The following is a 72089-nucleotide window of genomic DNA, read 5'->3' as shown; positions in this document are numbered from 1 at the left end:
ACCGTCAAATTCAAGGACTCTCGGAATAGCCGTGGACTCACAGAACGGTCACCTATATTTTGCAAACCAAAATGGAGGGCCAATAAGAAGGTCTGACTTGGATGGTTCTAATATTGTGGATATTTTAAATGAATCATTGGAAAAACCAACTGCCATTTCTATTGATATTTCAAACAGGTATGTTATTTCAACTTTTTAAAGTCTGTTGTATTATAATACATCATCCTTATTTGGCTGACCATTCTTGGGACAAATATAACAAAAGTAACAATCGAAATCTTGTAAAGAGTCGTCATTTGCCGCTGGGGCAAAATAGGGGAAGAGAAAATAAAGCTCAAATTCCGAATTTTATAATAATCTTGCTTGAAAAAGGTTGCGTAAAAGGTCATGTACAAAGGGAACGTGTAGACGTTTGAAAAGTTAAAAAATGTTATTTGTGTGTATGATGACAGAGAATATCATATATAAATAGGAAACGTTGCAATTAATAGTCGTAGCTAGCCAATGGTTTACATTAGGTACATTACAAAATGATATTTGTAAATACAGTGACTGCTTAACAAAGCATGAACCATTTTTGTAAAATTACCACTTTTGTTATAAAAACGTGGACAAATCAGTTATGTATGGTATTACAATGAAGTACTTTACTATTCTATTTTTTATGATATACATAGAAATTGCTGTAAAATACTATTATGACCATCTCCCAACGGAGCTTGTTTATGGTAGCCATGTCCAATTAACGTCATTTTACATCAAACTTATGAAGTCTTATCTAATTATTCTCAAGAATATGTTTCAATGGGTTTCAAAATGTATATTTTAAAGATACACACACTGCAGATATTCATAAATTAATCAAATTTAGTATACCTTACATTCAATCACAGCTCTCCTAAATTTATATCCTTCACTTGTCTTTGGTATATAATAACACAGAATTATGATTCTACTTCGTCAACATTTGTTAACATGGTTTTTTTTTCAAACGTGACAATGGAAGCCATTGTAGGAATGAAGTTGGCAGTTTAGCTCGTGAAAACCGATAATTTAACCGCTTGGCGTTATAAATATCTTTACATTGCAGTTCAAGTATCAAAAGACAAATGCATCTTATAGCTATTTTAAAAAGCATCATTAAATGTACTTTAGGTCTTTTGTCAACTTATAGAATTATTTTCTGAATAGTTGACCAGACAAGTTTTCGAAAATTAATAATAAAACTCCAATAGTCGACAAATGAGGGATATTTGTTTATTATATTCAATGTTTGTTGCAAACTAATATCCAGAAAAGTTCAGAAAAAATTCAAGTTACATACGAATCAGGAAAATACATCTGTAACAAGTACTGTCATCTATATTCGTCTTAATTTCTTGGAATATAGTGAGTGATAATTATCCTCCATTTAAAAGTTCTACAGTTAGATAAATATACTATTATGAGAAACATTGATTGAACAAATTCAAAAGGATGCATGTCAATTGGATTCTGATGTTTGACATAAAAAAAAGAAAAATGTATTAAGGGCATAAGATACAGTTACAGGGGAGGTAATGACGTTACTAACTTTTAAAACTTGTTATTTTCGCGACGTCAAACTATAAAATTGAGAATGGAAATGGGGAATGTGTCAAAGAGACAACAACCCGACCAAATAAAAAACAACAGCAGAGGGTCACCAACAGGTCTTCAATGTAGCGAGAAATTCCCGCACCCGGAGGCGTCCCTCAGCTGGCCCCTAAACAAATATATACTAGTCCAGTGATAATGAACGCCATACTAATTTCCAAATTGTACACAAGAAACTAAAATTAAAATAATACAAGACTAACAAAGGCCAGAGGCTCATGACTTGGGACAGGCGCAAAAATGCGGCGTATGACTATCGGGAAACGATCCAGTTTTCGACTGATTTTTATCATTTAAACATAATTAACTTGAAAACGAGTTCATGGACCCATATGTTTTAAAATGTCATTTGGTTTGATTACGTAAAAAGAACATGTGTGCCAATTTTCATGAAAACGTAGATAGTGCATTTTTTAAATTTTAATAAAATATAGAGCAAAACATGATGTTTTATTCTACATTCATGAACATTTGATAAATATGAGTTATTTCTGAATAAAAAATGTATAAGTTTTTATGATACTTATAAAATACAGAAATTACAAATTATTTAACAAAAAACAACTTGTGTTTATCTTTTTAAACATAAAAGTTATGACTTTCTTTCGAAAGGGAAAATACGGCCACAAATCCGAATTTTAGCAAATATACAAAATTTTGACCTCATTTTACTCAAAACGTAGCCCATGAACGTATATTGTTTATTATATATTTTATTTAATTAGATAAAAATAGTCTATCATATGGAAATTTTTATAAAAATGTAAATACGGGATCAAAACTGTATCGTATGCCCTTAAGTACCTACGGTGACTGCAGTTTTTTTTCTATAGAATGATTTGATAGTTAGATGTCTCATTGGCAATAATATAACATTTCCTTTTTTTTATTTCAATATATGTTCTTATTTTAATTTTGTTTTGATATCCCATTTGTTATCAGATTTTAACTAGACTTCCTAACCAAAGCTTTGCTTGTATGATACAAAACATAACAACAGGAAATATAAACAGCAGTACAGGGGACCACACCAACAGCAACACAGACATTAAACCAAGACAAACGTCAACATTAACCCTTCTCTGTGCCCAAAACTTCAAGTAAACAAGGAAATAAAGAAATTATTTGAAACAGTTATAAACCTGATATTCAGTGGTTGGCGTTTGTTGGTGTGGCTCATAAGTGTTTCTCGTTTTTGTTTTATGACCCATTATGTTTTGTTGGTCTGTGCGTCCATCCGTCCGTCTGTTCGTTCGCTATGATATGATCTTTAATGCCAAATTAGAAATTTTATCCCATTTTCACGGTCCACTGAGCATAGAAAATAATGCCGATGGGGCATCCGTGTACTTGGGACACATTCTTGTTTTATATTTAATAGATTAGACCGTTGGTTTTCCCGTTTGAATGGTTTTACACTAGTCATTTTTTTGGGCCCTGTATAGCTTGCTGTTCCGTGTGAGCAAAGACTCTGTATTGAAGACCTTACTTTGACCTATCATGATTTAATTTTACAAATTGTTACTTGGATGGAGAGTTGTCTCATCGGCACTCATTTCACTTCTGCTATTATCTAATCACAGTTCAAAAAGAAAATACCAATAAAGAACGAAAATTGTCTTTTATGTAGTAAATGTAAGGTTCCTATGTAAAGCAGAAATATCAAATTCAAAAGGAAGCTATATATTGCTATTTTATATGTTTTATGTCAATACCCTTGAGATAATTAAATTTCTGAAAAATAACAAAACAACTTCATCAAGGTCACTGGTAAGATTTGTCTTATTCCTTTATTACCGACAAATGGGATTTTCACAAAATGTAGTAGATGGATCACCAATGAGCTTGGCCATATGTGATTCATAACAATGCAAGAACATGTCTGTTGTCAATCATGGAGGAACAAAACATGTGCCATGGAAATACCTACAACCTTTAGATAAGTTTCATGTAAGAAAGCAAATATATTTTGCCAAGGAGGAAAATTAAAAGTTGTAACAATCTCATCATCTTTCCAATAAGTATGTAGTTTTCTGGGCTTTGTTAGTCTTGTACATTTTTTTTAATTTTAGTTTATTCATATGTTTGGAGTTTAAAGTTAACGTCCCTTTTCACTAAATTAGTACACATTTTTATTTAGAAGCCAGCTGAGACCCACATCAGGGTGGGAAGTTTCTCACTGCATTGGAGACAAATTGGTGGCATTCGACTATTATGTGCTCTTTGGCCGGGTTGATGTCTCTTTGACTTATACTCAATTTGCATTGTCAATCTTTGTCTTGCGTAAACATAAAATGTCAATCCTGTTACATGTGTATCTATGTTGAGTTTATTTACAACCACTGGGTCGATGTCACTGCTGGTGGAGTTTTAATTCTCCGAGGGTTTCACCAGCCGAGTAGTCAGTACTTATTGTTGACTTAAGTTATCATTGATATTTTTTTTTTTTTTTTTTTTTTTTTTTTTATGTTCAAAATTATAAATTAACTATAATTTACAAAACTTAGAATTTTTGAAATACTAATGCTTTTCTCCCTTAGGAATAGATTACCTTAGCTGTATTTGGTCCTAAATGCTCTTTAACTTCGTACTTTATTTGGCCTTTTTAACATTTTTTGATTCGAGCGTCACCGATGAATCTTTTGAAGACGAAATGCGCGTCTGGTGTAAATATAAAATGTCAATCTGATATCTATGATGAGAGTTTATTTGCATAAAATATTGATATTCTTCATGACAAAAGAAGGCTTTTATATGTGTTGACGAAAATATATTCCACGTGCGATATATAGATAAGCGATTGCTAGTGTTAGCAGGTAGGATTTTAATCAAACTTTTCATTATGATTTTAAAGGAAAATATGATTAAATCAACAACAAAGGTCGTCTTGATAATAAAGAGGGTCGAAAAATCACAACTAGTACTGGTAACGAAACTGTAACTTAAAGAATCATTTTTCTACAGTTGTTATATATATGAATGTTACATGTAGGTGCTTATTGTGCTCCTGAATAATCCATTTGACTAATTTCATAGCCTGAAGTTCAGACTTAAATATTTTGAAAGTTGTTAGGAAACTAGTTTGAGAATTATAACACCTATTTGATAACCGAGATATCATTAAGAGTTTCATAGTGACTTTGTGTATTTTTAAAAGATGGCTGTACTTTAGTGATCACGGTAAACTTACAATTGAGAGATGTAAATTCGATGGGAGTAGCAGACAGACCCTAATAAGTAATGACGTGATGGGACCTTACGGTTTAGCTTTGGGTAAATAATTTAGTTTTACAGCTAAGGAATTAAAACGACAGTATATACCAATTGAATGTTTTAACTGTATTTCGTTACAATTTGAACGAGTGTAGAAAACAGGTAAAATTCAACGATTGCCAAGCTAACTATTTCCTCTCGAGAACCAACTTTTATAGATGTCTTACAAATATTTTACACATTTTATAAGGATTCGAAACAGGTTTGCATTGTATTGACGCTTTTTTAAATTGAGATATTTTGAAGATTGTAATAAGGTTTTTGAAAATTCATAAAATAAAACATAGGTTATCGAGCTTGTTTTCAAGAACAAATTATTTCATTAACTTCTGTATTTTTTAATTTATGGTGGATTTGTTCTCAAGATAACCTCCCTTACATGTATGTATGGCATATCGTTCTATCAATTTTAGACCAATAATCATGTATAAATTTTTTAAATAAGACGAACACCGCGTAATCTTGCTCTTTATTCTTATCTACGGTAAATATTTCACTTCAAAGAAACATTTATTTATACCTAAGACCATATTGCACTGGTTAGCGGAATTTGAAAACACCAATTCAGGCACTATATATCTGAAAAACAGGCTACATGTGCCCTCAATTTTAGAATTAATTCAAAAAGATGTCATTGTGGTATGAGTGTCAAGGAGACAACACTCCATCCAAGTCACAATGTGTAAAACAGACTTTGTCTCATTGGCTTGTATTTCTTCGGAGAAAATACGACTAACACAACATCAGACAGACAGTGTGTAGGAATGCCCGTAATGGCGTAATGTTTTAGTTTTCTGCGATCTATTGATGTTTTTGCAATACATGTATTAATTCATTATCACTGAACTAGTATATATTTGTTTAGGGGCCAGTTGAAGGACGCCTCCGGGTGCGGGAATTCTCGTTACATTGAAGACCTGTTGGTGACCTTCTGCTGATGTTTTTTTCTATGGTCGGGTTGTTGTCTCTTTGGCACATTCCCCATTTCCATTTTCCATTTTATTAATTGTATTATTATTTCTATTTTAAGATATGGTATTTATTTGGTGATAATGAAAATGCTTCTAATTCTAGAATTTTTTTAACTTCTTTTTTTATCACACTTTAGTCTAAGACTTGTTGAATTTTCCAGGAAGTATTTCATACGTTACGCTAAATATTTTTGCTGCTATATTAAAGTCCTATTTGTTTTATTTGGTATTGCCAATCTGTATTATAGTATCTGATGAAGACAATTTGGTATAAACAGAATCTGATGTAATTTGTCAGTCTTAGACTGTCACATGTACTCTAAGTATTTATTTATGTCCACAGATATGACATCAAAAAGATTATATTGGACTGATAGTGCATTGAATCGCCTCAAATCTTCGAAGTTTGATGGCTCAGATGTTAGAAACGTTTCTGTAGACATAAAACCATTGGGAAACATAAGCATCATACTTGCGGGAATTGATTTGTACGGATCTTACATGTATGTTAGTAATTTGCCAACTGGAATATATAGGATACAGAAAAACAAAATTAATGCCGTGCCAGAAATATTTGCATTTGAAATTGAGTCTGGAAATTCTGGAATTTTTGGTATAAAGATTATAAATGTTATAGGTAAGTATTTACGTACGGAATAACATCTACACATTTTTTTGTGTCCGTCTTCTACGTAAATTATACTTCTATCATCAAAGACCTTAAGAAAAGGTAGCTACCGTTCAACCTCGAAGTCAATCGCGACTTAAGTTAATATGTACCACCCAAAGGATGTGTGATAAATATTTGAAAAGAGGAGTGGCTAAGACAAAAAAATACCGGTAAATCCTACACAGAAGAAATGTTTTAAAGGGGAAAGAAGGGTTATGCCAGACATTCAACTACAGGAGACTGCAATAAATGCGGCAATTAATATGTGTCGGTTTTATACGTAAATTATATTTGAATCATCGACGACCTTTGTAAAAGGTAAATTACCCTTCAGCACCTTTTCAGCGACACCAAACAACGCAGTAAAACATCTAGATTCAGCATACTACTATAAACTAAACACGAAATCGCGGGCATTTAGAAAGTGCATGAAAACAGTTGTAGATTCCTACACTGCAACAAGTGTATAACGATATTTATCCACTCAAGACAGGTAAATTTTATTATTTAAAGCGCGAGGCTTGCCGAGCTGATTAAACTATTAAAATATAACTGTCGAGAGTGGGGAAATATGGTAATACACAAGATATAGTGTCGGAATCTGTTTCTCTGATGAGTTTTATCCTTCTTTTTAAAAGATTTTCAGAAACTTGTGTTCTTTGTATGCGGCGTCATCAGACATGGTCGCCTTTTTTATGACGTCACAATATGAAAATTCAGAAGAAAAAAAATGTTTCTCTTACACCGATCAAGAAATGTGAAAATAGCACCAAACTTAGAGAAGTGTAATGAAGACGTAGTAGCAACGTGAAAGAATCGAACATTTACATTTTCATGCCGCTCATACCGCGACCTCACCACTATCTGAATTTATTTTAGATCCCGGAGAGCGAGGTGCGATCGTTGTCTAGTGTGACTGGGGCTTATCAGATTTAGTCCTCTCACTATATTTTTCAAATCCTTATGTTGAACGTTTGGCGTAACAAAGCAACAGCCTGGTATCATTTATTAGTTTTTAAATCCGCTGGACTTATGTCACTGTTGGTAGATATTTCACCAGTAGTCACGAATTTTATGTAGACATGAACTATTATTCATATGTTTAGTTTCCTTTAGTCTACCTTTGATTAAATGTGCCCAAAAAAATCGAAACACTGAGGGTATTCTACTCTAGAGTCTTGATCTTTGTATCCATTTTAACTGTAAACTTTGGAATTTTTCAATAGATGTAAAATAGATAAAGAGATTCCCAAGGTTAAATTAAGGATATAATTCTTATATGTAATGCACAAAACAATCAGAGGAAAATTCAAAACAGAAAATCCCTAATCAAATGGCAAAATCAAAAGCTCAAACACATCAAAGGAATGGATGACAACTGTCATATTCCTGACTTGGTACAGGCATTTTCTTATGTAGAATACCACATATGATACTGATATGCTTGCTCATTGCATTTATCCTAAATTATGTATTGTAGAAAGCCGCACAAATAATGCAACACACGAGGAAGGTAGGGGTAAATTAGTAATATTCTTGCTAGTTTGATAACGTATCCATTACGCTTGGAAGACGTGTTTTTCAACAATCAATAGTCTTTCCTATTGGAACCAAGTGTTCTCCTGTTCGTGACAACCTGTTCTTTCATTCATACATGTATGAGGCAAATTTCTTATAAAAAAACCCTATCAAAATACTTTAACTTCATGTTCCACTTTGAAGATTAAGTTCTCTCACTACATAATTCAAATCAATATGTTGAACGTTTGGTGAACCAAAGCAAACACCCGGTATTTTTAATTAATTTTGAAATCCGCTGGACTTATTTCAATGCCGGTAGATGTTTCCCCGAGAGTATCACAAGTAGTCACGACTGTTGTGTTGACCCGAACTAACATGCATATGTGTGTTTTCATTAATTTATCGTTTATTTTTAAAATGTGCAAAAAAGAAATTGAAACACTGAAGCTTTTCTACCCTAGAGTATGGAAAGTTCAGCCGTATTTGCCTCACAATTTAATAGTTTTGGGTTTTCGATGATCTTCATCTTTGTATCCAATTGGGCTTTTATTGTTTTGATTCGAAGACCACCGTTAGTTCAAATGTTGAAATGTTACAGATAAACGCATCTTGCGTACTAAATTATACACCTGGTGTATATGCTGATGGGTGTTTCATCTACGAGGATATAATTAACCTCGTATTCAATATTTTAATTTTTGATGTGATTTATCATGTATTAGTTTATTCTTATGTAAAGTTAGCGTTTATAGAATTTAAATACAAATCAAAACCCTAATGTACCTCTACCCCTGCCGATTAAAGGTTTGGTTGAATTTGCCACAAAAGAGGGGCAAAAGATACCAGAGGGACAGATTAACTCATAGATCGAAAATAAACTGAAAACGCCATGGCTAAAAATTTAAAAAATAGTACACAAAACACAACATGGAAAACTGAAGACTAAGCAACACGAATTCCGCCAAAAACTGGGGTGAACTCAGTTGCTCTTGAAGGGTAAGTAGATCCTGCCCCACATTGGCATTCGTCGTGTTGCTCATATTATTACAAACCTGGTAAATAGTCTAATTCGGTAGGTCACATGCATGTAAAGGGGGGGTAGTTACGACGTAAGAAACATATCCGATATCATCTGTGAAACGGTTATTTCACAACGGTCAACCAACTCGTGATGGCGTCCATAAAATTTACGAAGGAATGATTTCAACTTCATCATTTGGAACTCGTGGTTTAAAAGCTTCCTTTTGAAATCATGATAGGAAACACAATATATGGAGATATATACTTAGTTGGAATGTTGCTATATAGAAATGGAAATTTCACAATTGGGAAGCTGAAATCATCACAACTGTGACGCATTTTTGGTGGTCTATGGTCTACAACTTTGTACTTATATGGCTTTTTTATTGTTTTGAAACATACGTCTTGCATACTGAATAATAAGCCAGGTAACGCAGCTGGTAGACACTGTATCTACAAGTGTATCATAAGCCCAGCAGTTACCACTCTCAGTTTCGACGAGGAATATTATTGATAAATTAAGTTCAATTTTGGTTAATTTACTGTTGATAAATTATAAAAACAATTATAGACACTAAAGTAGTCTTTACACTCGTGCACAAAGCTTTAACAGATTTGACAGATTGTGTCTGCATTATTGCTTTAAATGCTCTTCAAATTCGTATCTATTTGTCTTTTGATTAATATTATTAATATTATTCAATCGCCTCTTCATATCAGAGTCACGCATGGTGTCCCAATTTACAAGACTAAAACTTAGAAACTTTTAATTTAATTTATGCCATTGAACGTAAATAAATGATATCCTACAGTTAAATGTCTCTAATATCTTGATTTTTATAAAGATTTTGACAATAGTGTCGGTTTATAAGAAAACTTTACGAAACAATGCAATTCATCATTTATTATTAGTTTGAAATGGTGTCAAAGATGTCACAAGTTATCTATTCTTTTTTAAGCTTTAAATTTAACAATTATGTCATTACGGAACTTTATTGAATTGTAGCCTTGATTTATTTCATCTTCATGTTAGTGTATTTGTTATACTTATGTAAAGATGTTTGTTTAGGGAAGAGGCATATAAGCGTATGAACACAAAACCTGGACAATTGTCTAACCGCTGTAAGCTCGTATGTGTGTGTATATAAGCCTTGACAAACACCCATAGTTGATGTCGAAATTTCAAAATCGCTTCTTATTTCATTTGATTTAGAAAAATATATAAGGTGCGTTTGTATGCTCTAAACTTTATATGGAACACGAATCACTGTAATATTTTACGTAACTGGTCTACATCTTTATGTTTTCATATTTTCTCCAAATTAAAATACTTTTATGTTATTTGCAGGAAATGTTGGACAAATGCTAATACTGTTTGCAGGAATGATATTCGTTGAAGTCCTACTCAACCGGGTGTAAACGTAGTTTCAATATTTCTGTACATATAAAATCTATTTATAGTTTGTAACATAGACGGTTCCAATCTTACTGCACCATATGCACATTTCGACAATAAGTGTATATTCAGAGCTGAGGATTATTTATCTTTTTAACAGTTTATAAATTAATAATCATTATTAATAACAAATGATACAAAAATGTACTGTTTTAACAGTTTATTAAATAATAATCATTATAAATAAAAAATGATATTGTGTCTTACAAAATAATTCAGACCTGGTCCTTAAAAACAACGATGGTAACTGGCAAGTTCCTGACATTGAACAACTATGTAGAACATTTGGTTGAAGAAATACACTTATGCGAACATACATTTGAAATTATTTGTAAAAAAACCCCACTGCATACCTATAGTAGTACAGTAATCTCCAATTAAAATAATAATATACTGACTGAAATCACAAAGAAGTGTGTTTTTCTTTAAATAATAAAGTCGAATGTGATGACATGCAGCTCGCATAATAATTATTATATCAGTGCAAAATACAAAACATTAAGATTATACATGTATCCCACGATGTTTAATACTTATAAAACAAAACAGTTAGATAAAGGTATTGGGTTTGCCAAATAATAAGCACTTTTATCATGGTTTGTCACTCCACTACTTAACAAATGTAAATACAACTTAAAGTAAAATGCATATAGATAACAGGTGAAAAATGCCTTCACAATCATGTTAGAAAGGAATCAAAAACTAGAAGAAAAAAAATAACAAGAATTTTATAAGATTTATAAATATGTTTTTTTAAAACTATATGCAATAAAATAAAAATTATTTGATTATTATTATTTTGCTTCAGATCGCTTAATAATCTTTCTTTTAACGTTTATTTACTTTTTTCATAATTGTTCTTCCCTTCGCCGAATTTTTCACTAGCGGATTCATACATGTACTGTAGTAAGGTTACTGCATACGGACACGCATTTAGCAAACTAGAGAACAGGATGGCAATAATTCAATAACATTACATGTGTGAAGACTATGATAAAATAAAGATTGTTTTAAACGAAAGTCTATTTAATAATGTTTATTATCCTTTCAAGTATATGGAACATTTTTTTTGTAAAATTGATTAACCATATGACTTCAACCACGAATATTGACGTATATTTGAAAGCATAGCGTATTCTTAGAAGTCGTAAGAACATATGATCTTAAACAATAGACAGGTTTCTAAACGACAATGTTAATATCTTAACCCTATTAAAAACAATTGTGAAGAAATCTAGCAAAGGTAGTCAAAGATCTGCCACCAAAGTCTACCATCACCAAATTTCTGATTTTGTATTGCAATTTCACTAGATCTCCACCCTTTCTTTTAATTTCGGTACATGGGAAATTAAAGCAAAGGTACTAAAACGAAACTTCGAGAAAAACACCTTTGAAATGATGGTATATTATATATAAAAGCACAAATGCAAACAAAAAAAATACCATTAAAGAATACGTGCAGTCACTGATCACAGTTCAATGCACTGAACCTGCAGATATAACATTATGCCATTCTACACTGAAGATGTCTCGGAAACTACTTTTAAGTGGATATTTGATCACCTAAACAAGACGGGAATACACAGCCTATCGTATTACACAACATACATTTGTAAAGAATTGCTAGATATTAAAAAGATAAATAATGAATACAAAATATTCAAAGAACAACTATATCATAAGTAAGGGAATTGCCGTACGTACAAGAAGTAAGAACAGATCAACAACTCAACAACAACATTATAGCTATGGTCTTTATTTATACTTATAAGTAAATTAAAACTTAGAAGAAGAAATAACTTAGTTGTCTAATTTAACTTCACTTTCCACTATATACATGATGTTCTTTCACTATTCAAAATTTGATGAATATGTTGATCGCATCTATACACTCGAACTTTCGGTAAAGAATACAAAAGAGGGACGAAAGATACCAAAGGGACAGTTAAACTCATAAATCTAAAACAAACTGACAACGCCATGGCTAAAAATGAAAAAGACAAACAGAAAAACAATAGTACACATGACACAACATAGAAAACTAAAGAATAAACAACATGAACCTCACCAAAAACTAGGGGGGATCTCAGGTGCTCCGGAAGGGTAAGCAGATCCTGCTCCACATGTGGCCACCGTCGTGTTGCTTATGTGATTACAAATCCGGTAGATAGTCTAATTCGGTAGTTACAAAAGATACAGTTAACTTTGCCTCATATCTTAAATTACATATCTAAAAATTGACAATGAGGGTCGGTTCTACGATAAGAGATTTTAGTTTCCAAATTGTGATATTTCCATGTTTACGTAGCAACGATCCAACACTCTGTATACGGAGTATATATCTCCAAATTGATACGATATTCTACGGCTTGTATTTTCTATTGTGGTTTCCTTGTTAGAGAGTTGATGATCAGAAAGAAACTATAAAACCAAGAGTTTCAAGTAATTAAATTGAAACCATCCCTTCTTAACTTACACAGACGCCATCAAGAGTTGGTTGACCGTTATCGGATATCTATTTCACATATGACGACGGATATTTCAATTTGTCGTATCTACAATACCGTCCCCTTTTCTTCTAATGTGACCTACCGAATCAGACATCACTTATCACCGAGGTTTTACAATGATGAGCAGGATAACGGGTGCCATATGTGAAACAGGTTCTACGTCTCCTTCGGAAAACATGAGATCATTCCCAGTTTTTGATGTCGTTTGTGTTGCTTAGCCTTTGTTTGTCTATGTAGTGTTTTTTGTGCTGTTGTTTGTCTGTTGGTCTTTCCTTTTTTTAGCCTTGACGTTGTCAGTTTATTTTTCGATTTTTCTGTTTAAATGTCCCTGTGGTATATTTCGTCTTTCTCATATAAAGTCTTTTATGGGCAATTCAAACATTTTAAGGTTAAATGAACTATATTAATATAAAAAAGTAGTTGTAAAGTGTGTCATATTCCCTTTTAAAATAAACCTATATTCTTGAAATCAATTAGTAAACATGTTCGACTGACATAATTATGACATTTAAACCCTATTGTAAAAATGATTTGTCAATAATAATATAACGTTGGTCGAGATCAATGACGCACCGTCAATCTTGTACATATTCTTGACATATACATATTAAACCGTTTGGACATTTACGCAAATGAAAAGTCGTCCCGTTTTTTACTATTTTTCGTTGAAGATTAACGAACGTATTTCTAATATCAATATAAATGACAGATTTTACAAGCTTGAGTTGAGGTGGATATATTTCATCTGAACATTTGGAAATTTCTGAATTATTCACAGACAATAGTTGCTCTAAGAATGTAAATAAAAATGACTTTGCAGTGATGTTTTGGAGGATTTTTTTTCATTTATGTGTATGTCAAATATAAATCCATCTTCTTCTGATAATGTTTTTGATAATCCAAGTATCACTTAAGTTACAAGACCTGGAGAAATATAATTCGTAATAGAGTGTTTACTATTTTACATAGATTTTTTTTCAAGATAAACATGCTGTATTTGCCGATACTTTTACCTGTCTTACTTTATAGATATACAAGAAGGTGAATTTCATTTTGATGAGGTTAAATCAATACATCTTGAATGATATTACATTCAACCCTTTCTCCTTAAGTCTCAATATGCAATACAGAGGATCCAAGTAAAACAATCTTTGCATCCAAGCAGACAAAAGAAAACAGGCTCAATAAAGGCAACAGTAGTATACCGCTGTTCAAAACTCATAAATCCATGGACAAAAAACAAAATCGGGATAACAAACTAAAACCGAGGGAAACGCATTAAATATAAGAGGAGAACAACGACATAACACTAAAATGTAACACATATAGACAAAATCCCACGAGAATAACAAATATAACATATATATATAACATCAAAACCAAATACATGAATTTGGGATAGACAAGTACCGTGACACGTCTTATCGCAATGTGAATTTACACTAAAAAATAAGAGAAAACAAACGACACAACGTTATAATGTAATACACACAGAAACGAACTATAATATAACAATGACCATATTCCTGACTTGGTACAGGGCATTTTTAAAGGAAAAAATGGTGGGTTGAACCTGGTTTTGTGGCATGCCAAACCTCGCACTTTTATGGCCATGTGAAATATAACATCAAAATGACAACACAGGACTACAATATAAATAAATTGGAGAACACAATTGACAAAGAATCACACAAACAGCCAACAAAAGGCAACAAGTTCAAAATTTTTCAAGAAAGTTTCAAGATTCTGAAAATAAACAATTTATTTACGTCAATGTTTTTTGCGTTTATGCTGATATGCTGATTTAAACTATATTCAATTGATGTAAATATGTTGTTTTGACTTGTCGCGGACAATTTACGGAGTACATGATGGCACGCATTTGATTTTATAGCTAGCTAATCCTCCCACTTGTATGAAAATAGTTTATAATTTTGTAAGAAGCAAATACACAGTGTAAATATGCATTAAAGATATTTCAAAATTGCGACTACAAGTCATACATGCATAGATGTAAAAATTATTCATGACAAGACAGTTATATGATCCAGTGGTATTTTTCTAAACTCCTTTTGTAGCTACATGTTTTATTTGAACCCTTTTGCCATGGCATTGTCAGTTTGTAGTCGACTTTATGAGTTTGAATATCCCTGTGGTATATTTCGCCTTTTTTAAATTTTAATCGAGTAAAACCTGGTGTTGGATTCATTAAACTAGACCTTAACCTTAATGTTCACAACTACAAAAAAAACCCTATCGATTAGTTAGTGGTATTTTTCAAAGGATACTGTGTTGTTGTATAAAGGACAGTAGGAGAGTAACTTTTTCCTTTGGTATCCAGCTGAACATTATCAAAAGTATTCATTGATGAAATTGCAAAAGACATTCTTGACGTCTCAGAGGAAATATTAGCTCTAAATATTTTGAAAAATTATCACTTCTTTGAGTGTACAGGTTCTGGCAAATAACAATAGTCGTATACGTTCGGAAGGAAAACATCGAACGCGATTGAGCGAAGTAAATAATTAATCAGACAGGTTTGGGAAACAGAAGTTGGACATCTTTAACCGAGATATGATTTGGAAAACACTTTTGGATGAAAAAGTCAAGTTTGAAGGATTGGACACGTTTGGAGGATGAATGTGTTTGATAGTGTTATATGATTAAGAATAAATTGTAATTCTTCACTATAAAAAAAGGTAATAACCTTGCCAAAGAGACAACTCTCCACAAGAGACAAAGTGACACAGAAATAAACAACTATTTGCCACAGTACCGCCGTCAACAATATGTATAGTCCATACCATAAAGTCAGCTATCAAAGGCCCCGCAATTATAAAATGTAAAACAATTCAAACGAGAAAACTGATGGTATGATGCATGTATTAAATCATTAACGAAAAAAAAGTAAGTAACACAGAAACATACGACAACTATTGAATTACATACTCCTAACTTGTGACAGGAACATACAAAACGTGGCATGGGTATTGGGATAAACATGTAAGCAGGCGCCGAACCCGTCCTTTAACCTGGGAAAGTGTAGTTATTTTTGCACGCAAAAACGGCATGACATTCTTTATGAAAACCAAAAGAAGTAAATTAGCACGAATATTCCAATGTTAAATGTAGAATGCCTTTAAAAGGAAATCATGAATTTTTTTAATTATAACTTACCATTGAATACTATACACGTACTATTTTGTATCAATAAACTCGTCATAGATTGCAAGTTTAGAAATATGAACGCTAATAACGCGTTATATATTACTATTTACTATCACTATCCGTATACATTAATAATCAACGCATCGAAGGTCACGCAAATGTAATCGTTCAATTGTCTCTACGACATACTTTTTATAATACGACCAGTTTAGGTAAATTTACTATTAGTAATTTAAAAGCCTTTCTTCTACGAGCAAAAATGGTCTTGGACAGATATAGCTTAACTTTTTTTCTGTATTTTCTATATTTTTGAACTTTGGTCCTCCAACTATTTTGATTCGATCTCGACTGCTACGTTTAAGGTAAATGGAATCCGAGTTTGGCAAACTTATTAACAGATCTAGTACTTTTATTGATTTTTAGTTATGGTTTGGTTTTAATTCTTATATATATTACACGGTTTTATGTAAATAAACTCATCATGAATACCAGGATTGAAATTTTGTATTCGAGCAGGCGTGCGTTTTGTCTACAAAACACTCACCATTGACGCTGCAATATTTTTTTAGTCCAAATTAAGAACGAAGTTGGGGAGAATAGGACCAAAACACAGCTGGGGTAAAATATTCCTGAGGTAGAAAAGCCTTAGTATTTCTAAAATTCAAAGTTTGATGAACAGTTATTTGTAATTATGATCAATGACAGTTCATGTCAACACAGAAGTACGGACTAGTGGGCTGATGGAAACGACCCCGTGGTTGTAAATAAACTCATTATAGAAAAAAGTAAAATCACAAAAAAAAATGAACTTCTGAGAAAAATTTCGAAACGGAAAGTTCAAAATTTAACCAAATAGCCAATTCAAAAGCTTAAACACATCAAACGAATGGATAACATCTGTCATATTCATGACTTAATACAGACATTTTCTTGTAAAGAAAATGGGGAATTAAAACGGCATGCTTACTGAAAACTCATATACTGTACAGTAGTTCTCAAAGAGACAAAATATATCAAAGGGTGATTCAAGTTGATATTGACGAATAACTGACAATGCATAGAAAAAACAAAAAACAATCAAAAGACAAACCTAAAGACCTAGAAATATCACACACATCGTATACGTTTTATCTAATAATGCGTGCTTAAATTTGCCTGATTTATTAAGTGTACTAAAAGAGAGAGAAAGAGAGTGAACTGTATACTTAATAAGCAGGTGAATTTAGAATGTTACTGCTTACATGTAGGTGAGGAACATTTATAATGTCAAAATTGATATCTTCTTGTGTGTCATTAATTCTGGTACTGAAATGACAGCTGTTCTCAAATGTGATGGACCTGTTTAGAAATTATGCAAAGGGAGACTTATTTGTAGTTCTTCAACCTCTAGTTCAGGCGGACACATGAATGGGATCTAACCAGAAAAGGTTTTAATTTTTAATGGAAAGATCACTAACAATATACGTATATGTGAAATTATATACTTTTGCTTCTTTGACCATCTCGTTTTTTACAAGTGTCCAACGGAACTCCTGACTCATATGCTAAGAGGAAAAGGTCAAGAGATGTACACAGTTTGTTCCATTGAGGATGCCAGTAAATTTTACCTTGAAATTTAAAAAAAAAAACAAAGGCAATGAATTATCACCTTGACTAACCTATTTACGATTCAGGAATTAGGTTTTACAAAAGATTGAAGTCAATCGAACCATTGATAGCAGATTATGCTGTTGTGCATCAGCGCTTATGGTCTTACTTAGTGAATATGCATCTTAAATTCAATTTAATTGAAAAATTCATCAACGCTTGCCGTTACCTTGATGATTTTGAGTCGTTAAAAATGAATAGCTCTTTAAAAATACTGCCGATATTTATCAAAGGAAAATTAAGTTTAGAAAAAAAAATAATAACGTATCTTTCTTAGATTTAAATAAGTCAGATTTAATTCCAGATGTAATTATCTTTTAGTAACTTCCAGTATTCACAAATCATTACTTGTATCTTATGTGCATATGTTATATGTTTTGTATCAGTCTGATGAGTGAAGCCCATTTCAACCGATTTTCATAGTTTGTTTTTATGTTATGATGTTACTGCACTATCCTTGGTCAGTAAAAGAGTTCCTCTCAAACTTCTGTATGTTCTCGTCCCAAGTCAACAGCCTGTAATTCACTGGTTTTCGATTGTTTATGTTTATCATATTTACTTAAACTTTCATAGTTTTGTACGTTTACAGTTGTTGTGTGGTTTTATTGTTTGCTTTGTGGTATTGGTTTTGTTCATTGTTGAAGGCCAAAAGGTGACCAACAATTGATCACTGCGTCATTTGGTCTCTGGTTATCAGGTGTGTCATTAGCGAGCTTACCACATCTTGTTTTAATATGTCGAGTATCAATTCTTCCCTTTTCTAAATTGATATAAATGTCAATATTAAATGCGTTTCTACCTTAAAAGGTGTTCGTGGACAAATTTGGAATGAAACTTTAGCCTGAAATACTATGCGTATATAATCATATAAAACAATCAATTATCACTATTGGTATTCATTCATCACCATCACCAATACACTGCAGTTGAATAATATGTCAATTGTCCACAGGACCAATAGATACATATTATATTTGACATTTAATGTACATTTGTGTGTGTACTTCAGAGCATAAATTGCTCTAAATAAAAATCTAAAAATGTGTGTTGTTTTTACAGCTTTCTGATTTCGTAATGGACTTTGACTCTAACTGTTTTAATCAAGTGTTACTTACGTGTTTATGTAGACGAAATACGTATATGGTATGATATATTAAAACGTATGGTTCCTTTGATGACGCTTAAGTTGTCTTGTTATAGTTTTCGTAACATGGTTTTAATATAAAGGCGTTTTGTTATCATATAGCACTCATACTATTTGTATGGTCGATCTTTATCAATTACTACCTTTTAAAGTATTGAATCAAACAATGTACAATTTAAAGTTAAAATAGTGATATGGATGATCATTTACTACGAAAGTTAATATTTAATCCATATAAATTGAACACGCAATTCTGACACTTGATGTAAGGGAAATATCATGTTGACAGGTTTAACTCATTCTCAACAGGAAACGACAATTTGACTTTTCCTCATTTCTCTGCTGAACAGTATATAAATGGTACGTCCGAGGCACATTTCCCGGCTAAACTTCATCAGGAACGTTCAAATCCAAACATAGATATTCCTCGTTTGTATTATCAGTACTAATATTGCTATTTTATCGGTAATTTGTACATTTTTCCTTTGATGTGTACTCGCTGATAATGTCAGTATCAGTGGACTGGCCGTGATATAAAAAATATTGGGTCAGTACGCAAATGACATGCGCGAATGCAACGCGTAAGGATCTACTTTCCCCTTTCATTCTCAAAATTGCGCGTAATTTTTTTGGCGAATGAAACTTTCACAAAGTTAGTTTAGCCTTTTTGAACGATTGTTGTGAAAATGTGAACAGAAAATGTATGAAAAACCCGATAGATTTTTAAAAAAATGCGTTATCTATAATTGATATATGAAGCTTTCCTTGCTATTCACTAGGAAGTACAACTAACATGTCGTCCATGCTGTTCCAATTTTTGTTCATACAAAAACTGTTCCAAGAAGTTTTCTTTTTCTGTTTCTTGAGAAGTATTTGTTTTACCTGTTCAGTCACTATAAAGTGTTACAATTCATATTTAAACGCAACACATCAATAGTGACCAAAAAGGTGCCGCTATCGCATGAGAGAAGCTAGAAAGAAATGAAATTTAAGCATTTTCGACATTTTTGTAGGACCATCATATACAATTTTAAAAGATGTGGTTTCATTGTCAATATACAGACAGATATTCATAGAATAGAGAACAAAAAAAGTGAACATATTCAAATGCGGATCTAAATCTATAAAAGTCTGCATTGACCAGAAATGTAGCTTTTATAAGGGGTGACTGTGACCCGGGTCGTCTTCCCCTAAATTCGCGTCTTAAATGGAAGGGGACTGCAGGGCCTTTAAACTTTCATATTTCTGGTTCGTGTTTTATCAATATCTTTTAGGAAAGCTATGTGCTTACCAATAGTCATACTTTTATCAGAGGTTCTTCATTAAAAAAAAAAATGATCACCAGTCCTTCAGCTTTCATTTGATGCCAAAAATACCTAAGTATCCTACACATTTTGCGTAGGAACTATTTTGTGTTAAATATGTACTACTTTCTGGTATGTGCTTTCTGACCGGGCCCGAATTAGTGGTGTTACACCTTATAAAATAATAATCATTATTAATACAATAATATTACAACAAAGAAGGACGAATGATACCAGTGTGACAGTCATAGATTGAAAATAAACTGACAACACCATGGCTAAAAAAAGACAAACAGACAAACAATAGTACAGAAGACACAACATAAAAAAACTAAAGACTATGCAACACAAACCCCACCAAAAACTGGGGGTGATCTCAGGTGCCCAGGAAGGCTATGCAGATCCTGCCCCACATGTGGCACCCGTCGTGTTGCTTATGTTGTTAGACCTGGTCCTATTAAAGAACGACGGTCACTGGCAAGTTCTTGACCTTGAACAACCATGTAAAACATGTGGCAGCCAAGACCTTTGGTAGAAGTGATACACTTAAACGCACGTACATTTAAAAAGAATAACAATACAGCTGCATAGCTACGGTAGAACAGTAAATTGCAATTAAAATAATAAAATACTGATTAAAATCACAAAGAAGTGTGTTTTTATATCTTTCTAAAATTGCCTCCTTTACTTAAAAAATAGCTTATTACAGCAATGTAAATAAATAATGAAGTCGATTGCGATGAAATACAGCTCGCATAATAAAACAGTGCAACATACAAAATATTAAGATTTCGATTGTATCCCACCAATTTTTACCAAAACAATATTGAATAAAAGTTTGAATACAACATAAAGTACAATGTATATAGTAAACAGGAAAAAGGACCTACACAAACCTGTTAGAAAGGAATCAAAAACTAGAAAAAAAAAAACAAATAACAAGAATTTTAAAATTTGGCTATTGAAACTATATATAATTATTTGGTGTATAATTTGTTTGCTTCAGATCGCCTAATCGTCTTTCTTTTAACGTATTTTTTACTTTGTTATACCCCACCTACGATATAGTAGAGGGGCATTATGTTTTCTGGTCTGTGCCCCCGTTCGTCCATCCGTGCGTCCGTTCGCTTCAGGTTAAAGTTTTTGGTCAAGGTAGTTTTTGATGAAGTTGAAGTCCAATCAACTTGAAACTCAGTACAAATGTTCCCCATGATATGATCTTTCTAATTGTAATGCCAAATTATAGTTTTGACCCAAATTTCATGGTCCACTGAACATAGAAAATGATAGTGAGAAGTTCAGGTTAACGTTTTTGGTCAAGGTAGTTTTTGATGAAGTTAAAGTTACATCAACTTGAAACTTAGTACACATGTTTCCTATGATATGATCTTTCTAATTTTAATTCCAAATTAAAGTTTTGACCCAATTTCACGGTTCACTGAACATAGAAAATGATAGTGCGAGTGGGGCATCAGTGTACTATGGACACATTCTTGTTTCATAATGGTTTTTCCCTTCGCCGAATTTTTCACTAGCAGATTCATACGGACAAGCATTTAGCAACTAGAGTACAGGATGACAATAACTCTATAACAGAACATGTGTGAAGACTTTGATAAAATAAAGATTTGTTTTTAAACTAAAAGTCTATGTAATCCTGTTTTATAGTAATTATTAGCCTTTCAAGTATATGAAACATCTTTTTGTTTAAATAAATTTGATGAGTCATATAGCTTCAATCGAGAATATTTACTTATAATTTAAAGCATTACGTACTTTTGGAAGTCGTAAGGTCATATGAACTTAAACAATAGACAGGTTCCTTAACGAAAATGCTAATCTTTAAACCCTGATTAAAAACAAACATGACAAAATTGTGAGGAAATCTAGCAAAGGTAATCAAAGTTCTACCTCCAAAGCCATCACACTACATTATTCAAAATTTGGTGAATATGTTAATCGCATCTATCCAATCGAATTTTTTTATTTAAAGGATACAACAGATACAGTAAACTTTGCCTCATATCTTTAATTACATGTCTAGAAATTGACACCGAGGGCCGGTTTTACCGTAAATGATTTTAGTTTCCGCATTGTGATCTTTCCGCGTTTACGTAGCAACGACCCAACACCCAGTATACGGAGTATATATATCGCCAAATTGATACGATATTCTACGGCTTGCATTTCCTATTATGGTTTCCTTGTTAGAGAGTTGCTGATCAGAAGGAAACTATAAAACCAAGAGTTTCAAGTAATTAAATTGAAACCATCCCTTCTAAAATTACTCAGACGCCATCAAGAGTTGGTTGACCGTTATGGGATATCTGTTTCACATATAACGACGGATATTCCAAATTGTCGTACAATGTATCTACAATACTGTTAACTTTTTATTTAATATGACCTACCGAATCAGACTTATCACTTATCACCGAGGTTTTATTATGATGAACAGGATAACAGGTTCTACGTCTCCTTCGGAAAACATGAGATCATCCGCAGTTTTGATGTCGTTTTTGTTGCTCAGCCTTTAATTGTTTATGTTGTATTTTTGTACTGTTGTTTGTCTGTTGGCCTTTTCCTGTTTTAGCCATGACGTTGTCAGTTTATTTTTCAAATTTTCTGTTTAAATGTCCATTGGGTATCTTTCGCCTTTCTTCTATAAAGCCTTTTATGGGCAATTCAAACAATTTAAGGTTAAATGAATTATATTAATATAAAAAAGTAGGTGTTAAGTGTGTCCTATTCCCTTTTAAAATAAACCCATATTCTTGAAATCAATTAGTAAACATGTTCGACTGACATAATTATGACATTTAAACCCTACTGAAAAATGGTTTAAAAGTAATAATATTACGTTCGTCGAGATCTATGACGCAACGTCAATCTTATTGACCTTTACATATCAAACCGTTTGGACATTTACACAAATGAAAAGTCGTCCCGTTTTTTTTAACAATTTTTCGTTGAAGATTAACGTACGTCTTTCTAATATCAATGTTTTAAAAAGACAAATATCATCTAAATGATAGATTTTATAAGCGTGAGTTGAGGTGGATGAATTTTATCTGAACATTTGAATAGTATTCACAGAAAATATAGTTTGTCGAAGAATGTAGAAAATTGACTTTACAGTGATGTTTTGGAAGGCAATTCTGTATATGTCAAATGTAAATCAATTTCCTTCTAATAATGTTTTTAATAATCCAAGTACCACTTTAAAAGTTACAAGACATAGAGTAATATAATTCGTAATTCTTAATAGGGTTTAACTATTTCACCTGTATTTCTTTGTAATGCGGGGTTAATACATTGCCGATTATTGCTCCCGTTTGAGGTCAGACAGCAATACGACACGAAAAGTGAAAAAGTCGGATTACTATTCTCAATTATCTGGAATGTCTTATCATTGCCTGAACGCAGTCGTTTAAGTTCGTAACAGATTCCTACGGGCCGGGAAGGGTCCAAATAGTTCGGCGAAACACCCCGACAGTCAGGTGAGTCCCGTAACATTCGGGGAAACTCGGCCGATTTTGTCTAGTCGGATTACAATCGTGCCTATGTCGTGAGAGATTCTGCTGTATCGGATCAAAATCCTAACAATGTTTTTTGTATTCTGGACGGTGCCCTAAGGAACGGGAATGATCTGGAGAAATTTTTTATTGCTGTTTTTCTGCCGATTGAGTCCAGATTGCATTGAGATCGTGTCAATTGCGAACCGTTTTTGCCGAAAGCTTTCCGGATCAGTCCCGTTATTAATACGAAATTCGTCAATGATACCCACGTTAGAGTCCCGACAATTATAGAATACAATACGACTGAGACCAGACAAAGCCGTTTGAAATGCGATAGAGCGGACCGTGATAGGATAACGTTCCGACAGTACCTGATCATCACGAGTATGCCGACAGTTTTCGAACGGATAACTTCCGTCACCGTCGGTTCACTGTCTGGTCTCTGTCTGATCTCTGTCGGATTACATTCGGTAAAATCGGGACGCAGTCGTGGCAGTCTCGGTCGAATTTACCAGGCGCGAGATATACAAATTGGATTAGAAGCGGATTGAGAACGGGATAATCGGGATAAATTCGCTTTGAAACGGTTGAATATCGACGCTTCCTGAACAATATCTGATTGTTGTCGTGATTAAATTATTTGTTTTACAAATATGAATTAAAGTTTAAATTTCCATCCACGATTCACAGGATTTTGATCAAACTTTTGACAAATTTTAATCGGAAATGGTCCTGTCAAGGACGGCTGTAAAAATCGTGAATGTGTGACCCCAGCTTAAGATTGAAATGCTATATTTGCCGATACTTTCACCGGTCTTATTTAATAAATATACCAAAAAAGTGTGTTTCATTTCTGATGAGGGTAAATTATTACAACTTTATTGATAAAATATTTAACACTTTTACCTTAAGTCTGAGTATGCAATAGAGTAATATCCAAGTAAAACAATGTTTGCACTCAAGCAGAAAAAAGGGAACCAGGCTCAAGATCCTGGAAATGAACTATCTTATCGGGGCCTTTTATAGCTGTCTATGCGGTATGAGCTTTGCTCATTGTTGAAGGCCGTATGGTGACCTATAGTTGTTAATGTCTCTGTTATTCTGGTCTTTTGTGGATATTTGTTTCATTACCAATCATACCACATCTTCTTTTTTAAATGTCTTTATATCAGTATTTTTTTTTTTTTTTTTGGTTTTAGGCTGATATGAGGATTTAGGCAATATCCAACTAATATAAATATGTTATTTTGACTTGGTACGGTCAATTTCCGAAGAAAATGATGGGGCATATTTTGTTTTATAGCAAGCAAATTCTCCCACTTGTATAAAATAGTTGATAATCCCGTAAGATTGAAAAAACTGGATGAGCAACCAAAACACAGACATAGTTGATTGTATCCAGCAGCAAAAAACTGTGTAAATATGCATTATAGACATTTTCAGAATTGCTACAATTACTCGTGCAAAGATATAAAAATTAGTCATGCCTTGACAGTTATGTGATCCAGTGATATTTTCTAAACTCCTTTTGTAGCTACATGTTTTATTTGAACCCTTTTGCCATGGCATTGTCAGTGTGTAGTCGACTTATGAGTTTGAATATCCCTTTGGTATATTTAGCCCTTTTTTTATATTTCAATCGAGTAAACAAATGTTGGTTATGTCTTCAGTATCATTTACGTTAATTGGAGTTTGATATTTGGTTTTGTGGATTCATTAACTTAAAACTACACTTTAACCTTAAAGTTCACAAAAAAAAATATCGATTAGTTATTGGAATTTTTCAAAGGATACTGTGTTGTTGTAAAAGGGACAGTATGACAGTAACTTTTTCCTTTGGTACCCAGCTGAACATTATTAAACGTATTCATTGATGAATTTGAAAAAGACATTCTTGACGTCTCAGAGGAAATATTAGTTCTAAATATTTTGAGAATTTATGACGTCTTTAAGTGTACAGGTTTTGGCAAAAAAACAAAAGTCGTATACGTTTTGGGAAAGAAAACATCGGACGCGATTAAGCGAAGTAAATAATCGGACAGGTTTTGCGAAATATAAATTGGACATGTTTAAGCCAGATATGATTTGGAGTACACGTTGGTACAAAGTAGTCAAGTTTTAAGGATTGAACATGTTAGGGATGAATGTATTTGATAGTGTTACATGTATGATCAAGAAAAATTTAAATTCTTCACTGTAAGTAAACATAGTAAGCTTGCCAATGAGACAACTCTCCACAAGAAACAAAGTGACACAGAAATTAACAACTATGGTCACAGTACCGCCTTCAACAATATGTATAGCCCATACCATAAAGTCAGCTTTCAAAGGCCCCGCAATTATAAAATGTAAAACAATTCAAACGAGAAAACTAATGGTATGATGCACTTATAAAATAATTAACGAAAAACAAATAAGAAATACAGAAACATACGACTGCTATTAAATTACATGCTCCTGACTTGTGACAGGAACATACAAAATGTGGCGTGGGTATTGGATTAAAATGTTAGGAGGCGCCGAACCCGCCCTCTAACCTTGGACAATGTAGTTATTTTTGCACGTAAAACGGCATGAAATTCTTTATGCAAACCAAAAGAAGTAAATTAGCACGAATACTAGTATTCCAATGTAAAATGTAGAATGCCTTAAAAAGAAAATCATGATTTTTTTTTAAATTATAATTTACCATTGAATACTATACACGTACCATTTTATATCAATAAACTCGTCATAGATTGCAGGTTTAGAGATGTGAACGCTAACAACGCGTTATATATTACTATTACCTATGCTATTTCAACTGATCGGGCGGGGAGCTTACGTTTTAATTTGCATTAAGAAAAGTCTACTTGAAAATGTGTGTGATTACGATGATTGCCGTAAAAATTATTACTGATTTCTAATCACCTATCAGTGACCTGAAAGCAATTTACAAAGGAATGACTGGACACTTCATTGATGAGTTTATCCTAAAACACCTATCTGTAGATGGACTGGTTTATTATGAGAGAACTGTATAAACTCCGCCAAGTCGAGTGAAATAAATCTAGTAATATTTATTATCACTATCGATATACATTAATAACCAACGCATCGAAGGTCACGCAGGCGTAATCGTTCAATTGTCTCTACGACATACTTTTTATAATACGACCATTTAAGGTAAATTTACTATTAGACATATAATAAGCATATCTATACCGAGCAAAAACGGTCTTGGACAGATATGGTTTTACTTTCTTTCTGTGTTTTCGATAATTTTGACCTTTGGTCCTCCAACTATTTTGATTCGATCTCCGGATCCACTGCTGCGTTTTAGGTAAATGGAATCCGAGTTTAGTTTAGCATACTTATTAAAAGATCTAGTACCTTTTATGATTTTTAGATATGTTTCGTAATAATTTTTATTACACGGTTTTATGTAAATAAACCCATCATAGACCAGGATTGATTTTATTTGCGCTGACGTACGTTTCTTCACAAAAGACTCATCAGTGACGTTCGAATATTTTCTTAAAGTCCAAATAAAGTACGAAGTTGAGGAGCATAGGACCAAAAATTCCTAAAGGTTTGCCAAACACCGCTTAGGTAATCTATTCCTTAGGTAGAAATACCTTAGTATTTCAAAAATTTAAAGTTTTGTTAACAGTTATTTTGTAAATATGATCAATGATAGTTTATGTCAACACAGAAATGCTGACTACTTGGCTGTTGAAACCTCGGATGATAAAAGCTCCACAAGCAGTGGCATCGATCCTGTGGCTGTAAATCAACTCATTATAGAAAAAAGTAGAATCACAAAAAAAAATGAACTTCGAGGACAATTCGAAACAGAAAGTCCCTTATCAAATGGCAAATTAAAAAGCTTAAACACATCAAACGAATGGATAACAACTATCATATTCCTGACTTGATACAGGCATGTTTTTGTGTATAAAAAGGGGGAAATAAAATTTATCAAAGGTACCAGGATTATAATTTAATAAAACCATTGAACTCATGATTGTGATCGTATACATGATAGCTCGACACTAATGATTATACAAAGGTATGAATTTTTTTTTTTGGTTAAAACTTGCTGTTTACAGAAACAGTAAATAAACTATTGTAGTATTGATTTGTTTATCTATTCCAAATATACGTGAATTGTCTGTGTTGTAACTTTCCGGGTTTCAGCTATTACTAGTAATTCATAGTAAAACTCAGTTTACTGACGGTTGTTATTGTGTCCGGCTAGGATTGTGCTTTTTCGAGTGATTCGGTTCGTTTTTCAAGACTATCCAACTTGTTTTGATTACTATACAGGATTTGATCAACACGGAAGCATAATTTCCTTGTATCTAACAAATAAAATAAGTGTCTGTTATTGTCCGGTTTTTTTCGAGAGAAACTGTGAAACCGTCCGGGTTTTTAAGCAAATGGTCCGAATTTTTTAACGAAAAAAAAAGGTATTCTTGACTTTAAATAAATATTGTTTTATTAATTTAATGTAAATTTTCTTATCGGAAAACTTTCTACCACAACATTCCAGTATTAAATGGATTGAATTAGAAATTATTGGATCCTTTATAAAAAAAGGTCTTTAGAGCATAGTGCAAGGGACTCAAAATATTTTCAACTTCATTAAATGGTTACTTGTAGTCACAGTTAATAATATTTTTCGTGGTAAACCTCGCAGTTTGTATACAGTACGAATTATGGTATACCGTTGTCCGTCTGTCGTCATTTTTTGTATTTTTTTTTTTTTTTTGTACATAAATCAGGCCGTTAGTTTCTCGTTTGAATTGTTTTACATTTTATTTTGCGGCCTTTTATAGCTGACTACGTGGTATGTACTTTGTTCATTGTTGAAGGCCGTACTGTGACCTAAAGTTGTTAATTTTTGTTTCATTTGGTCACTTGTGGAGAGTTGTCTCATTTACAATAATATCAAATCTTTTTTTATATGTAATAGAAAATATTGTACTACAAGAGGTCTGTTCCTTGTCCCCTGGAAAAAAAACCTTCTTTATTAACAAAAAAAAATCATTCGCATACTTAATCTGACCAGTTTTTTATTTCCAATGCAATCTGAATTAAATTTCATATATTGTTAACAATGAAATGAATAATTCATCAGCTTAATTCACTGTTTGTACGTACGTCTCAACCCAAGTTGTACATCATGAATATATACTGTACATGTAATTGATAAGATGTGACAAACAACAATACATACAAATGACTGATACTTTTTTATAAAGTGTAAGTGTTAGAACATTTATCAAACTGGTGAGTGCATTGGTTTCGTGCCTTAAAAAGTACATAATTTTAACCCTTTTTTATTGTTTTTAAACTAAATACACTGACACATAACATTCTTCGCTATGGGAAATTTAATATAATCACTCGATAAAACAAGGACGCACTCGAAAAAGCCCGGACAGCTCTCGAAAAAAAACCGAACACATAGAATTGAATTTAGTACCAAAATGTCGTTTTCAATGCAACAACAAGAATTTTTGTAAAGTGTCTGTTTATCTAAGGATATATGGATTCCATGTATGCATTTCTATCGAAATTTTCATTGGTATGTGTATAAAAATGGCTTTATTCTGTTTTTGGAATAAGAGCAGTGTAAGACTAAATTCAACTTTTTAACGACAAATAATGTCGGACTGATAATATCTTTTTATCTCCAATACTAACACACCTTGTATATCCTTGTTTATTAAACTCAAGCTTCTATGTCACGTCTTGTCAGAAAGGAAGTCTGTTTGTTTACATTTTTGATCATATTCACTCGAAAAAAGTGATCACACTCGAAAAAAGTGATCACACTCGAAAAACCACGATCAAATCACTCGAAAAACCACGATCCTAGCCGGACACTATACCTACCGTGCTACTGCTACAGTCGACTTATTTGTACAATAGCAAAGACAAGTCTGTTAGAAAGATGTTTTAATCGTAAATGTCTATATAACACAGTATATTATTGTTTACAATGGGGTGTTGATAGTTATCAAAGGTACCAGGATTATAATTTAGTACGTCAGACGCGCGTTTCGTCTTCATAAGACTCATCAGTGACGCTCATACCAAAATATTTATAAAGCCAAACAAGTACAAAGTTGAAGAGCATTGAGGATCCAATATTCCAAAAAGTTGTGCCAAATACGGCTAAGATTATGCCTGGGATAAGAAAATCCTTAGTTTTTTCGAAAAATTGATTTTTAAACTTGCTGAAGGCCTTATGGTGACTAACTGCTGTTAATCTCTACGTCCAACCTCGTTTTGTAGCTAGCTAAACCTCCCAATTATTTGTATGAAATTTGTTTATTATTCCGTTCTATTGACATGATCATGTTAGCAAACCAAACAGCTAATATAGGTTAGGGTTGACAATATTGATGATCTAGAAGCCAACACTGTGTAAGGATGCAACAAAATTTAAACGAACATAAAAATTCATCTTTAATAATTATATAAGAGCAAACAAAAAATGTGTAGTAGATATTTAAAAACATATGTTGGTGCATATGTTTTAACAACACACTAACTACTGACGTAAACTACATACACAAAATAAAAGTGCTCGTTGTTGGTAAAAAAGCATACCGTATATAGTCTACATTTTTCAAAAAAAGAAAACATGAAATAGATAGACAAACAAGGGTCAACAAAACAAAAATAACACTGTTTCACCTTTGCGGCCGACTCGCTGTTCAGAACCCACTTACCCAAAATTAAAAAGTTAAAACCAAGTTGGAGGGTTACATCAAAAACTAAAGTAAAATAAGAAAAATACACTTTAGCACATAGAATCAATAACTCAAGACCATCTTGTATCATTAGTGAGGTAGACACTACACATTTATCTATGAGGTCTTAGTATCTCCGTCTTTGAAGGACGTGAAGTTCTCTACAAACCCATTGTGTATTCATTTTCACTCAGACACCGATGAAGTCTGAGTAGCAGCTGCAATTTTTTTGTATATCGTGTGAGTAGAGAACTGTATACTTTATACGCAAGTGAATTAAAAATGTTACTGCTTAGGTGAGGGACATGTATAACGTCAAAATTGATATCGTCTCGTGTGTCATAAATTCTGGTATTGAGATGACAGCTGTTGTCTGATGTGATGAACATGTTTAGAAGTGATGTGAAGGCAGACTTATTTGTAGTTCTTTAAACTCAAGTTCAGCAGGACAAATGAATGGGACCTAACCAGAAAAGTTTAAATTGTTATTCGAAATATCACCATCAATTTACTTATATGTGAAATAATATAGTTTTGTTTCTTTTATCATCTCGTTTTTTACAAGTGTCCAAAGGCTATAGACTCATATGAAAATAACAAAAGGTCAGGAGAGGTAAACATTTGTACCAATGAGGATGTCGACAACCTCCTGGAAAATTCTACCTAAAATAAAAAAAGAACCAAACAAGTTATTAATTCCATGCGTCCGAAGTGCTTTTCTATATTTGCCTTCATCAGAAACTCTCAAAGATGAACATTTGAATGCCAAAATGAGCAATAAAACTCCAGCATATTGATCACTTTTTTTATCCGTGTAGCATGTTTTATTTTCAGGATAATATTTGAACAAAATATGTAGAATTCCATTCCAAAACATTACATTTGTTGTGTATTGTACCATTTTATGGAGGAATTATTTTTGAATAATTTCTGTAAAGGGAAATGGCTGTCAAATTTATGTGTACCGTATTGACTTTAAAGTTCATTAAATATTGATGAGTTGATATATGCAATGCATTAGCACTTAGACCAATCTATGTACGATTCAACGATTAGATTTTACAAAAGAATTTAGTAATTCGAACCATTAATAGCAGCTTGTACTGTTGTGCATCAGTGCTTATGGTCTAACTTAGTGAATATCCATCTTAAATTCAATTTAATTGACAAAATCAATTACTTTGATGATATTGTGTTATTTCCTTAATATACTGTCGATATTTACCAAAAGAATATAAATTAAAAAAAAAACCTTAGCAAATGTTCTTTCCTAGATTGACATATATCAGTTTTGATTCCAGATGTTATCATCTTTTAGAAACTGTCAATATTAAAAGATAAGAACTTGTATATTAAGTGCTTATGTTGAATGTTTTGTATAAATCTGATGAATCAAGCCCATTTTAACAGATTTTTATAGTTTGTGCTTATGTTATGGTGCTACTGCACTGTCCAGAGTCAGTAAAAGACACCCCTTCCAAACGTTCTGCATGTGCTCGTCCCAAGTCAACAGCCTGTAATTCATTGGTTTTCGCTTGTTGCTGTTCATCATATTTACTTTTATTGTTTTGTACGTCAAGTCGTTAATTTTCTAGTTTGATTTGTTTTACAATTGTCATGTGGTTTTATTGCTTGCTTTTTTGTATTGGTTTTGTTCAATGTTGAAGGCCGAACAGTGACCAATAATTGCTTACTTCCTCATTTGGTTTCTGGTTATCAGGTGTGTCATTAGCGAGCATACCACATCTTATTTTGATATGTTGAGTATCGCATCATCACTTTTCCAAATTGATATTAATGTCAATTTAAAATGTATTTCCACCTTAAAAGGTATTCGTAGACAAGTTTGGAATGAGACCTCAGCCTGAAATACGATACGTATATAATCGTATAAAACAATCAATTATCACTATTGATGTTCATTCATCACCATCACCAACACAGGTGAATAATCTGTCAATTGTCCACACGACCATAAGACACATATTATATTTGACATTTTATGTAAATTTGATGATACGAAAATATTTGGCATTTGACTCGATCAGATGTGTATACTCCAGAGGATGAATTGCTCTAATCAAATAAATGACACAACTGTTTGTATATTTGTTTTTTAAAGCTTTTCTCCTTTGTAATGGACTTTGACTCCAACTATTTTTAATTAAGTGTTACTTATATGTTTATGTAGAAGAAATACGTATCTTGTTTAATATAATTAAAAGGCTGGTACCTTAGATTGCGCTTTGCTCTTAGGAAGAAAGATAAGAAGTTAGCAATATCCTTTAACTCTACTTTCCGCTATATAGATGATGTTCTTTCACTAAACAATTCAAAATTTGGTGACTATGTAGAACGCATCTATCCAATCGAACTAGAGATAAAGGATACTACAAATACAGTTAAGTCGGCTTCATATCTTGACTTACATCTAGAAATTGACAATGAGGGTCGGTTGAAAACAAAACTTTACGACAAAAGAGATGATTTCAGCTTTCCAATTGTGAACTTTCCATTTCTAAGTAGCAACATTCCAGCAGCACCTGCATACGGGGTATATATCTCCCAATTGATACGATATTCCCGTGCTTGCATTTCCTATCATGATTTTCTTGATAGAGGTTTGCTGCTCACAAGGAAGCTATTAAACCAAGAGTTCCAAATGGTGAAGTTGAAATCATCCCTTCGTAAATTTTACGGACGCCATCACGAGTTGGTTGACCGTTATGGAATAACCGTTTCACAAATGATATCGGATATGTTCCTTACGTCGTAACTACAATCCCCTTCCCTTTCATGAATATGACCTACCGAATTAGACTATTTACCGGATTTGTAATCACTTAAGCAACACGACGGGTGCCACATGTGGAGCAGGATCTGCTTACCCTTCCGGAGCACCTGAGATCACCCCTAGTTTTTGGTGGGGTTCGTGTTGTTTATTCTTTAGTTTTCTATGTTGTGTCGTGTGTACTATTGTTTTTCTGTTTGTCTTTTTTATTTTTGGCCATGGCGTTGTCAGTTTGTTTTAGATTTATGGGTTTGACTGTCCCTTTGGTATCTTTCGTCCCTCTTTTACTTGTATTTGTATTAGTTTTCATAATACGGGTTTAACATTAAGGCGTTTTGTTATTCTATAACACCCATACTATTGATATGGTCTATCCTTTTAAAGTATTTAAGCAAACGATGCAACAATTTCAAGTTAAAATAGTGAGAATTTTACCTACAATGGTGAACATTAGCTTCAGATAGGACGAAATGACACCGTGTTACACCAATATTTTCATGGGCAATTAGAAAAACAAATATTTTAACCTCTTTATTTAAACCTCTGTCTTGGTTCCGATTCATCGATAATGTTGACATGAATCTTGATGATTTTATCAAACATGCAAACAACGCCCGCCAGTAAATTAAATATACATATGAATTTTTTTACTATATATATATTGTTCTTAGACACTACTACATCTATTATCGACGGCGTCATATAAACAGACATCTAATGTAAACCTACAGATAAACATCAGTACCTTTCTTACTAAAGTTATCACCCCAAAAACTGTACACAAGGCACCCCATACAGTCAAGCTTACAGAATGAAGTGGATTTGCTCCTTCGAAAAGGTTGTCACTATACGGTTACAGAAACGTCTCAGAATTGTGCCCCCTTCAAACGACGGTTTTATTAACTTTTCGGGGCTTCTTTTTTCTCCAAAACTGAAGTTAATAAAGAAAAAACGTAAACAGCAAAATTGTTCAGAGCGAACAAAATAAGAATAAGGTAATACTATTCTAGTTTACCTTATGGAGAAGGCACAAAGATTACGGTGATTGACACAGGCTCTTCACAGCATCCAGTTTTGGTAGCCGTTGTTGGAATAACCTTGTTATAAAATATATACATCTCTTTACCAAGTACAAATAAAAAATAGATAACAGTTTTTCAATGCATTATAAAGGATTTCTTTGATTTTGATTGAAATTTTATCGCATCTTCTATACACATCTAGGAATATACTTGAATGAAGTAGAGCTCGTTGAAACCGTGTATATTTAATATAAGGTCAGAGGGTGTGTTATTTTTTCAATACACGGTCAGTCTGTGCGTTTGTAATTCAAAATACACATTTACAAGTAATTCTTTAATATTATATTATTTTTTTTAGTTTATATTTGTCTTGTGCTGCATGTAGGTTTATGATAATGAAGACTTGGACATTATATAGCAGTTCACCGGATAACAACTGTTGCTGTAAAGACTCATATTGATCACTATACTAAAAACCAAAAACACATTTATTATTTGTTAACAAATTCATCTGGATTACCCATATTAAGATAGTCGTTAAGATAAATTCGCAATATATGGCATACATGTATACCTACCCTACGTTTTCATGTTGTATTAGGTCACGATAACACTATTTATATATCTTCATAACTTACTGACAAATGTTCTTTCATTCAAGCATACATAGCATACAACTTTTTCCATATAAGGTTGTGTAAAGAAAGGTAGGTCTTGATGTGCTAATTACGATGTGTTATAAAAGGCTGTGAAAATACGAAAAACCTGCAAACCACAATTTGAAGATGAATCAGGTAAGACTTTTCTTTCTTAGAAAGTACATGTCTGCAAACAAACTAGTAAAGACAAACATTGTTGAATTGAATTAAAAATGATCCGATCGATTATATCTCTATCTATATAAGTTCAAACATACTTAGACGTCTTATCCCACTTTGCTATTTCATGGATAGACAAGGCTAGTATAAGCGCTAATGAATATTAACAGAAGCGGTCAAGTGACTGTGCAGTTTATTTTTGCGTTTGAAAGCATGAAAATATAATACCTTTTTAAAAAATGGACGATCTTATAAAGTAAAAAAAATGAAGCCAATGCAGCGAAAGGAAAACGAGCTTTGCATAAGGAAGATACATTCCTGAATTTGAAATAATTTATAAAATTGTGAAACGTAAATTGCAGTAACAAAATATTTGTATTTTCATGCCAGTTTCTAAGTAAACAAATGTTGTTAACCGATTTTTACATTTCATTAACCAATGATTAAGAAGGCAAACAAGGTAACAAACACACTGAAGGGAAGGCATGACCTATATAAGAAGGGTGACCGTTGGCTATGACAGGGAATACGTCTCATGATATGCATGCATCACCCGAAATGCGAACCCACATTAAGTCAAAATGTCAAAATTGGGGATAGACCCTAGTCACGATCAATGAAAAAATCTTAATCATTACCACATAGTCAGCATACCCTTCCAATATTGTACGTCCTCAGTTAATGCTCTTCAACTTCGTTCTCTTCATGTATATGACTTTTTCAACTGTTTGACTCGATTATCTGATGTGTCTAGCATTCAGTTTTAATCGTGGTAGCTATGATGAGTAATGTACACTATTATCCTTAATTTCTTGAAATTTTGTATGTCGACACAAAACTTCACTTTGCCAGTTACATCAAGGCACAACTAGTTTCAATAAAAGAATAACGAAGTATATATTATTATACTGCTCAACGCTTTCATCGTCGTCAGTTTTTGTGTTAAAGATTGTAAAATGTATATTCCAACATACAATTGCATTTAAATTTGTACTTCTTTTGTAACTCTGCAATTCTACTCGTGTATACATACAACTAATTATATATAAAAGTGAAATTGACGTCGGATGATGGGTGACGATCGATCGAAATACCTGTTCAAACTCTGTTTGAAATTGCTGTATCATGTTTTGTACACTTTTAAGTGATCCCTGTGAATTTGACATGATAGAGTAAAAAGAATGTAAATCTGGATCTTTTTTCTTATCGACACGAATAGACGATTTCAAACTAGGGTCTTTAACAATTTCAGTGTTTCATTATCAATTTAACCATTTACAAGTAAGGACATGCCATGTTGTATGACGTTCAATTCATAAGTTACAAATGCATGCGCGTAAATCACAGACTCTATTAACACAAAATCTCATTTAGCAAAGGTTTAGAAAAGAGTGACACAAAATGAGCATTGTTTATCAGTCAAGCATGTAACGACACTGAAGCGTTTTTCAGGAATGAAAAGTTGACGATTGTGTCATCTTTCGTGTCGTTTCATTTCTACCAAGTTTAAATGAATAAACTATGAAATACAAGTATAACAAATCCCAAGTACAATATAAATACACTCGATCCTTTTTAAACCCTCAAATTAAACTCGACGTACTAAGACCGTACCTTGACCTAAAATGGTTTACTTTTATAAAATGTGACTTGGATGGAGAGTTGTCTCGTCGGTTCTCATACCACATATTCCTATATCTAAATATATATTGCAGGTTATTGACACGAATATCCTTCTAACAGCTGTAGCTCAACAAAAGAAGAAATTAGTACGACTCCTCGTTGACGGTGGAACAGATGTAAACTATCAAGGATATGACGGCAAAACAGCATTGATGATTGCCTGTTCATTTATATCACAATCAGAGAAAGACAAGGTCATCTTCTTCGTCAAACTTCTTTTAGACCGTGGCGCTGATCCAAATCTTCGGGACATAAATGGAAGGACAGTTTTAATGCATGCATTTCGCTATCGTGCTTCAACTAGTGTTGTCAAAATACTTCTAAATAAGGGAGCCGATCCCGCAATATATGACAAAAAAGGTTTTAATGCTTTCTGTTATATAAGAACCGAAAACTCACATGCATATGCTGAGTGTTTTGACAGATATTTCTCGCCAAAACAGATGTTGTATGGATCACCACAAGATGTATCTAGTTTTAACCTTCCAGTAGTGATGATTGATTTTACTAGCCCTAAGCATATAGCCTATGACCGGAAAGAAATTTACTTTCAATTTCCAAGTGATATCATACAAGAAAGAGAGCCAAATATTACAAGAGGAAAGGAAAGTACGAGACACTCGAAATTCGGGGATCTTAGACGAAATTCTGAAGGGAAATGTATCGCTTTGTCTGAACTCAGTATTCGAAATAACCATCATCTTGATATTGATATGGAAATGACAAGAATGACAATACATTCAAAAGAAGATCTTCAATTATCTGGAAAATGCAAATCAAGTTCAACTGGTGATATAAATGACTATGAAAAAAGAAAATCATCAATTCCTGAACAAAGAAGTAAAAACAAACTAGTTTGCTTGGTTTCTGATGCAGATAAAATTGTATTTGACAAAAAATTGATGAACCCTCCCAAAAAGCTCCCTCCAATAGCCAAAAAAATACATTCCGTTAATTTAGTGCACCATTGATTTAAGTTGACCTTCTGCATTTATCGAGAATCTTCATATAAAATTGAGAATGGAAATGGGGAATGTGTCAAAGAGACAACAACCCGACCAAAATAAAAAAACACAACAGCAGAAGGTCACCAACAGGTCTTCAATGTAGCGAGAAATTCCCGCACCCGGAGGCGTCCTTCAGCTGGCCCCTAAACTAAAATATATACTAGTTCAGTGATAATGAACGCCATACTAATTTCCAAATTGTACACAAGAAACTAAAATTTAAATAATACAAGACTAACAAAGGCCAGAGGCTCCTGACTTGGGACAGGCGCAAAAAATGCCGCGGGGTTAAACATGTTTGTGAGATCTCAACCCTCCCCCTTATATGTTTGTGTTTTATTGCTAGTGTGTAAATCGACATGGTAAATAGCAACAGTCTTTAAATCCTGCTTCAGCATCATTGACCATCGTTTAACAGACATACTTAGTAGTAACCTTTGTATACTAGTAATTTACTACGAACAAATGTTATTGAAATTCACACATTTTGTATGACAATAATGGGAAGGTGTTAAATTTCTTTTAAAAGTGGCGAAGAAATAGATAAGGTTAGAAAATCGTATTGACCGTCTTCAAGTCTATATTAGCTGTTTTATAATCAATATGAACTTAATGCACTTTGTAGTTATTTAATGTTAATTAACGCATGTGTTGCTACCTCTTAACTGTAAAAATATATATATGGATGTTCTTAAATGCAAGATTCAACTATGCATTTACAAAATCAGCGAAACACGTATTGTCCTACTTTCACATACTGATCAAGACTTAGTGTAACAGATTTTTTTAATATTTACCTATCATCAATGCAAGGTTGTGGAAGACACAGTCAGGAGAAAACAATAAAAGAATTATATTGTAGACTTTCATTTCGTTTCCAGTTTTGTTCATTTCAGCCCTTTGCAAAGATCTATTATGTATCGCCAACAGCAAATTAGCTATTTTGTAATTTTTATATGTGGTTGTGTTCTTCTGGTCGTTATATCTTTAATACCATAGGTTTTTGAAAAATGAATCTGATTTGTATGCTTGTATATTTAATATTGCACATGAAAAATTTCGTGCGCCCGAAGCCTTCTTCTTGATTTACCTTTTGTAATGATAAATAGGCACGCTCAAAATCCAATATTTGAAAACCAGGGGTGTATAGATAGAGGTAACTTTAAGACCTTTATGATCACAATATTCTAAAAAGAAAGAGTTGGTACACTAGTTTCTTAGTGATTATTTCTAAAGTCATCAACGTGATGTTTTAGAATATAAAATCTTTCATAGATTATGCGGTCTCCAAATTCTGAGAACTTAGCTGATGATACCCTCGAAAAAAAAACTATCCAACTGCATTGATATCGACCCAGTGCTACTAATATTTTGAATTCCGTGCGTCTAAAACGCTTGTCTGTTTTACCCTCATTAAAAACGTTCGAATGGAGACATTTGAAAGTTCAGGAATGTTAAAGTACGTAGAAACATCATAATACTATGTAGATAAACTCATCATAAATACCAGCATTGAAATTTTGTACTGCGCAAGACGCACGTTTCGTCTACAACAGACTCATCAGTGACGCTCTTTTTAAACAAAAATAAAAATACACCAAATAAAGTACGAAGTTGAAGAGCATTGAGGACCTAAAATACAGCTAAGGTTATCTATTCTTGATGTAGAAAAGCCTTAGTATTTCAATAATTCAAAGTTTTGAAAACGATTAATTCATAATTATGACCAATCGATAATTCATGTAGATTTCCAAACTTTCCGATCGCAAGTGTACACGAAGAAGGTTATTGATGAAACACTTGTTGGACAAACTGCGTAACACAAATGTGAAAAAACAATGAATTGACTTGATAAAATATACCTACAATTAAAATTTACCAAAAACAACAATGAACTATTTGAACTGATGTATGTCGGTTGTCCATGTGAATGTAAAAGATTCAAGCTGAACATTTGATTAATCTATCATATACATTTTTTTATTCTCCTTTACACACCTCTCACATGGAAAAAGTAAAAATTCACATTTGGTAAATTTTATATACTAGTAAAATAATGTTATGAATGGTTCGCAACCTTTTCAATAACATCAAAGTATTGTGACCGAGGAACTGACTTTGTCCTAAAACTTTTACTTTGTCACTTGGGGTTGACATGATGCCAAGTAGGTTCAATGTCTTACTTTGATTTCTTGCCTTGCAATAAATTACATCTTTAGTTAAATTACAAGAAAAAGAATCACCAGATCACTGCTCGAAAGTAATCATAACTATTATTGTACGCTTTTTCGACATATCTTTAGGAAAAGTAACATAGTTTATGAGTTAGATTACTTAATTGTTAACTAACGAAAGCCATGATATGTGGCAGTTGATTTAAATTTGTGAATTACTCTTCAATTGTTCAACTGGTTACTTGTAAAATGCAATGCAAGTATTTTTTTATTGAATCTGAGAACAGGTAAGGTCATTTTCCGATCAGTGCATTTCACAGCAAGGCCATTCTCAAAACGTGTTTCAACTAAATACTATTTTATATTATAGAAATTTGGCAACATAAATTTTAGGTTTCAACAACATAAAAGCATATTTGGAAGAGCAAGTGGCCAAATTGTAAATCCACAATGTGTATCAAAACTGATTATTATACAAAAAATAAACCAATTTGGATTTTGTATAGGACGTCATTTATGAACAAAGTACTGTACTGTTTAATTATGTTACAGGCACTGTTGACCACCATGCAGAATACAACGTCTGCAATTATTCAGTTAAGGATTTTTATACAATAGATTACTCAAACCCATTACTAAATTCAATCCTATAAACAAAGACTTGCTTTTAAAGTTTGAATGTACTTGTTGTAAACTTATTACAAACAGGATAGCACATCTTATTTTTTACGGTGAGGTCGTTTATCCATCCCGTTAATTTAGATGCTACCTTGGTAATCGTATCGATTTAATTTTTGCACAAGTTTCATGACAAAATATGAAGGTTTATAAAATCATGAAAATTAACTCGACATCATAGATACCATGCAGGATGGACATTTATTCTTGTGCCATACGCGTTTTCCTCCAAGAAAGTTTCATTAACTTCGACCAAGGTTTTACAAAATAATTTATGTGTACCAGATTTTAACCTCAGAATGTAAATACTTCAAGAAATTCCTTTTAAAAATCCATTTATTACGGGAAAATTCATCATATATAATTTCGTCATGATGCGCTGGTAACTCTTTTGACCATAAACAGTTTTTGTCCAGCTATCGTAAACTCATACGAAGGTTTGACAAAGTTATTGATATCTTAAAACTTTACCCACATACTGAACCTTCATCTACACAGTTATTATCAAAAACAAATGCAAACCACATTTCGAATTTAAGTACATAAGGAATTGCTTTAAAAAAGGAAAGCGAGTATAGAATTCACGGTAGATTTAGACTTTGACAGAAAATAAACAAATATATAAATATGACACCAATTTTGTCATTTTTATTGGAAATTACAAGCCATTGAAGAAAGACCTAGAACTAGAAGGTTGATGTACTGTTTACCAATTATTTTACTAATATTAGATGAAAATATTTTTTTTTTTCTAAATTCATGTGTACGCCCGGGCGTTTTGACGTAAACGTAGCTACGCGCATGGCAATGTAGAAAAGAAAACGCAAAACAATACGCATGTACAATGTACATATATGAACATACTTGCAGAAACAGTCAAATAAAGGAAAAAGTTGATTTGATGTCAAGACTTTTTTTTTATTATTTTTGAAGTTATAACGAAATATTTATCAAGAAGGTGTTGGTTTCTTCCGGTGATTTTTAAAAAAAAATACGAGACGTTCCATGTTCCATAAATCTGGTTCCTCAATTTTTTTGTTTTTTTTTGTTCAAACACGTGTGTCGTTTTACAAAGAATGGCTAGAAGCTGGAAGCTCTTGAATACCAAAAACAGTTGGGGTACGTATATCCCATATGCAGGTGAAATTGGTACATTGCTACCAAGGTGACAGTAATTTCTTAATACCTTTTCGAGTAAGTTACCAAACGATCAGATATGTTTTAAACATATTTTTTGTAAACTGTACTTGCTGTTTATGAAGATGCGGGTGTTCAAATATAACGTACAAACCATAGTAACACACGAAAAAGGGTCTAAATTCCAGTTGCAGATTAGATGTAGTAAGATTATTTTAGAATTACTCAATTCAAGGTACTGGAAAACCGATGTTAATTTTCCCCATCACTAATGATTACGGATTATTTATATCTATCGTGTTCGACATTTGGTCAAAAAGAATTAGTAATAATTAAAAACAAAATATCTACCTCAAAGTTTAATTGGTAAAAACATAATTGGTTTGCGTGACAACAGTTGGGATCATGCAGCAGCCAAAACTATGAAAACATCAAAAGCATTCAATAGTGCGGACTTTATGCAAACATACAAATAAATCTGACAAAGACATTAACAAAAGTGTTGAACACGACAGTACATACAGTATCCAATAGGAATTGTACACTTTCTCGATAAAATAAAAAGTAAGTATATGAATTGTAAATACAAGCGAGAAACGTTCTTTATTAGTATACAATCGATGGTAAATAAAGAAAATGGAAGCCGTATCCACGGAAAGATAAGAGTTTTTTTTATCTAAAGAATCAATTGACATCTCTGCCCTCTGCAACAGTTTTGGTAAGGGGGATCCTAAAAATGAGCAATACTCACGTCGAAAAGATAACATCAGATACATTATTTTATGCTCTCTTTTTCTTGTCATAATTTACAATCTGAACTAAAAGTCAAAGTACTTGTATGTATGAAGATTTGCTTTGTGGGGTGTTGAAATTCCTGGTTGTAAATTGATTAACATTATTCTAATATTAGTATCCAGCAGGTCTATCTACAATTTATCTTAGGCAATATGGATTAACAAATAAATAGAATGAGTGGATATTGAATATGATCAAAAATATATATAAAAAATATCCAAATCCATCTGATGTCAACTTTGCCTGAGGAAAATAAGTAGCCAGATACAGTCAGAATAGGGATGTTAAAACTGAAGCCTTGAGGCGAAAAATGTTCAGGTTTTCTGCACGATTAAGAGCCCTTGAGTCCGTAGATGGGAATGGTCTGTAAACAATGGTTCTGTTGAAAAAGGCTACCAAAGCTGCCAAAAAAAATCGTAGGTACAATAAAGTGATGCGGAAAACAACAAAACTATGATGTTTATTTTAAAATAGGTCAACACATCATCCAATAACCGGTAACGTTGAATTGAAGCTGAAATAAAAATAAAATAAATTGTCACATAAGTATATAAAAAAAATAATATAACAACGCTAACAACAAACTACCTAACTTTACGCAACAGTGTTGTACAGTTGTTAATTCATTAAAGCAAGATTAATAAAATTGGAAGATTCGTATTAAATCAACACAGTGCGAGATCGACCTTGTGACGTCAACAAGGTAATCTAATACTGCAATACAGTCATCACCAGTCATGTTATTCAAAATAAGTGAAATTATCGCGATAAATATCACACATTGGGGCGTTTACACGTCAGGTAACTTTCCTTGAATCTTAGAATATAAGACTTGAAAGCTAGTCTCTCGTGAGTGAAGAAACTGTAAGCAATGAGTATCGATCAACCATTTCGTGATGGTGACTGTAAAATTTGCATAGTGTCGAATGCAATCGTTTTTCCACGTTATCCAGCTAGTGAGTTTTTGCGTTGCGTAACGTATTTCAAAGATAAAAGGAAAAATAATGAGCTGTGGAAAAAAAAACCATGCAGTACAAATGCAAAGAAAATGTATAATTATAACATGGTGTAGAGTAGAAGAAAATAACATGCATTGCTCAGAATCAACATTTTACTTTTAGTAGGGGAACATTTTTAAAGAGGAAGCAAGCTGATAAATAAGAAACACACATTCTTTAGTTCCTTTCAAGACAACTGAAAGTGCACTAAATGATATAAGAAACCGTGGTTCAAATGAAGATACGGATCAATCGTTTAGCAACTAGAAATTTATTCTTACATACTTTTGATTTTTTAACCCTGTATGCTAACATTGCCTATGTAAATTTTAAAATTGTTTGTATGCACATTGCACGACAAATCTATGTGAAGTATAAAAAAAATTGACGTCAGACACACAAATCAATGAATGTGTTTTGTAGATAGATATTTTTGTGTTTTGTTAAATTGTTCCCTTTAAAATTGTTATACGATGATGACTGATGTACCCATATTTTGACTATTTTATTTATTGTGTTTAGTTAACGCATCAATGTAAAGATAACGGAATTTGATGAGACTGTCATCAAAGTGAGAGGGTTAGCGCTATAAAACCAGGTTTAATCCACCATTTTCTACATTTCAAAAGCCTGTACCAAGTCAGGAATATGACAGTTCTTTTCCATTCGTTTTTGATGCGTTTTGTTATTTGATTTTGCCATGTGATTTTGGACTTTCCGAATTGATTTTCCTCTAAGTTCAGTATTTTTGTGATTTTAATTTTTAGCAACTAGAACATCAATAAATGTCTAATTTTGAAGTAAATGTTTCTTGGAATAATTCGTAATTTGTTTTGATGTTCTGTCACTCATAAGAATCAAAACAAAACATCAATTTAACATGTTGAGAAGGACAAAGTACGATAACTGTAAAAGAAACCTTGACGTCCACGAGGTGAAGTATGATATACAGACAGGTATTTCATAGCAGTCAATCAATTTGTTGAGAAAATAGTTATAATTACTCTTTTTAAATAATTTCAATATCACAATGATTAAATTAATTAACACTTTGAGTATTTTCACAAACAGACCTTTGCAGTTGGTCATTTATGTAAATGATTCCAATACCCTGTGTATGTAAGAAGAACAAATACGTATCAGTTCTAATATCTAGTTTTGATATTTCGATTTGACAAGATATACAATATTAGGTCAATGTAAGGAAAATATAAACTTTTTCGACAAGTAAAAAAATGTTTATATTTATATGACATTGACCTGATATTTTTTTTATATTGCAACTTAAATTAATATGATGACAGCTTTTTTAATCGTAACAAAAATGTCAAACTTATTTTCATCCCTTAATGGACCTCTGATTGTGGAGAAAGTGTTTCATGAGGAAATTGACATTATAAAAATATAGCTATATTACTATAATTAGGAAATAAACACAACTAATTGCAGTATAAAACTACTTACCCTTTCTCACAGATGAAATGTTTGGCTACATCACAGCGATCGTCATCCCAGTGATACTGGTCTGTCTTAAACATCTGAAGACAATCCTGGTCATGATCATTGTTTGGTTCATTTGGAGCCCAGTCAGTGTAGTCGAACAGTTCGCCAGATGCCCAACGCCATTGGCCTTCTGTAACGTCATCTTTTGCTCCTATCCACCAATCTGAAATAAAAACATGAACCAGAATCCAAGAATGTAGACACGTAAAAATACCTATAAAACAATAAAGTTTTAATGTTATGAAAATGTTTTTCCAAATTCACTGCTGAATTAAAAGAAGGAGAACGTCAAATACAAAATATTGTATAATCATTTTTGCACCACGTTATCATTTTCTGATTAAAGGGGCATTAGTTGTCAAACTCATTTTCACCGATTTGAGTCAAATTTTTATATTCGACTTATAACATACTAAAACGTATATATCCAAAAAATAAAAAGTCTGAATAAAAAATTTACAATAATGCAAATACACAGCCAGAGAACAACACAATAACACAATAACAAGCACAAAACTACAACTGTTATGCAATAATATGTTTTAATCTTAACTTCCATGCCGTATCAATGCATTTACACAATTTGTAAAGGAAATTATTTGATGTATAATTTACATTTAACAATGGGGGGAGGGTTATTACAAAGTGATAATCATTGGTACAGGCGTTTCCTTTTGTAGAAAGTGGTGAATTGAACCTGTTTACATAATAAGCTAAATCTATCACATTTATGATAGTCGCATAGAATTCCATATATTATATTGACAACGTGTTTAGTGTGAATGTATCTATATTATTGTGGTATTCGTTATAATTTATTTTAACGGCATCAGTTATGTAATACATTTGTTGCACCTTAACATTTTCTATTCCACTGCAGTACTGAAACTATAGTTATCTGTTCTATGGTCGGGTTGTTGTCTCTTTGACACATTCCCCATTTCCATTCTCATTCTACAGTGTGCATGTAGATGTCGTCTTGTAAACTCTTTATATGTTTTTCTCTCGTTCTAGATTAATATATTAATGAAAGGTATGGAAGATATACATGCATCTTTGTAGATATACTCCACCATTTTTGTGACATAGCTAACTTGAACAAGAACCTGACAAAATCAAGATAAAAATAAAATAGATATTGTCCGTTTCCCTATAGCCATATAACGATTATAAAATCAAATCAATAACCTTACCTCCATCCTCTTTTGATAGCATGTTCCTTAAGAATTCAACCTTCGCGTGTGTCTGAACTTCAGCAAGTCTTGCATTGATTCCCTGACAGGCATGCTTCAATGCAATTAAATATTTCTCATTTCATTAGCGTTTCTTATTTGTATATGTCATAGTTATTGCAGTTCGACTAATAAACTTTATTTTACATGGAAAAGACTTAAATCTAATGTATAACAATAATTTTCAAACGAAATATTACTATAAGAGGATCAGGTCATCTGTCATAACATTGGTCAAAGTAGAGTAAAATATTTTTAATTACTTTTGCCGTAGGTCTCAATTTATTTGTGTCCAAGTAGATGACCTTCGGAATCACTATATAAAGATATATGAATGAAATATATGAAAATTTGGTATATCAATGAGATAAATGTCAAATCACAAAAAAAACTGAACTCCGTAAAAAATCAAATGACAAAATCAAAAACTCAAACACATCAAACGAATGTATATCAACTGTCATATTCCTGACTTGGCACAGGCATTTTTGTGTAGAAAATGGTGGTTAAACCGGGTTTTATAGCTAGCTAAACATCTCACTTGTATAACAGTCCCATTGAGTAATTATAGCTAAGAAATTCTGTCCTTACAAGGACTACATCTAATTTATAAGGTGCTTGTTATTGGTAAAAACAAGTTCAATTGGTTCTTTATCAAGTATAATCATGTAGATTTGTTTTGTTCTATTACTTTTTTAAGACATTCATTTGATCAGTTAATGTTCATATAATATTTATTGTCAGTATATGTAATATCTACCTGGGCATCATTCCAGTTTAATGTTTCTTGTTTCGTCAGAAAACACGAGTCTTGAAAATGGCGCCAACCATTTGGACACAGTGCGTGACTAAACGCTTAGAGAATAATAAACATGTTATGCAGACTGATATTTGGGTATAATTTTTAAAGTTATATATACAGTCCGCCAAAAGTTAAGCACCAACGAAGTATAACTGGCAAAATTTTTTTAACTTTTGCGAAAAAAATATTAATTTTTGGTGTTATGAATTACCTTTAACATACACTAAGAAAACTCATTACGACCAAAAAGATTGAACTCCGATAAAGCAGTCAAGCAACCTCTTAACAAAGGTCATCCGCGCGTTTACAAATACACTGTTTCTCCAGGTGGTCGTGTTAGTATTCGTATATTGGTCCGTCAACTTCATAGAGGCAACCGAAGAGCAAGTCGTGGTTTATAGAGACCTGTACTTACGAGCAGGCACTCTACCGTCAGGTTTCAATAGGAATGACTATGCTTGAACATAGGAAGCTGATAAAATACTCATTGGTCAGATGGGAGTCAGTTTCTTTTACTGCCAGTAGACGCCATAATACGAATTTCGCGGGGAAACAAAAAGGCCTATGACCAAAACAATGTTTGCACAAGGACTGCACTCAGTGCTGGTGGTGTTCCAATACAGGGTTGCTTCTTATGCCGTTATAAGCTGGGTATGAATATTCTGCAGGGTAACATAAACGGACAGACATACACCGATTTGGTGCCTTAAAAACATTGTAGTCCCTCATTTTAATAATCCCCCACTTGCGTCAACATTGCCAAGACCCTTGTACATGAACGACCACGCTAGACCACACAGGGCAAGGGTTTTAACCGAGTTCAAAGAGCAATAAGCCATTTACACTATATTTTGGCCTTCCATGTCTCCAAACATAAACCCTATCAAACATGTCTGAGATGCCATTGGTGGAAATCTCAATCGCAGAGATCTACCTTTACAATATTTTCTTGATTTAAAAGTGGCATTTGTTGTTTAATGCTACAGATTTCCTCAACTAAAGTTTTAAAGGCTTGTACCGAGAATGATACGTCGTGTTATGAAACTGTACCGGAAGAGAGCTTGTTACACATGTTATTTACTCAAATATTGACATTAATTTTGCCGAACATACCAAAGATTATGTGTAGAAAATTTTAATGATATAGGGTGACCAGTTGTTGTAAAAAAATAAAATCACAGTGAAACTTAAATTCCGTTTCTAAATTGTGTAATTTACACTATTTCTTTGAACGAAAAACCTACATGCATAGAACAATCATAAGTGACCAAAATTATATTTGTGGTTTGTGTATGGTATACATTAGCAAAATTGCTATATGATTGTTTTCTTTTTTTCGAGAAATAATTGATTTTTTGAATTTTAAAAAAAATCAATGCAATAAAAATAGGTGGTGCTTAACTTTTGGCGGACTGTATAGTTACATGTCATACAATGAATTTGAACGGACTCTCGAATTCTTGTTCGCCAGAAGTCTTTTCGTTTAGTTTATAATTCGTCAGTTGAATGAAATATCAACAAACGGAGAGATAGTATGCACGACCGACACTCGGCTAACCGAGAGATTGGTCGGTTAATCTATATTGAGTATGTGGCTATATGGGCGATTGGTCTGTTAATCGGGTTGGTTATACGTCTGTTAAGAGTAAAACGCACAATTTAATGTCAAACTCTATTTAATATACAGATTTTTGACATATTATAAGAACCGAATCAAAAAAAGAAAAGTGTCTGACAAAATGATATCTATCATAGAACATTTTCCACTTGTAAAAATATTTCGTAGTCTGCGCAGTTTTCAGTAAAACTAAAAGGCGTCGCGCAAGTATGTTTTATCTATGCTTATACGCATAGCAATTTTTTTAATAAAAGGCGAAACAAACAATTTTAGATATCATTTAAAGGACACAAAATAGTACTTTGGTTCTAAAAAATAAATTGACATTAGTAAATATTTCATAATTGTAATATAACGTGAATAATACCACGTTTTAGTGAAAATTATGGGAATAAAGTCTGTTAATGGGTTGGACAATTGAAATTGTGTCAGTTAAGAGTTATTTAGCCACGACAATAGTTTTGCTACCTTTATATTTTCCCATTGAAAAAGTTAAGAATGAGATGTTCTTGAGTAAAAAAAAATTGACACTGAATACGGTGCAACAGTATCCTTCTAGTAAGAGCATTTTTATTTTGACTTTCTTTGCATTTTATTGAAGGATGTGTCTATGGATTGGCCGCCGGAATATGCATGCATTTATTATTAACGCTTTCAATCAACCTTTTTCTGTGTGTGTCTGTTCAGAGTAGCACGTTCCTAAATCCGACTGAAAGTGTCTTTCTAATACAGCACAGGGTACATATACAATTATTGACTTTTGATGAGGTTGATACAATGATTTATCAACCCCAGAGATGTGATATTCACCAAGGCCAACGGCCGAGGTGAATATCACATCTGGGGTTGATAAATCATTGTATCAACTGATATCAAAAGTCAACAATTGCTTTATTATATGACTCTTTAGTTCTCAGTGTCATTTTCATATTTTTAGATTGTGAAATATATCCTTGGTTAGATGGTATTTTGCCTAGACTGTTTTTATTTTATGCTTGTACGCTAGAATCTGTTGATCGGCGAGTATTTTTAGAATCCTTTTCTATCAAAATCTTCTTAATTTCCTCATTATTTAATGATGGAAAGCGTTTTTCAGTAGCTACTTCTGCTGCTCCAGCCATACTTTGTTGCCGGAAACATGTAACTGTCGTCTGTTAGATCGAAACGATTTTATGTCGAGAGCGCTGATTGGTTGATATTTATTCGGTCGTCCAATTAAAAACCATTTTATTTATACATCCCTTAAATAGCTAACAAGAATTCCCCGTTTCTATATTTAGGTACACGGACGCTGTTCCAAATCTTATATTAACCTCTCGTGATTTTTGACGCGGTGAATATAATGTTTTATCAAAGAGGATTTCCTATGCTTTTAGCCAATGAGAAAACAGAAAATTTATAGTCATATAATAAAACGTGTTGTCGTTCTCATATGCACATGATATTTGTCACTGGACGTTAAATCCTAATTCGTCAGAATCATCCAATTGATTCTTTTCTTCTATTACTGAATCATATGTTGTTTACAAATCATTCTAAAGAAGTAAATGGAAAGGAGCGAATGCAGCTACAAATGGTTATCTTAAGTTTTAACTCATTTCATTCCATTTAGTTCCTTTCTACATAAGTGTAAAGGAGAACTACACATGTAAACTTCTATCATTTGTCAATAATATGAGTACATCGCAATCTGTTACTGTTTCAACACTCAGGAGTTTCATGTCTGTATTCTTAAACAATTATTATTTGTTTTCTCTTTTTTTAGCAATGCATCAGTCTCTATTGTTCTTTTCTGTTATTCTATATTCTGCGTCTCCATCCATATTTTCGTGTATACCACGAGGGTCCGGATCGGGGTGTTGTTTATTTCTGTGATATTTAAATTGTTATGTCACTTTTCTATCCATTTTATTTATCTTACTCATTATTCTTTCTCTATTCTTTATATTTTAGCATCCCAATATATTTTACTTACTGATGTTGAGTTACATTACGACGTTTATCTCTGATTTATATACTGGTTACCAATGTAGATGACAAATTGGTGGCATTCATGACAATTAAACAGAATCCACATGATATATGCGACCATTCTTGGATGAAATTACTATTACTACAATATAACACTTTTTGAAACCATTTTTATCAATTTTCAATTTCCATTGTCTAAATTGTTCATTGTTCATGTGTTGTTTCCGTATATTTTATGTTTCATTGCCCATGTGCTGTTTCCGTATATTTTAGCTGCTCGTCTTGAGCCTACCCATTTGATCCGATCACACCCAATATAGCAATAAAATTATACTTTATTGCCATTCATAACTCTTAACAGACCAATTAACAGACCGGGTTTTATACATCCGACCCATTAACAGACCAGGTTTTAAATAAATATTGATTTATGTTACCAAAATACAGATTTTCGTGTAGATTTTTCACACAATAATATCAATATGGTTAACAAACATAATGCCTGTCTTTTTACGATGTTCAAATTATTGCATGCAAGTAAATTCAACCAACGTGTTATTTTGTGTACTTTATGTGTGTGTAAAATGTGTATACATTTATTGATGAGTAACCCGCCTTTTCATTTTATAGATCGTACATCGAAGCTAGAAAAATAATAATTACATCACTGCATTCAGTACATTGAATTGTTTTGTTAGACATGAATAATTTTTATGATAACAATATATTTAAAAAGTTATACAATGAAACATGCTGAACTTTCAATGATTTTCTCGATAACACCTGATTAACAGACTTTAGCCAACCCGATTAACAGACCAACCGCCGATATAGCCGCATACTCAATATAGATTAACAGACCAATCTCTCGGTTAGCCGAGTGTCGGCCGTGGTATGGTTACTATAAGGACAAACAAAATAACTACTTATCACTTATGAAGAATAGGCTTTACATGTAATGTAACCAATATATATGCACAAAGACAAAAGTTAAGCACCCCCTGATATATTGCATCATAGTTTTTTTTACCAAAAATATTTATTTGAATATAAGTACTTATTTTAACAAGACCCATGTCCCTTTAAAAAGATGTGACCATACAGGTTTGACCAGTCATGAAGATATCAACGTTTCATGCACGTTAACCATGCCTCCCAGGCAAATTACAAAATGCAGTTTCCCCGCGTTTCAAATTTGAGTATTTAAGTCAGGCGATTTGTAATTTTATTCACACTCTGTGAACATGGTACGAAGACGAATATCGGAGGCTCAAAGATGGTAGATTACCGGCATGCGGTCATGAGGGTTTTCTTATTAAGCTATTGGACGTCAGATGGGCTACCATTATACTGTAGTAAGCCGGCTTGTGCGGACACACATTCAAAACCAACAACGTAAAAGACTTGCCAAGATCCGGTAGACCATTGGTGACATCGCAGCGTGAAGACAGGACACTGCAACGCCTGGTTAGACGAATGTCATTCGCAACAAGTCCTGTTATTTTATTAAAAAGAAAATGGTGACTCATAGACATCTATCAACCATAACCTTGAGGAACCGGTTGAATTCAGCAGGACGGAAGTCAAAGAGGGTAATAAGACGTTCCATATTAACTGACCGACATCAACAAAAGCGTTTGGCACGGTCCCTAGCTCGTCGTGTTGGAACTTGAGGAACTGGCGCAAACGAGAGCTGGTTTCTGCTGCATGTTTCAGATGGAAGATTGAGAGTTTGGAGACATACAAATACAGCATATACCCAAAGGAAAATCAAGGCAACTGTCCCTTAAGATGGAGGCTCTTTGATGGTATGGGGATGCATCTCTCAAGACTGCAAATTGGACTAGCATTGGTCACTATACAAGGAAATATTATTGGTGATCAATACATAAGAGAAGTTCTTCAGCTAGTAGTTGTACCTCATTTTGATAACCACTTATTAGCTGCAAGACCTGTGTTTATGGATGACAATGGTAGACCGCTTCGTTCAAGGGCGGTTACCACAATTCTTCAATGCGAAGCAGTAACTGTTCTTCAATGGCCTGCCATGAGTCCAGATTTGAATTCGATAAAGCATACTTGGGACACGTAAGGATTTCGGGTACAGGTAGCTGGACCACCTGTATAAAATTTACGTCAGTTGAAAACAGCAATGAACCGAGAATGGCGGCAAATACCACAGAAGGATATCCGACGACTAACTGGAGGGATGAGACACAGAGTTCACCCGATATTGAATACTGAACTATGAACGTTTTCTAAGTGAAATGACATTAGTATCATGCATAACGAACTCAGAAGGTCAATACTTAAAATGAACATGTTTTAGTGTTTAAACTGGACTTGCGGTTTTTGTGACAATCTATTAATTCATTAAATTTTCATTTTTGTTGAAATTTGTTGTGTTTTTCTTAAAGCTTCTGTTGTGTCTTTACAAGCTGCATTACTATTTTTGGAAACAATTGTTCTGGGATCCAATAACACTTAATGTAATATTTGTCAATTAGAAAAAAACGTGGGGGTGCTTAACTTTTTTCTTTGTGTATATCTGAAATACGAGTTTTGAAGAAACAAAATATCGATTAAGTATGGACTTGTTTGTTTTATAAAATTGTATGAAAATAAAGTATATAAGAGTCGATTTTTTTTTATCTGTCAACGTAATTCTAATGATCATTATAAAATTAAGAATTATTCGCCTTCAGAAATAATTATTGCATTATTCTGTTTTACTCAATTAAATAATTATTTCTGTAATAGATTCCTGACTGAAATAGTACGTAAAAAGTACGATTAAAACTAATATGAAGTTTTATTTTACATCTTTTAAATGGACGTTGTATTACCAATTTGAGTATTTTCCAAGTTATAGTTCTTAAAATTAAATCTGCGATTAAAGACTCATAGACTGATTCATCAAGTAACTGAAGATAGAAATGTTTAAAGAAAACTGTTACCTCATATTTAAAAAAAACAAGTTGGGTTCATTTCACAGACAAACTTACATCTACATTAACAGAACTCTGGTGGATAGTTGTCTCGTTGGTAATTATACCACATGTCCTTATTTTTATATGTCAATTTTCTTTTTCATGGTATAGCATTTTTCATTTTTTAGGTAATTTTCGCCTCTGGTTTTAAAGTCGACATTGGGGCTTAAGAGAATCAAATACTTAATTAGATTCCTCGTGTCAAGTGGTGGAAAGTAAGGAATAAATTTCTGAGAAAAACGACTGTTATGATCAAATTAAAAAAAAATATAAGGGGAATAAGGTCGCAGGCACCACTTCAGTATGCGATTGCAAAAGACTGCGATATCAACCATCTAATTTACAGACGAAATTCTAGACAGTCTCATTTTTTACGTTTTTTGGACTTCGTTCTTTTCGACAACAAATCTCAAAATAGAATAAAAGAATACGATTTTGCGTACCTAGCAACAAAAATGGCCATTTAGAATGTGAAATGTATAAGTTAATTACCTTTATCTTATATATGTCTCATAGACAAGCAGTATGCTTAACGGCCTAACTTATTGGCAAAAATCTGATGAGACTGAACAATTTTGTTATCAGCATTTTGTTAAAGAGGGGCGAAAGATACCAGAGGGACAGTCAAACTCACAGATCAAAAATAAACTGACAACGTCATGGCTAAAAAGAAAGACAAACAGACAAATAACAGTACACAAGACACAAACAACATAGAAGAAAAGACTAAGCAACACGAACCCAACCAAAAACGGGGGTGAACTCAGGTGTTCTCGAAGGGTAAGCAGATCCTGCTCCACATGTGGCACCGTCGTCGTTTTGCTCATGTTATTACAAACCCGGTAAATAATCTAATTCGGTAGGGATTTGAAAAGGGAAGTGGAGTTACGACATGAGGAACATATTTGATATCATCTGTTAAACGGTTATTCCAACTCGTGATGGCGTCCGTAAAATTTACAAAGGGATGATAAAATAAGGTCTTCGTTTTAGTTAAGAAAGCATTGATATGTTTTTTTTTAAACTAAATTCTAATTCTAAATCTACAATAACTATTCATCGTGTTATAAGTATTACATTGATGGTCTGCGATTGGTTTCTGTTACGATGACTTTGCAACTGTTAATTTATGTAAGTAAATGTAGGAAGCATATTATTAACTTACAACATTGTACGCTAGGATGAAACAATTAATTTATGGTAAAAACAATACAAAAAAGAAATTAAAGGTTACGGGACTTAAAGCTGCCTTCAGTATATAATTTATTTTATCTTTGTATAAATTAAGCAAAAATAATCATCATTAAGCATACCAATAATAACACTAAGCAAAATGAATCCTACCGTCATTTCTATATATTCAATATATGGATGAGAGAACGTGGTCGTGTCTTATCGTATTGACTTACATAATACAACGATCTTGACTTCTTACCTATTTGTCGTGTCCAGTGATAATAAAAATGTTCTCTGTGTTTCTTATTAATATCTCTGAATAAACTGTAGTGTTTAGTCACTCATATAGTATAACACGTGTCCACAATTTCATCATTCCGAAGTTCAAACAAGTTGCTTTCTTTAAAAAAAGAAAAGCAATACATGAACCTAAGACCGGTGAATGCCGGGTCACCGAAAGGTTGTTGCTGAATTTGTGTTTGCTTTTGAATTGAAATAATTGACTGTGAATATAAGAAGCCAGTTGAAAGTATATATTTACAGCTTCTATTTGAATAGTTATTTTAAAGCTCGACTATTTTATTTATTACTTGGAAATGTACATAACTTTTCCGATTATAACCCTTTGGCAAATCCTAATTTCTACTAACCGGATGACTTATGCAAATTGCACAAACCTACTCAGTTTGCTTTATAATGTGGAATTCTGGATGCATTTATTTTATCTATCATATCTTTATATTTTGTTTCCTACATGAATGCCTTTATATTCTCAACTCGTATTTGAAGCTGTCTTTACTCATGGTAGATGTTGTATGCGGTGAAACCTGTGGCATACAATTGATTGGGACCTCTTATGAAGAGACTGATTTTGATCTCATAAAACATCTCAAATTTTTTTAAAGGCTTTCCAGATTTTACTAAAATCAATTCAAACATTCTACAGTGAAACTTAGTTTTGCCGAAGAATTTCTTAATTCAGAAGTTTATGAATACCTGTACACACTTTCAAAATAACCAATTTATATAAAAAGGTATGTAGATATAAAAAAATACCAGAAATAAAATGATGTACGCCAGACACGAGTTCAGTAGACACAAAAAAGCACCATGCCAGTGACGCTCGAATGAAACAAGTTAAAAGGCTAAATACCTTACAAAGTTAAGGAATCTATTCCTTGTGTAGACAATCCTTAGCTTTTCGAAAAGGTCAAAGTTTATAATAGGACAGTGACTCAAAAAAGAAACAAAAGAGAAACAACTCGATGTCAGAATACCGTTAGAAATGATGTCCGTGCTTGAAAGTCATATGTGAAGCTCTTTCTTTGTAGTCCTGAATTTAGATAACAAAAACGAAAATAAGCTTTCACGAGTGAATTTAATAGTATTGCATGCAAGTAGTATCTTAGCGCACGAAATAGTAAATAGAAAGCATCTCACTGATACTAAGGAAAAGAATACGCATTTGCATCATCACATATCTTAATCTAATAGTTGAATTCGAATGTCAAACAGCCTACATTTAATGTTTTGACTCCGGATTCATTGACATTTTATCCGAAATTTTTGAGAACGCAAACCGAGAAGTGTGCTTTTGAAATGTGATCTATAATGTGAATGCATCAAGAGGTGTAGGATAGTTGGTCAACACATTGAATACAATTTTCAAAACCGTACCATATAGTACAAATATGTAGATGCTATACGGTTAAACTATTAAAACAAACAAACAAAAATTGAATTAAAATTTTATAAAAAACTAACGTTCCTGTTATTATTTTATTTTCAAATTCTTTTGAATATACATTGTATATAATATCAATAAACACGAACGTCAAGTATTTACGGATGGACAGTTTATTTATCGAATGAATCTACTTTTAAATTCTAACATTCCACTAGGTGAATATATTACTATACAAAATATAAACAAAGACTTCTAAATCCATACTAAAACGGTATGAAATAATCAACATTATGGTTGTAATAAAATTTTTGTTGTGATTATTGTAAATTATTTTTACGGTTGTTGTGAGTTGCAAGAATTTAAAATAATGCTTTATGAATTGAAAACACACGAGTATTTTTATTCACGACCCTTTAAAATTTAAATATTTACTAAATTTATCGTATTTTCCGTTTTATGGATATATTACAGTACAAAAAATAAATAATAATTACTCATAAAACCTAAATACTAAAATGGTATGAAATAATTAACGTAGAAATGTAATGATTATTGTTTATAAACATTTTTTTTTTGTAGGATGCAAGAATTTATTTAGATTTAATTTTTATGTTTTCTTTACAAATGAATATTTAAAAATACCAAAGCAGAGTATCTTGTAATATAAAATACTTATTTCTTAATTGCAACTCTGAAAATATTCTGATTTCAATCATTGTTAGTTTCTTCAGAAACATAAATACAGTATATATTTTGTATATATTTCTTTGATTCCGATTGAATACTTTTGATAAGAATATTATCTTTCTTTTTTCCGATCTAATATTAATATGTTAACCAGAATCTTCTCTCCCATAAGTCTATGATGAAATACACTCAGTATCCCGTGGTTTATTCTTCAAACATAATTAGTTCACATGTTATCGAGACAACATACATTACCACGTTATAAATGACCCAGATACACACAGTGTACAGTGGTCGTTTTAAAACAAATATAATTGCGTCGTCAAGGGCCATCAGGGGACAATATCAAAGATGTAGATAACAACCTGTTTAAAAGACCTGTATCAATGACCAAAAACTTTCGAGACGTTCCGAGAATTTTATTCTGACTTCCGGCCGAGAGATATCGAGTGGCCCATAGACACATCCAAAACTCGCCAATATATAAGCATGAACCCCTTAGGGGGTTCATGCAAAATTATCAAGACTACAATTTCGTTGTGTCTGTAGCTATTGAGCAAATTGTATGTTTATACGATATAATGGTGAGGTAATGTTTGCATTTCATTACGTTTGAGTGACTCATTTATACGAAATTCGGATAGTAGGTGAAAATATGGACCAATCACATAGCATATGTTTTTGCTTGCATTGATTTAAAGTTTGTTGTTTCAAAAAAATCTTTAAAAAGGTGCATTTTGTTCTATATAAATCTTATCTTCATCTATTGTCTTTTTGTTGCTTCTTGCTTATGAACTTTTATTCTGGTTGAAGATGTACAATGTGTCTTCGTGTTTGGTGGTTGGTGACTTTTTCAAAAATACTCAGCATTGCCAATGGCAGTCAGCAGGGTTTCAGAACATCAGTTGTTCCACCTGTTAGTCAAATGCGTTTTGTAATTTTTTGATCTTTTGGAAAATGTTGTTTGTGCTGTATTTAGACCCCTTTACAACGAAATTTGTTTCACATGCACACGTATAAAATTTGCGATTTTTATCCAACGCAACATATATATATATAGGTTCGAACGTTGTTTTCAATTTAGACTTGTTTATATATTTGCAGTCGATTTGGTGTCACGATATCCCAGTAGCATGGGTTCGAATCCCGGCGAGGGAAGAACCAAAAATTTGCGAAAGCAAAGTTACAGATCTAACTTTGTTGGGTTGATGTTTAGACGAGTTGTATATATATATAAATATATATATTATTAATAATAAAAGAGAGGCGTAGGATATGAAAGAAGAACATGACTCACTGCTATCCCAAGTTATGGGGTCCCATTAACGTGTCCCAAGTTAGAAGCCTGGAAATTAGTGAATGTCGTTTGTTGCTGTGATTGTTTATCATTTTTTCTTTACAGGCCGTTAGTATTCTCATTTGTATTGTTTTACATTTATGACTTCGGGGCCTGTTATGGCTGACTCTGCGATATAGGTTTTGAATCTTATTATTTTAAGTATCCATATGCCGAAAAAGATATCGAAACAACGAAAAAAATTAATAGGAAAAGTACAATATAACATGTATAACGTCACATCTTATTACACATTAAAGAAAAATACACGAATCTTCGGACAATTTGTCGTCAAATTACAACGCTAGATGGCGTCAAGACAATTTTATGTTTTATTGGTACTTTTATGAAAACGTATCACATGAGTTGTTAACTGTAGATTTTGATTTTACTGCACTATATCCATCATGGTTTGATCCTACTAATTTACTCGAAATACTCCTATTGTAACGTTTTATTTTCTAATTCACAACGACATAAAACCGTCTCTAAGTAGAATCATAACTTGCTAGTTTTTCAACAAAATTGTCATTCTCATTGTCGTTTTTGAACTTTTTATAGTCTGTGTCTGACGGTTGATTTATCACATCTAAAATATTACTTTCTTGAACACCGTCGGCCCACGGCTGTTTTTCACCTGATGCAAAAATACCGTAATATATCACACCAGCAATATGTAGACAGCCAGCTACCATAAACACCTCTCTCCATGTAGTGATAAACGAAACCTGTAAAACAAATACAAAGAAGAGATTGATACTAACCAAGTAAAAGTGTAAGAGGTCGGCCGATGTTTAATAAATAAATTAAAATAAAAACGAAAACTGCAGAAATTGACTCCAAATACAGCAAGACCGTTTGCGTTTCCAGCTTTATATGCATCAACCTCCACTCAATCGAAATTTCATAATCATGAATAAAAAGCAATATAACAAAAATGACCAACTCTGAGGAAAATTCAATACGGAAAGTCACTTATAAAATGGCTAACTCGAAAGCGCGAACACACCAAACGAATGAATAACAACTGTCATATTCCTGACTTAGTACAATCATTTTCTTATGTAGAAAATGACGGATTAAACATGGTTGTATTAGACACAAACGGGAAACTGAGTTCAACCACAGAAACAGGGTATCAGGCAACCAATTAATTTGTGATTGACTGTAATTCTAAAGTAGTCTGGATTTGCAAGAGCTGAAAAAAAACTAATTGATATATGTAACACTATATGATAGGAAGAAGATATGTTTTTGCTGATACATAGAACGTTGACAGTTGGAAAGTTTGAGCCATCGCCTTCGTCCAGGATTCGAGTTTGAACACATTCCAATGTGTCAATATCAAGGAAAAGATCAAGATATGAAGCAGACCTTCTAGACGCCGAAGTATATTGTATTTCAAATTCAATATATGCGACATATGCACAAATTCGAATATTAGTTATTGAGGTACAGGACATCATTTATATATCTGAAAGTAAATTAAAAAAAATGACATGATTTGTTTTCTGTTTATCTTTAAAAAGGTTCGTGGTTAATTCTGCTTCATATTAATACAGATTAAATAAAGTCAGAATATACCTCTAATCTACTACGTAGGAGGGATACTAGTAATGTACTTATTGTAGCTCCAGTTATGCCCATTCTGGTTATTCCAGTCACAATGCTGACGTAGGTAGATGATAGGTCTAGGGAATTTGATTTGAACCCTGCAAATAATAAGTTTTTATTAACAAACATGCACTTAAATTTATTTAGATATAAAATTCAGAATGAAAATGAAAATGCTAAAAACATTCTTGGAACTAGTACAAATCTATTTAATAAATTGGTAATACTGTTATGCGAATAGCGATAATTCTCGTATATATCATATAAAAAATACTTATATATTCTCACACTGGATTTTTTTAACCAATTTCTACACGTTGCCAGAGCGTGTGGTCTTTATAATGGAATTTAAACCACTTTTACTAAAATATGAAATAGATGTAGAATACCATCTTTTGTAATGTATTATACATCTTACAATGTATTCAAAATAATTTTGTCAACAGAATTGTGTTAATCATACACTGCAATGTTTTAAGACATGTTGTGTTTCTAATTAATTAACTAAGAAAAGAAAATATCTTAAGAGATGTGTATCGCAAAAATCGAAATTGAGTATGTCGTAAAACCGCAAAAAATAGTGAGATTTTTTTTTAAAGAAATCGCAATAATAAAATTTAAACATTGATCTCTTTATTAAATGTAAAATGAACGGATGGGATAATTAGTGGCATATAAAAAGTGTGCGGATTACATAAACGATAGCGACATAACGTGGTCATTGATATTTAGTAGATTTTTTTTTAGATATTATTATTTACCTGAAACTGCTAATCCACTTGCACCAACCCCAACACATAGCATAACCATGGCCGCATCAATATCCTGTATATAACCTAGGCAGAATATGCATACTCCCTCAATACCATAACCTACAAAATTATACATTTTTAAAAAGTCATACATTTTTTTTTAAATTAAAACCTGAAGAGGTGTAATGCCTAAAACAGGAAAATAAACAATAGGTTAGAGAGAGCATATAAATATAATAGTAAAAGATCAAGACTGGTGCTCAACAATGGCATCTAAGATGTGGTTCAGGGAAGATTTAGGGAGCAAAACTTGCAGATTTTAGGAAGTCTAGTATTTTGTTTTTTACTTAAAATAATTTGATCATAGTGTTTAAAGTCAAATTTAAACTGATACTTACCAGAACACTGCGCTATTTTGCGCCCTACAGTAGTACTAACAAAGCCAGATTTTATAAGTTTATCTATCAGAACTCCTCCAGTAACAGTAACTAATGCCATACATATAGCTGATAGCGATGACAGCAATCCTATCTAAATGAAAATAAGAAATGTATTTTAGTTATTTAGCATTCGATGGAAATGTACGTCCGTCATACGGTAAAACATACGTGGAATTCTTTCTCTTCATAAAATTTACCATTTACTTAAAGCTCTTGCCCTTTATGAATACACGAATTTATATATATATTTACCGAGCAAATGTGGAAATTTGAGAGTTGGTTATATTATTTTCATTGGCAAAATATTTAGAAACACTCTGTCGTTTGCCGATTGAAGAGAGATGGTTGCTGCTTAAATGTAAAGCTATTGAATCAATAATATATTATGGTAAAGTTTAAATCATCTTTTCGAAAGTTTAACTGATGCTATCGTGATTTGGCGAACTGTTATGTAAATCCATTGCCACAGATGACCATGACTATATTCCAATGTTCGTAACCACAGTCCTGTCTTTGTTTCCCTTCATTTTGACATTTTCGGAAAAGCAATCAACAAGTTTGCCCACGTCATTAACATTCGTAGGGTGCCGCATGTATAGCAGGATATTTTTATTCTACCCGAACACTGCAGGTCGATTGTTAGTTTTATTTGTCGTTTATTGTGGACTGCTACTTATAATTCATTATTATTCATTGGATACCCAATACGTGGGTTTCGTGTGTACAATGTGAACCATGAATTCAAATCTTCAACGAATTACAAATTCTCTATAGGCTTTGTGATAGTCAAAACCACAAAAATCAAATATCAATGAAAATGCAAATTTTCCTCAATCCACGAATATAACATATCCACATTTTTTATCTTCTCGACGTTCTTTGCTTTGTCCCTCAGATGTTATTCTAATTTGTCCTTTTTTATGTCGATGATAAACGTGAAACAAAAATAGGCAGGCAACAAAAAATAGTTTTGAACTGTAACGTGACTGAACAATAGCAATATGTGTTACATAATAGCCATTTATGATAACGAAATAGAGCTATGGTATTTAGCTTCTTATTTTATTTGTCAACACTAAGCTGTTTATTTCTTTAGAGTTAGTCATTTTATTTAACACGCTTTTCCTGTGGTTATGTAGTCAAAGATAAAAGTATTAAATCTTACTTCAAAAATGCTGAGATCAAACAAATCTTCCATATATTGAGGAACAACAGTCCTGACAAGAGATATCATCCAATTTCTTGTAAAACAGGCAACAAATATGGCGGACACAGGAACCGAAGTTAAAATGTTTTTCCATGGAATACCTTTGACCTATAAAAATATAAAAAATAAGAAATAGGAAAACATTAGATAGACGTCTCTTATTGATATTCGTCCCTCTACTTACAGTCTGAATTCTGCTGCATTACTTGTAACGACCTGAATTCTATTTTCATACGTCTTTTTTGGATTTTTGTTTCGTTTTGTTGTCTCATTGAAAACGATTTGATTATGATATGATTTCTCATTCTAGTGTTTTTCAATTGATTTACAATATCTCGGAGTTAAAATATGTCGGTAGTTTAAACTTGTTTTCTCTGACTCTCATACAAACGAGAACAAAGGAAATAAAAAGTAAATATTTAGAATTTGACAACCTTAATTATGTATACCAACCGTTTGAGACGAAGGTTTCTTTGTTTTAGCTCGTTCTGAATCAAACAGTAATCGTTCCGATGTTGACAAATGTGTATTGTTGGATGGAGAGTCTTTGACTGTGCACATAAATAAAGTGGACCATATTATTCCTAAGCAGCCTGTAAGAATATGTTCGGATGTGATAATGTTGACTCGTACGTTTTTAAAAAACAAATGACCATATTAACTTTAAAATAAGCGGACGATACGAAGTCGAGAATCGAATTCATAAGTCGTTGAGAGATAAACAAAATCCTGGCAAAACAAGAAAACCGAACAAAACACAAATTCATTTATTAAGAATCAAAATATTATAATAAATTCTTTAACCAGCCAATCCATTTAATAAGGTAAGACACTTCTACATTCAATTAAATGCGAATTTGATGCGGAAAATTACCAATCAGTGCGCCAGTTGCAATTATGTAACTATATAATGACTGGTACATAATTTTTCTTGTTTTATTTAATAAAAAACTTTGGTAAAGTCAGTAGTTGCTTCATTAAACTGTTGTGTCAGGAATTAAAACAGAAATAAAACGATAACTTCAGTTTTAAAAGGGAGTATTTTAATAACCGATACGAAGCACTTCTTGGTGGAAAAATGTAAACTATCAGATGGACGCTACGTAATTCTTACCATAAAAATAAAGTGGTGCGTTCCAACAAACACGACATGACAATGCACCAGATACAATAAAAGCTACTGCTGAACTTAATGATGACCCTGAAATAGATGAGAACTATAAATATCATGTCTCGTATTCCTATTCCTATGACGTCTTTCATTTAGAAATGCATTGAATAATATGGATGCCTTGCATGTCACATAGCACAATAGCAATGTTGTTTTTTTTTTTTTTTTTTTTTTTTTTTTTTTTGGCTCTTTTTTTTTTTCTTATAATGTGTTTGCCGTAAATCCAACTGTTATTATCTCGTACACCTTAAATTATTGTGTTTTTTTTTTTATCAAGACCAAAACGACATTATACTCTGTCTGTTTTAAATGAAACGATATTAAAACAAACCCTTAGGCAGCAACCATTTGATTTTCTGGGGGGGGCTATGGTTTTTTTTTCGGTGCAAACTTTTTTTTTCGCCTTTGGCGAAGAACAATCTATTTTTTTAGCGACAAACCGAAGACAATTTTTTTCTTTCAATTTTAGCATTACATATAGTGGCAGCTGAGGGTGAAACAAACAATTTTTTTTACTCAGGGTCCAAAACAAATTATTTTTTTCACCAAAACCTGGAAACAAACTTTTTTTTCCAAAAAAAACCATAGCCCCCCCCCCCCCCCCCCCAGAAAATCAAATGGTTGCTGCCTTAGCAATGCGAAGATTTTTTAAATCATTCAAAACTAGTTCAATATCTGGTGGTCATGATATGAGTATAATTCAAAAGTCCTATTCGTGGTCAAAATGCTTAATAAAAATGACAATGTCTTTGTTTTTAGAAAAAGTATATTATACTGTGTGTAACATCTCAACGTCTTTTGGTGTTTTGTGTAATTTAGTTGCTGATATGTATGAGCTCTGCCTCATTTAAATTGTAAATTATAATTTTTATACAATAATATCTCGGCGTCACTGGTGAATCTCATGTAGACGACGAAACGCGCGTTTGATGTATTAAATTATAAGCCTGGTACCTTTGATAACTAATTATATAGGCCAGAAAGAGAGAATTTACAATATACTGGAAAATGACAAGGCTTTTTAAGAAACCGCTTTATTAATAAACTGGATACACTTTGGCGTTGATAAAGATTAAAAACGTTCATTGATTTTCTGTTCTCATGGTTTATACACATATTTCCATAAATAAACATGTTTGTGTACGTCAATCGGATTAAATACATTGGAATACACTCTTACCTGCATATGTAAGCGTTACCATTCTTGATTTTTCAGATTTCAGTGACCATGCAGAAATCACACCATTTATAGAAGAATAAGCTGGTCCCTGGATATTGAACAATAATGTTGTTATAAAGATGATAAATGCGCCATCATATTCTCTTGTTAAACAACAAATAACTAAACAGTCAATAAAAAAATATTATCTGTACATCGAAAGTGACATCCCTAAACTAGACTCATCATCTCATTTGTACTTACATATGCAATACGACGTATGCGTTGTGCGGAGCACTATATATCTGCTTATCTAAAAAAACACATTTGATATTTCACGTTTTTATTGGTGGGTTTCTAGTTGATCCGTTTTGAGTTTTCTATTTGTGGTTTGTATACTGGTGTTTGACAACCTTAGCTTCTTTTGGTCCTTTATGCGTTCACTCATAACATAAGGTATACAAATATTGGGACCATAACAACTATACACATGGAAAAAAGTATTGCAACACCAAATTGAAATTGAAATTAAAAAAACACTTTTTATTTTTTTGTGATATAATTTGGTAAAATAGAACTAATTAAACATTATTTAAGTATCACCTGAGTTTAATCAATAAATATCGACTCGATAAGTTTTTATCTGCCCATGCAGCTACTGTACCCATAAACAATAAAACAGATGTTTTCATCCCTATTGTTTTCAACACTTTAAATAACCAAGTTTTTAAAGTTATGTGATTGACACCTTGTAATGGGTCCTCGACAACTCTAAACTGCAGCAAGATGGCAGATTATCAGCATGAGAGAAGCAGGGATGTCGCTGAAACAACTGCACGTATTTTTGGTCATCACCATTCCACTATAAGTCGTTTTGAGAATAAAAATAAGGCACTAAACGATGTTAAAGACTTTCCGAGATAAAGAAGACCCCCTATACCATTTGCTAGGGAAAATCAAGCATAATGAAAGTTGGTCAGAAGGAAACCCATTGCATACAATACAATCCTAAAAAGAGAGTGGTGGGCATACATGAGCCTGTTAACAAGAACTGTTCGAGATCGGCTCATCGCTACTGACTATCGTGCGATAAGACCATTTCGGAGACCTTTGCTTACGAACAGACACACAGTTTTCCGTATCCAATGTAGTGCAGAGCTCGCTAAAGTTGAAAAATAGCATCGTGGAGGAAGATTCATTGTTCCAATGGAATTCGGTTCATCTTCCTTGGACGGATCGTAGCCCGGATTTGAACCATATCGAGCATATATGGGACACTATTGGGCGTAACGTGCGCGAAAGGACACCCCAGTTCAAACACATCATGAAATAAACAATGCCCTTCATCAGAAATGGTTGCTGCTACCTTAGCAACAAATTAGTCGTTTTTTGTGCAGGAATCAGAAGACGTTTAGATGCGGTTATCCGTTTGAATGGAGGCTGCACACAAAGTACTAATTCTTTGGCGTATAACGATCAACTATGATGTGAACAGTCATCTGAAGATTAATTTTGAAATGTCTGACATTGTAAAGTTCGACTACAGTAAAAGTTGTAAAATGCATTTTTTTTGTACAAAAAACACTTCATTTTGTTATTAAAACTGTGGTTATATAAATCATTTTTTTTCAAACATTTTTTGTTCGTTTCAATGCCAATGTTATCATAAACTATGTTTCAATTATATTATACAAATATTTTATTATATTTCATGTGTATATAATGGTTTGAATAGACCTACCAATAGTACCTACGCCCAATTTGTTTAAATGCATTGCAATATCGACGTTATTAGAATAACATGATTTAGAAACAACAAAACGTGTTACCTTTTCTTCCTTTTTGAGTTTAAGCAAATAATTTCCAATTATAAATAAAGGCAGCAGTAGTATACCGCTGTTTAAAAGTCATTGAAATCGTTTGAACAAATGCTGATTAGGTGGAAATGGAATGTTCATTCAATCTAGAGTTACTGCCGGCGTATACAGTTTCCTCTACATACATGTACCTTAAAGACATTTAGTTATATGTAGATGCATTTTATCGATACATACCTCAACCAGTCCCTGTAAAAGTCTGATAACCATTACTAAGGCATACTGACTGTTCTGTATGCAAGTTGGAAGTATAATCAATAATATACTGGAGCAAAAAATTGATAAACCACAAACTCTGTAAATATAACAATGTTATAGAATACGTTTCTTTGTTTGGATATGTTCAGCGCTATCAATGTTGTACCTGCGATAGAGCTACTACGTTATTATTATTATTATACTTCATGTCAAAATAATATTAAATACTAGGGATGTCAAAACAAAGTTGAGAAATCGCCTCGTCCCCGAAAAAGTTGACAAGATAATATGTTTTAATAATAAGAACATATCCGTTGTAACTAGAATCAGTAATTTCTAATCATCACCCTTTGGTAGTCATTAACTGTGTTTTTCTACGGTTCCCAAATCCTGTTGTTTGAGTTATCATTTTTTATTGTAGATATTAATCAATTACTTAAAATTATTATTGTCCGTTTACATAATTAGCATCTTGAGCCATTAATTATGGTATAAATATCTATGGACGATTGTCTAGTGCACAATGTTGAGGATTTTACGTTCATAACACAACGACTCACAATACATAAAATGGGATTAATTTTGAGTTTTAATTTTGTAAATGTTTTACCGAGCCAGTACTCGAGTATGTATCGGTAAATCCAACAGGTTCTCACAGAGCTGACATTCCTAGTAAATACTCTTTTACCATTCACGAAGATGTTTGCTCAAGTGTGCGCTTTATAATATACGAATGGTTGTTATGTCGTGACGTCATAGTTTATTAATTTTTATTGGAAATTTAACATACAGATATTACAGAGTACTGAGTATAATAAATTGAATAATACATATCTTAGAGTGTGCTGGAGCAGATTGTTGCCCCTCAAAAAGACACATTTTTAGCCTCAGTTAAAATGGTTTCTAAGGGTTAAAATTAGCTCTATCACACTCTCAGCAATGTGTTATTTATGTAATGTCGTCGGAGGATATAAATCATACTTTTATAAGTTCCAAGCTGCATCCTTACCATTAAGAGATACCTGTGTTGTATTTGAAGCTTTGTGGACGTCCATCGGTAGTTTTACTGTTGCAAATTATGTTTTCCTATCGACGCGTAGCGGAGACAGGTAAGCGGCTATTGGCGACAGTAAAACGACCGATGTTTTACATTTGTCTTTTCGGGACCTTTTATAGCTAACTATGTGGTCTGGGCTTTGTTCATTGTTCAAGACCGTACTGTGACCTATAGGTGGTAATTTCTGTTTCATTTGATCTCTTGTGGAGAGTTGTCTCATTGCATGGCAATCATACTACATCTGCTTTTTTATATGATAATTTTGAATGCTAGACTACTTTTTTTTTGTAAAACAATCACTCATCTCAAGGCACTAGAATCAACCAAGTGAAACGAAAATTCTAATTATTATTTGCCAAATACGGCTTTGTATTTGTCTTGTTTATATGTCTTGTTTTCTCGAGGGGGATCAAATAACAGAATTAAGGATGTTTGTTATCTTTCAAAATAAATAAATTATATTACATTGTGAAATCGCTTGATATTATTCAACGATTATACTAATTTGATAAGTTAGTTTCGGTAAATTGTTTTCGGCAAGGATTTATGTCAACCGTGAGAAGATTAAACCCGAATAAATACATGATACTTTATGATTTAGTTTTAAATTAAATATGTTCTCATGTCCAAGGTATTTTTCAGTACTTACTTCACAGGTGAAAACCTGGTAGCTAATAATCCCCCAGGAATCTGTGTAAACAATTCACCAAAAAAGAAAGCCGTATTGAAATATAATGTACTTTGTACTGTCCAGTTCAGTGACAATCCGCAAGTGGTTTCTGCAATACACTGAAACAAGAAAGAAACTAGGTACAAAGCTGACATAAAGAAAATTACGAAATGGTTAAATCAACAAAAATGTTAGAGCATGTAAAACAAGAAATTGTTATACGAAATATATAAATCTTTTTAAATCACAGGGATAAACGATGGATCTTGTATGACAAAGGACTTGAATATGAGGAATATCAAATAAGAACATTGCTGTATACGTGTTGTTATCTATAAAGCTAGACATATATTGCATTGACACCCGTCTATGGCCTATACCCAACTATCAACGTGTATTTTTTCCACTTACAGAACAATGAAATAATGTGTTCGTGTTGGAACACATATTTTAGGTCCTTCATTCTGCCAAGAACAAATCTTATAATAATTCTTTCATTTGAAATTGTCATTCCAGAATATTTATTTCATTTGAAACTTCAATTCAATGACATATCATCTCTTTTCATTGAAATTAAGGGTAAAATTATCTGAATCTTTGCGAAGAATATTTAGATAAATTAATCTAATCAAGTTACAATAAATTACAATATTTGTTTTCAGTAATGCAAGAAATATGTGTAGTTATTCTGTTCTCTGTAAAGCTTTAAATATTTGCTTCAGTGATCAATAACAATGATCCAAGCGTTAACATTGTAAAGACATGTAATTTACCAGTTGCATAAACTTTCATTTATCAAGTTTCAAATGGTTTTAGTTGTTTAAATCCCTGTTCTTTGACTTTTAGCTGGACAGTTGACAACATTCCACATATCATTGTCATTTTTAAATCCTGAGTGTTTCCATCATTTGTCTACTAACTATGAAGATAACTAGTATACATACATTTTTGACGATACTATCAGATGTGTTAAATGACCTGTTTTTCACGTTTACTACATTGACCATGACCATAGCAAAGACTGAACGGAATCCAACAACTAACAGGAGACCGAAGAACCCCATAAATGCAACAAGGAAACGTTTTGGACAACACATCATGCCTGTAATGAGAACTTTATGTAGTCAAATATATGGTAAATGTATTCATAAAAGATAAACTTAGATGACAACTAATGTCTGAGATAATTTTGGTTTTCCATTAATTTAGTGAAAATTCGAAAACCACAATAATGGCTACTAGTACATTGGACAGATTTGGACAACTTTTGATAAACTAAAATATATTAGAAGGACATCGTAAACGGGAATGGCTCTACATAATGTTTTCTGATTAGCATAAAACCTAAATATCAGTAAAAATAAAATTTAAGCTTTTGACAGCATGAATTATTCTGTTTAATAATAACAAAATACAGTTATATTTATTTCGAATACAATTATGAAAATTAAAGCTGCTTACCTTTGAAAAGTATATTAGCTAAATATTGAGCTGAATTACGCTAAAACAAAATGATCAAAATCTAATAGTGTCAGAACAGCCACCGATATTTGCTCTTGTATATTTTGATTAAAACGATGTGTTATTGTTGATGGTTACATTCGGATATGTCTTTAGAAATTAAAAGAATTATCGTGTAGTCTACATGTTTATCTATCATTATTTATCAGTTATTTTCACTGTTGCAAAGCAAGTTTTCCTTTTCGCCTAAGGAAACGATTTTATATTGTATATTGTTGAAAGCTTTTAAAGGAACTTCAGGTTGTCCATATGAATATAAAACTTTACAACGAAATATCAACGAATAAAATGATACAGATATCTGCTTATGCTTTAAATTCCGTAACGACAAATAATCCATGATGTTTATTTAAGTATAATAGATTTTGGGTACTGACTTCGTACATATCCTTAATTACGTAATAAAGTGTTCTTTTATTTGAATTTGTAAATTATTAACCTTTACTGTTTAGTCCATTTTTTTTTAAATATCCTTTTGATGTGGCTGTGTACCTATGAATCCCACCAATGTCTTGTTGTGATGAGGTCATTGTATTCGCGTCTTTTACTTTTGAGTGTGTGCTTTGTTTTTATGTCATTTTGTTTTTCTTTGTTGACATATTTATGGTTTTATAGTATTTATGGTCATATTAACACAATGCTGACTGCTTTATCCCTATTTTTGACATTTTTACCTATCATGACTTTGTCTGTTTGTTTTGTTCTCACATTATTGTCGTATAATGGGATTTTATGCGATTGTCACCCAAGAGAGAGGTTTACTTCCGGAAGTACCTTTACCAAGTCAGGAATATGACAGTTGTTTTTCTTCGTTTGATGAGTTTTGACTTTTGACTTAGGCGAGTCTGTACGGGTTCAAAGGGATCATCTGTAAAGATGGTAGCAAAATGTTGCAAAAAAGATATATACCGATAATTTTGTATGCATAGAAATGACACAAAAAATATCTAGGAAGTGTAGAAAATAATTGATTTATGCGTGAAAAAAACAAGCAAAAAGAGCTGTTGTAGAACTCACTTATCTATATATATATCTTTATTACCAAAGTCTATATAAACTATAGGTATACAATTATATCAACATCAATAAAACATATAATACATACATAAACACAGACTATGTGACAGCAGAAGGTGTTGTAATGATAAACAAACATTATTTTAACATTTCGGATCTAAGCTTAAAAGATCTAAAAGTAAATTTACCTAAATTACACAATTCTTTTACATTATTAGTACTCATCAGTTTGATAAATTTGTACATCGACGGTTTTTTCCAATAAAATGGCTTTATATAAATTGTTCTAAAACCTTGAAAACGTGGACATTTGAGGATGAAATGAAACTCATCCTCTATATCATTTTTACAAAAAGTACATATTCTATTATTTCTTGTTATACCATAAAATCTTCCATTTTCTATAGCTAAGTTGTGGCTACTTAATCTTATTTTTGTTATACATTTTTTGTAAACATTTGGAATTGGTTTGCATAAATAAAATTGCAGACAAAAATTATCTAACATATATTTATAATTAGAACATTTTGGAGACATATGTAACTGAGCATCAAGTTCTTGTTTTAGACAATCGTATAAACGTTGCTTTATGACAGCAAAATATACAGTATGACATGGGAATGTAAAGGTCAAAAGGGTTTGCTTTACATTGGCATTTCTACTGGCCAAACAGTTACGGTAGAGGTCAACAGGGCTTGCTCTGCCTAATTTTGTTATT

The 72089-nt window shown here is 32.5% G+C and overlaps 3 protein-coding genes across 3 annotated transcripts in view; 1 reads left to right on the top strand and 2 right to left on the bottom strand.

The window, feature by feature from the left end:
• Positions 1-10651, top strand: part of LOC143064118 (uncharacterized) — a 17865-nt gene extending 7214 nt beyond the window's left edge. Inside the window, exons 4-8 of the mRNA XM_076236699.1 lie at positions 1-177; positions 4793-4908; positions 6223-6516; positions 8030-8062; positions 10439-10651. The exon at positions 1-177 is cut by the window's left edge and continues 54 nt beyond it. Of these exons, the coding sequence (XP_076092814.1) occupies positions 1-177; positions 4793-4908; positions 6223-6516; positions 8030-8062; positions 10439-10509 (691 nt within the window). The 3' untranslated portion in view covers positions 10510-10651. The remainder of the gene's footprint in view (positions 178-4792; positions 4909-6222; positions 6517-8029; positions 8063-10438) is intronic.
• A 32484-nt stretch (positions 10652-43135) lies between these two features.
• Positions 43136-55226, bottom strand: LOC143062359 (lectin BRA-3-like). Its single transcript, XM_076234073.1, has 5 exons — positions 55116-55226; positions 47182-47276; positions 46383-46476; positions 45151-45352; positions 43136-43202 (listed from the first exon to the last, which is right to left on the bottom strand). Exons 1-5 carry the CDS (start codon positions 55150-55152, stop codon positions 43172-43174), a joined length of 459 nt encoding a protein of 152 aa, XP_076090188.1. The 5' UTR covers positions 55153-55226; the 3' UTR covers positions 43136-43171.
• Positions 55227-59002: 3776 nt separating this feature from the next.
• On the bottom strand, positions 59003-70408 carry LOC143064117 (vesicular glutamate transporter 2.1-like). Its single transcript, XM_076236698.1, has 12 exons — positions 70295-70408; positions 69778-69935; positions 68813-68952; positions 67086-67203; positions 65053-65140; positions 63816-63902; positions 63155-63294; positions 62660-62809; positions 61453-61585; positions 61064-61174; positions 60273-60400; positions 59003-59416 (listed from the first exon to the last, which is right to left on the bottom strand). Exons 2-12 carry the CDS (start codon positions 69931-69933, stop codon positions 59177-59179), a joined length of 1491 nt encoding a protein of 496 aa, XP_076092813.1. The 5' UTR covers positions 69934-69935; positions 70295-70408; the 3' UTR covers positions 59003-59176.
• Positions 70409-72089: the final 1681 nt, after the last annotated feature.

This window comes from Mytilus galloprovincialis, chromosome 2 (assembly GCF_965363235.1).
Source record: "Mytilus galloprovincialis chromosome 2, xbMytGall1.hap1.1, whole genome shotgun sequence".
NCBI classification, from domain to species: Eukaryota; Metazoa; Mollusca; class Bivalvia; order Mytilida; family Mytilidae; genus Mytilus; species Mytilus galloprovincialis.
The sequence above is the reverse complement of the archived record's forward strand: the minus strand, read 5'-3'. Positions and strand labels throughout refer to the sequence as shown.

What these genes read in the sequence shown, in the direction of transcription:
- LOC143064117 (XM_076236698.1), bottom strand. Translation starts at nt 69,933, where the DNA reads ATGATGTGTTGTCCAAAACGTTTCCTTGTTGCATTTATGGGGTTCTTC. An exon ending in CTGATAGTATCGTCAAAAAT is followed by an intron (nt 68,953 to 69,777) that starts GTATGTATACTA and finishes TTCTTGTTTCAG; the next exon opens with TGTATTGCAGAAACCACTTG. An exon ending in CGCACCACTTTATTTTTATG is followed by an intron (nt 63,295 to 63,815) that starts GTAAGAATTACG and finishes ATATTCTTACAG; the next exon opens with GCTGCTTAGGAATAATATGG.
- LOC143062359 (XM_076234073.1), bottom strand. Translation starts at nt 55,152, where the DNA reads ATGACGGTAGGATTCATTTTGCTTAGTGTTATTATTG. An exon ending in TTTGCTTAGTGTTATTATTG is followed by an intron (nt 47,277 to 55,115) that starts GTATGCTTAATG and finishes TTATTCTCTAAG; the next exon opens with CGTTTAGTCACGCACTGTGT. An exon ending in CATTTCATCTGTGAGAAAGG is followed by an intron (nt 43,203 to 45,150) that starts GTAAGTAGTTTT and finishes TTTTTATTTCAG; the next exon opens with CTTCAATTCAACGTTACCGG.